The sequence below is a fragment of the Manacus vitellinus genome, unplaced genomic scaffold (genome assembly GCF_001715985.3).
Source record: "Manacus vitellinus isolate BGI_N305 unplaced genomic scaffold, ASM171598v3 scaffold_31_pilon, whole genome shotgun sequence".
NCBI classification, from domain to species: domain Eukaryota; kingdom Metazoa; phylum Chordata; class Aves; order Passeriformes; family Pipridae; genus Manacus; species Manacus vitellinus.
In genome coordinates, this window is record NW_021940379.1 from 4758942 (window position 1) to 4831030 (window position 72089).

Sequence of the window (72089 nt, forward strand, 5' to 3'; positions counted from 1 at the left end):
TGAAAAATCAGTATTTTTTCCCATTTCTCATAATGTAACAGGTTCTAAAGAAATAGATTGTAAAGTTTGAACTTGAATTATGTCTTAATGACTTCTAAAGGCTAATTATGAAGACAATGCTTTGGAAGTAAAGACAGAAGTCTTTTTTCACTTTCCTCCTTGCCTTCAGTGTCTTTTGTTGAGATGGAAAACCAAATCAGCCACTACCTCATATAGTTTACAAACAGTTTAAAACAAAAAATTTTAAAACTAACTTGGAGACCCTTCCTGGGCTGAGTTTGGTGGAGAGGGGTAAGAGCAAGGGACCACTGTTAAAATCCTTTATGAAGGAAGCCTGCTGTGATTTTGATATATACTTGCGCTCATAGAATAATAAGTGGAGCACTTTTTCTGTTTCCAGAATACTTCTATCAAAACCCAATAACACTGTCACTTTACGTTCCTGAGAAACATTAATGTCACCCCCCTTGCCTGCTATTGTCTTGCCCCATTTCCAACCACCCCTGAGATGGCACTGGGAGCCCTCTCCAAGTGGAACAGTTTGCAACAGTTTGATGTTAAGAGGTATTCTGTGATTTTTCTCTTGAGTGCAGTTGGCTGTTGCTGGGATTACAGTATATGCTAATATGCCATTATCATTTTCCACCTAAGAAGGCTGACAAGTAATACTGTATTTCTTCCTTTCCTTTTATCTGTTCCTGGTTGCTGTGTTTGTAGCCCTCTATATTTCTTTGCAGCCACTGATACCTGTTTTACTGCACAGCTGAATTTCAGTGAACAAACCAATAAAATCACCATTTGAGAAGTTGCAGGCTCAGCATTTACTTGTTATGCAAAAAGGCCATTTAGTAGGAAAGATTTGGAAATTAGTATTTAAACTGTACAAAACCAACAGCCTGAAGACAGCAAGTTTTGGGTGTAACCACAGAACATGTGGACATGGGGAAGATGGATTTGGCTTGTTGATCTGTCACTGGCCTGGTGGGGTTTCTGCTGCCTTGGTTATTTTAGCTGTATAATGAAGGTTACTGTCCTGTTGTCTTTGGCAGAGCTCAGAACTGGTTTTGAAGTATTGTGTAAAGGCTAGATGCTATAAGGAGTAATTTAAATAAATCATTCAATATGTAATTTTTAGAACAGATGAAAGAGAGGGGAACAGATGAAAAATTAAATAGTTTGATGCTGATTTCACAGGACTTTTACATTTGTGTAACTACATGGTCTTTATTATAATTACTACCTCCAGTCGGTCTTTTTTTTTTTTTTTTTCCTTCTCACAGATTCTTAAAACATTCTTTAGTTTGAGAGACTGTGTTTCCTAAAAGCTGATGGACTCTGGAAAAATATTGATGTTCTGACAGCAGTGGCTCAGCTTTTGAAACACAGATGATATTGTCCTAGTCTGCAGGAAATAAATACACTGCACAAGAGTTCACTGAGAAATTCAATCATGGAAACAAAAAGGGATTTCATTCTGAACTTGAATAAAATAGAGGTCGTTCTTTATAACAGTTGAGCAGAAAAAGAAATAATCAGACATAGTGGCATGTCAGAACAAGGCAGCACGTCACACAAGGTGAACAGACTGACAAATTAAAATGAAGAACAAAATTCAAGCCAAGAAGGAGAGGAAGGAAGTAAAAACCTCCAGTAGTTCTTAGATCAGTCAGAAAACTCTCAAAAACTCACTTCAGATAAATCAATGTTCTGATTTGAAAAACATCCCAGTTTTTAATTTTAGTTTTTTCAAAAGAAAATATTCTCAAAGGTGTCTTCTTTATACTTTTTGATTTTTGTCAAGAAACTTTTCTTTTTTTTTTCTCCTAGTCAAAAAAGTTTTTCCCAGGCAGGTCTACACACGGACAGGAGACATCTTCTCTAGTGTTTGTTTAAGTAGAAACTAAATGTTTAAGACTTGAAAGGCAGCACTTCATTCCAGTGGAGCGGCAGTGCAAGGATGAGCAATGTACAGTTGATGGATGCTCCCAAAATCAGTGAATAAGACACCAGAAATCTCTGAAAGCTGAGTGTGCAAGGCTAGTAAAGGCTGATGCCTGGGCTGGTTACAGATATGTTCTCCTTTTTATTTTCCCTGCATCAAATACAGCAGTAGGCAATTTTATGAGGTGGAGTAGATAAAAGGCACAGTGTTTCTGTCAGTCTGTGTCACTGTGGGGAACATACAGGGGTGTAAAAATTTTTGGGAGTAGTTACCTCCTAGGAGTAAAGGAGCCAACAGTAGTGTATAGGTACTAATGGTTTAGAATTCTGAAAGCAGGAGGGGATAGAGATTCTGTCCCCCAATTCTAGAAATCAAGTATGAAGAGACATCTGAGCCCTTTAGTAGGCAATGGAGAGAGAGAAATCTTCCAGTGTCACTTGCCCTGTCCTAAGACATGAACTGGCAGAGAATGAATCACTCACTGCAGGCACTTTGGTGTGGGAGACAAGAGCCTGTCTGAGGAGAGCACATGGTAGGAAACACTCTGCTCCCACAGCTGCCTGAAAAGCCTGTCCTGCAGCAATGTGTGTGTGCTTTACATCCCAGAGCAGGCCAATGCAAGCCTGTGAAATTACTTAAATAGGTAAAATAAGTAAGTGCAGCAGTCTGGTCCTGACAGATAAGACAGCCTGTCTCCAAGAAAGAAAAAAAAAAAAAGTAATTCTTTGGGTAAGACCTGGGTCTTCCCTGTCAGATCCATGTTCTTCAGAAAATTAAATCCTCCTTTTGCAGGACAATGACTGTAAGCATCTCATAGATCTCTATTCCACTTTAAACTCCATAATGCCCTTCTGAGGTTTAATTAATATGCATCTTGCTCTGTCCAGGACTTACACCAGTGTTTGAACTGTGCTGAGGGAGAAGATATAAAATCTAGTTTTTCTGAACCCCCTGTACAGTGAATGCCAGGCAACTGCCCTCTATCAGGGGATCTCAGAGGACTTTGCACCATGTTTTGATCACTTTTCCATGCATCTTTTTCTGCTTACAAATAGGTTCTCTTAAGCCATAGCCACTCTGAATGGCTTAACAAAGCAAGTCACTGTGTCTGAAGGAGAGAGTGAACCCACACTCCCCTCTTGTTGATGCTCCTGCAGCATGTTGGGAAGTGGTGTAGACGCTCTGTAATTAATTTGTGCATCCGTCTATAGCATTAAACAGCTGTTATTACAGAAGGACATGGATTTCTGCCCAGGTAGTGCTCATAGTAGAAGATGAGCACATAGACTGTGGCTGTAAATTCACGTGATGTGCAATCTTATGTTTTGGTGTCTGTAGTCTTGCACTTGTGGAACTGAACCCTCCCTTCCCTCCAGCTCACTCTGAAAAAAATTGCCATGTCTAGTAAAAGAATTAGAGAAGTGCCTGAAACTTTTCAAAGTGGTTGTCCTCAGTGTTGTTAAATATTATTAAACCTGTGGGGCAAAGATACAGAGCCAGGAAATGATATCTTTGACGACTGTTGGTACTCAAGTGGATCTCATAATTATGTTCCATAAACTAGGCAAAGCATGGCCTCCCTAGATTCCTCTGTGGGAAAAAAAAATGCCTTTGAGGGGTGTTTATATTAATTATTTCATGGCCATTTGAAAACAATCATTAGTGCATCAGTTTGAACTGAGGCTCACTGCTCTGGCGTTCACTTGCATATGGGGGGATATTGTTTGATTTCAGTTGGAGGTGACCCACAATTTTACTAAGTCAGAACATGATTAGGTTTTTCTGGAATAAAAATGGAAAAAACCTAGTATCTTTAAATGAACTGTGGAGTTTTAAATATGTTTTATAATGGTTATCAGTCATTCACTGTTGAGAAGAACTGGCTCAAGTCTGTCAGATGAATGCTGAGACACTGCACAGATTTCTAAATACAGTGTAAACTCCAGCCTGAATCACTGGCAGAGTTCACCAAACTTTTGGTCCTGTAATTCTTGGTGTACTAAAAGTCCTGAAACGTGACTTGAGAGCTCTTGGTGTCTGTTCTCTGTGCAGACAACTAAAATCAGATGCATAATAGTCGCTCTCCAGCTCCTTCTACCTCAGGTATGCACTTCAGAGCAATGGTGTCACAATGTCTAATGCAGCAGGTTTGGTGAATAAACTCCACTGGGATATAATGTGCTGAAGGGAAATAGAAGGAGCCCAGTCTCAGGAAAGGTCTTTTGCTCATGCAGAATGCACTGGTACTTAGCTGAGACAGTGGAGACTGCCTGGCAGGTTGCAATTACTTCTGCCAAGTGCACCAGGCTGTGTTCTGAACCTTTGCTTAATGGGGGCAGATCTGTTCTGAGTTATCAAAAATAAAATAAAACTGCCTCAGGTCACAGATATGACAGTATCTGTGAGTCTAATCAGGTTTCACCTTCAGCAGCAGGTTTTGCTTATTCATCCTACATAAATCTCGAAATGAGCTGAATTTCCTTCATAAAAAAACCACAAAATGGAATAAATCTCAGCTTTTAGTTTCCATGAACTCCAAGACAGAGTTACCACTCCAGCTGACTGTGTGTGCCAGGTATACTCTGTTAAGATAAGAGCTTCCTTCAGTGTATCTGTGGCAAAAAGACAAGTTATGAAATAAGATTTCCACTTTGGAGTCTCTGGATCATGGTTTTTTGTGCTACAGCAAATTGGTTTTGCAGCACATGCCGATACACATCTAGAATAATATTCAATTAGGCTCATGGTTGCTGCTTACATTGTTGGGTAAGAACCAGTGATTGGGAACCTCTGTGATGGTTCAATCTGCATTAATTAATTTCTCCTGCAGAATATATGCACCTGCCTGTTCTTCCTTTGGGATGCCCATATGAAATAAAGCTATTATGCAGGTAAACAAAGGAGATAAAGGATGACCTTTAACTTTGACACAATAGCCTGAAGTATTTGTGATTTGCCATCTGTCATAACTGATCCCTTCTAACAGTGATATGCTGGGCAAGAGGCTGAAAGGAGGAAGCAGCCAGAGACAGAAAAATGTTGTAGGGGAGTGGGAACGACCTTCTGGCTTGTCAGGGCAGGGAGACCTGAAAACTTGGTAAGAGTTGATTCCACAAGTGGCTCCACTGAAATGATGATGCAAGGAAGTAGCCTTTTATTAGGAGAGAGGAAGAAAAGGAAAAGAAGAAGGAAAAAGGGTCAAAGAACAGCATCAGCTCTTTGCAAGATTGTTTATGTTTTCTATTGTTTCATACACACATAATCTCAGTTGTTTGTTCTCACCATTGGGTGACAAAATGGTATATCTTACCTGCTATAATGGGAAATATAGATAGCTTTCTCACAACCATGCTTCATTAATATGTATGGAAAACCTAAAATAGTATTCAGCCATGAGGTGGGGAAAGTACAGAATTGCTTTGGATTACAATAATTTCAGCAAAGCACCTAATTTATATATTAAGCTTGCTTAATGGATTTGTATTGCCTTGCTCTTTGATCTGAAGAAAAAGGTGGTGAATAATTTATCAAATAAAAAAACCTCCCCTAGCCCAGCCCACAATCTGCCCTGTAATTTACATTTTTTTTTTTAAGAGATGCCGTTTCCAGGCAGAAGAACTGCTTCCTAAAGTTTCCTTCTAATATTACAAATGTATTTTTGTGAGGTACACTCCAGGGAAAGACATAATAATGAAGGAATGCAATTCTACAGACAAATGTTCCAGCTCTCTGCCTTCTTCACTAAAGACAGTCATTTCAGCTAAATGCCAAAAGGCATTTAGCTGTAGCATTTGTCAGTGGAATAGGGCTGGCTTTAGGTTTCCCTTCTGATTTACAATTGAGTGTTTATTGGGTTTACTGTACTGTAGCAGGTTTTGTTAACCTCTAAAAAAACACGCCCAGCTCGTGCATTAATCACAAGGATGATACATGTCACAGCAAACTGGGTCAGTGGGGGACCTCTGTGCCTCGCCAGACTTTGTGGGAAGGATGCCGGCTGCTCCCAGAGGGGCAGGAATCCTGCACTGCTGGCTTTGGGCTGGGGTCTAGGTAACTTTGGGCTGGCTCTTGAGATGCTTTCTTGTGAGATGTGTGATCTATTTCTCCGTGCCTTTATTTTGCAGCCAAAGGAGGGGGTAAAAGCTGCATCGTGTTGGTTTACGGGAGGTGGGTGAGCTGCTCTAGAGTCACCTGTCTAAGGAGGATTTAGGTCACCAGGGTGTTGTTTAAAGTGTAATTGGGAACTTTGTGCCTGGAGTTCCTCAGTTGGTTTGTACCTATCGGAGTCATTCCTCAGTAATCCCTGCTTCTGGTCACATCCACAGGTAACAGCAGTGTTTGCAGTCACAGCTCTATCAAGACTTTTGACACATCTGCTGTTCACATTTCCCCCCATTTGTCCGAAGCAACCAGTTGTCAAACATTTACTATGGCTGTGTGCACCCTTTATTCATATTTAAATAAAGCCATTATCCTGGCCTAGAGTTTCAGTGGTTTTCAGCTCTTCCTCTTGAGTATTTCTCTCAGTAGTGCCATCTAATCAGCTTTAGGTTTTAATTAAACAGCTGTCATTTGCTTCCTAGTTCTGTTGCGACCTGATGTTGTATTAAATTTTAATTTAGCCTAGCCTGCATAAGAAGTAGATTCCTTCAGACAACAAAGAAATGCTATTAGCAGGTTACAGTTGTAATTAAGAAGAGCTCTGCTGAGGTGCTTATGCATTCAGGTATCAAGAAAGAGCTGGAGATAAACACGCACATTATTATTATTCATGGATAGAGCTGTGATATGAGTGTGTAGCTTCCACCCAGCCTGCTGAGTTGAAGGTTTTGGTCAAGATCTGGCAGCTGAAACCTTCAACAATAGAAATGGGGAAGGATTCCCAGTTTTCCACCTGGGACCTTGAAGTGTCCACAGTTGGAGGTTTGTGCTGGCGGTCCCTGGTTGTAGTTCCTGATGTTTCACTTATGCTGTGCCAACTTGGGAGGACATACCTGTGTAAATCTCCCTGTGTAAATCCCTCCCTGCATTTGAGATGCTGTTAGTAATGACCAGTACAGGTATCTAAAGTTCAGTAACTTTTTTTCCTGCAGTAAACCCTACTATGGAAATACAGACCAAGCCCAACAGAATTTAGATGAAATGCTGTTACTTGTTGAAGATGCACTAAAAAGTCTGTTTATAAATCTAATGGACAGTCAATTAGTTCATATTTCTTCCTCAGAGGAAATATATTTTTTCAGTCTCTAAATAGCTGGCTCTTTAAAAGGTCTTTACAGCCTATTATATTTGTGTAACACTCACTCCAGGCATCAGGCATCTGAAATATTGATTTCTATAGTGGAATTGCTTGCAGTGAAGTGCAGTTTTTGCGAGGCAGCACCAGCTAATTAGCATGGTGGGTTCCTGTACACACTGGGAAACAGAGAAGGTTCAGGACAGTTCTTGTGCTTTTACTCGTCTCAGGCTCATCTTCACAGGGAGTTATGAAAGGAATGCAAATGTCTTTATAAACTTTGCATTATCCTTCAGCACATCAAAGTCAGACTTCAGCTTTGGTACCTAAACAGCACTTAGGGTTCAAAGGAGGCAGAGGTTTTTTATCCTTTGTCACACATGCTGGTCAACATGTGGGTGACGGAGGAAACAGCACAAAAACCAAAGGAGAAGTTGGTTCAGGCCTGCTGAGAACCTGGTTCCAAGTCCACTGAAGTCCAGTGACTTGGTAGGGCTTTGGACCAGACTGTAATTGCATACAAGTGCTGCCTGCCTGACCTGGAGGAGTTGCTGTGCTAACAGAGTGTGTTTGGAAATGGCATTAGTCATGTGTTCATTGTTTGTGACCTTGGCCAAAATAGTGTTTCCCCAGATGTCCTGAAGAAGACTGTCTGTTGTTGGAGAATGGCTTAGAAATAACACAGTGGCAAACTGGTCCTTGGGACCCTTTTCAGACAGAACCACCAGGTCTTCATCAAATATCTGGTATGTGTTTATATTGGATTGATGGCCTAGGATATATGGAATATTTGCAGGTGGTTTGGTGAAATGTAACTATCTCTTCTCTGACATGCTTGTGGATGAATTACCCTCAGTTTCTCTTTGTCTGTCTTATACAACCTTTTTCCAACTGAGGTGGATCTAAGTGTTTTCTTTCACCTGGCAATGCATTTTCTTCTTAGCCCTTTTCAGATCTGTCTTTGCAAAGGTTTTACAGTCGTTCTTTCACACTTCCACTTCTGTCACATACTTCTCTCTTTCCCAGTGTCCCTCTCTCATGGATGGCAGCTGGTTATAAATGAACCCATTCAGCATAAACAAAAACTAGACAGTCATTTACTGCGTGAAACATCTGGTTTGTGCCTGGCAGAGAACAGAACAAAGAGGGTGTATTTATTTCATGAGGTATTATTCAGAAAAGCATCTTTTTTTCAGGATGACTCTTAAATCACATTGAAGTCTAAGTGTCGAGTTGAGCACGTCCTCTTAGTGCTGTTCTGATCAGAAATGGACTCGAGTGTGTGCTTCAATGCTTTTCTGGAACATGGCTGCCCATAAACCTCTGGTAGACTCTATTAGTTAGCTGGCACTAGTGTTATTAGTACTTCAGCTCATTTAATTCAGGGCGCTTTTTGTAGAAGTTTCTGAATATTGATTAATAATACATCTTAGTTGCAAGTATTTATTGGTCTTCTCCAGCTGTCCTTAGCTTGTGGTCAATGCCCATTATTCTCCATCAATCTAGCAGCAGAGCAAATGATAGTGAATATATCTCCCTGTGCAAGCTGCCATCAAATTTTTCACTAAAATCCATTTCTTCTTCCACCAATTCTAATAATGGAATTTAAAGTTAGATTAGTTTGAAGCAACTTTTTTTCCCCCCCCCCCCTCAACTGGCAAGCAATTAGTTTTATGGAAGTTGAAAAATGAAAAGTGGATTGATTCAAAGCAGTATTTCCTATTGCAGGATTTTCTAGACGGCCGGAATGAATCTCTGTGAAATCCCAGATCATTCCTTGCCCAGCATGTGTGTCAAGTTTTGGGCTGGCAGTAAGCACTGCTTATGCAGAGACAAGCTGCTCCCCTCCAGTCTGCATACCTGCTTACCAAAGGCAGGGACCTCTGAAGCAACTCATTTGGAGTAATTAATCAAACTGCAGCCATACTGAGACACAGAGGAAGGCTGTGTTAATGGAACCATTAGAGTGCCAGCACTGTGAATTCATCAGGACTAGAGATAAATGTGGTAAAACATCTCTAGGTGGGATTTTGATGGGGAAAGATTAAAAAAAAAACCTGTGTATGGAGGTAGAGTTTTTCTCCTCATGTATTTTATGTTTTGAAAAGGGAAATTGGTCAACTCACAACACTGTCAGCTGGAACAGTGAGGAAGAAATGCTGTTATTGTAATGCTTGATTATCACCTCCCAAATTGCTGGTATGATTTGGGGCAAAGGGGTGGGAGGAGTCGCTGGCACCCTGGAGATCCTACCTGAGTAGTGCTGTGGTTCTCCTGAGCTGCAGACAGGCCTTTGTGCCTCATTGCATCACAGATTTCATTGCCACTGCAGCCAAACCTGTAAATGAGCTCAAAAAGAAGAAATCCTCAAAACCAAAACTCGACTGTCCACATGCAACTTTTGGCTTAGAAAGTTGCTAAACTGTTGACTGCAGGGAGATCGAAGGGCGTGTGCAAGGGAGGGTCCCACCTCTGAGCCTGTCCCCATCAGAGGCAGGGTTGGTTCATTTTCATGGTTTTGTGCTTCTCTAACACCCATCCTCCCTTTGTCTGTGCATGCAGGACACAGAGGTCCTGAACACAGCCATTCTGACGGGCAGAATGGTGTCAGTTCCAGTCAAGGTCGTTGCCGTGCAGGAGGACGGGTCCGTGGTGGACGTTTCAGACTCCATCGAGTGCAGATCAGCTGATGAAGATGTCATAAAGGTAAGGCACCATCTGAGGTGGAGGATGGAGTTCTCACCCTTTTCTCCTCCACCACCACCATACTGGGACCTGGCCCACATTTGGGGTTTTCCATCAAGCAGTTGTTTTAGAGGGATGGCTGTTTCTGTGGTGGGTGGTGGTACCTGCTGTGCACTGGGGAGGGTCTCCAGAGGTCATGCAGAGTTAGCACATTTCAACAGACTGATGCAGAGTTCTTTGACCTGGTCTGTTCCATGTGCAAGAAAGGGCCAGGGATACTAAAAGAGCAGTCCTAGTCTTTCTTTGCTGGCCAGTCAGTGCTGATGAGAAATAGTGTGTAGCTGATATATTGCATTTAGGAAAGATCAACTCTTTCCAAAGGGGTCTTTGTTCTTGCGTGGATTTGCTGCATCCATTGTTTCCCAGCAATAATGTAGTATTTTGTAACAGCATACAGGGTGATTTCCTCCATGCTTCTGGCTGTATCACCTGTTTCCAGTCAGGACTTTCTTATAATTAAAGATACTGAACGGTGCCAAAATCTGGAGAAGCATGACAGAGAATAGAAAATAACAGCCACGTCGCAAAAGTTCTTAAAAGGAGAGCTGGGAGCTTTTAAACAATGTTGTGGTTTGTTTGTTTCTTTGGGGTTTTGTAAATGTTATTTTCAACTGGTTCTGCCTCCCTGACATTGAGATGAAAATAGCATTAATGGACTTTATCATGACACTGACTGCCTGACTTCTGACACCATTGCATGGCTTTCAGCTTTTAGCTCATTATTATTTCTAGGCATAAAAGAGGTACTTTTGAATATCTTTAATAGGTTAACTTGTTTTATTATGTGTTATGGGAATGTTCTTGTTTTAAATGAACTTAAGAATTGACTACAGTGAGTTCTGTATGGGATGAGGGGTTTTTTGGTATTATTTATGGGTTCTATATTTTTCCTTCTATATCAGCTAGGGAAAGAAAAAATCCCATTTTCTTTTTCTGGAAACCAAATTTCTTTGAAGATCCTTACCAGAGGAACATGGATGAATATCTATTTTTATGACTAACATAATTAGTTGTCAAATAAACTGTCTTGATAAATGTTGTTATTTTTTTTTTTTTTTGCTGGGTGGCACATAACTATTATCTGACTAGTGGCTATTATTTATCAGTTGATAAATATGAACAGTGACTTGTTCATATTATAAACTCAAGCAACAAGTTATATATCATCAAGATATTACTGGGACTATCTTTTCTTTGCACTTCAGAAAAACAGATCCAGATCTAAAAGATGGTGTATGGGGACTTTTGTTTCTATTGATTGAGTTTGTAGTATTTCTAGGACTTGCTCTAGTTAGAGAATACCTCTCTGGGCTGAACCAGATAGGAAAAGGTCAGGAAAAATACTCCCATTCCTCTTTGATTAGTAGAGTTAATATCTGCAGATTGTGGAGAGATGCTGCATTTCAGAGCTCTGCCTCTTTAAAGCCCATTTTGGTCAATCAGCAGTTGTCCTTATGGGTATCCTGTCAAGGCTGGACATAAAATTGTTCTGGTTCCCAAATTTAACAGGTCCACTACAGCTGGCAACTAAATAAGTCTTGACATGACCTCTGTGAGCAGAGACAAGATTTCCAGTTGCAGTTGTGGATTTATGCACTTCAATACAGCAAAGCTCTTGCCCTTTGACCATCTTTCCTTTTCTCTTTTTCAAAACTTTGTCCGTCTCGGTGGAATTAGATCTGCTCCAAAGCACCCTCAGGCTGGTGAGTGTCTTCCCATTCCTGGATAGAGCAGACCAAAACACAGGCCAAGATTCTGCACGGGTTTCATAAGATTTGCACAATAAATTTGCCAGGTTTTTTTGGTAGCGACTAAGGTGGTATAAATCAGGTCTTTATTTGACTGCTTTGTGAAATTATTTGGGCATCAAACCCCTGGCAGTGGAGAATGTCTGGGACCCTTTCCCAGACCTGGTACCTGTCTCTCTGATATTTTGACTCAATGAACAAAAACAAGAGGTCTGATTGTGGTCTTCATTGACTAGATATTGCCTCATCCTGGTGATATAAAATGGGAGTAATGTTATTTTTCTGAAAATTGCAGCATACTTTTAATGAATTTCAGTCACAAATTACTGAGAGGTGCTCTCAGACTGAATGCTGTTCAGGTATAATTTTTTAACTGCAAATATATGTATTGGTTGCAAGATTGAATCCATAACAATTAATTAGCTGAGTTAAAATTTAGTACAGGGCTTATGTGCCTATATTTTTTCAGAAAAATGCATATTCCCTTTACAAGCCCCTTTGGTAAAGTCAATATTGACTTTGCTTCTGAATTGGTGCTGCCTTTTCTATATAGGTTGTACTACTAAACCCTCTAATCAGAGTTGTCAGGCATTTTGGATCTAATTACCTAATCTTAAGCTTCTTTCCACTGTTAATTCTGCTTTTATTGTTTCTTTGTAATTGGAGAGATATTCATATTCTTTTGGGCAGAATAGAGTGTTGCATTCTTAACCTTTTATTCCTGTTTAATAGCTAATGATTTAATAGACAATTAATGAGACAATTCTTTGATCACTGCTCTAACATCATTATTTTCAATTAAGACAAAATGAATTGAAGCCGGTTTAAATAAAAACAGACTTTGTCCCAGGCTCTTAGGAATTTATACAACACGTGCTTCTCCTTAGCAGCTACCTTGGTACCACATTGATACTGCTCAGAGATGGTCAAATAGATATGTGAGGTACAAGTGATTTATTTGTAGGCAAGAGTTGTGAATCATTCCTATTCTAAGCCATATATTCCCTCAGCCTAACAGTTTAATGGCTTCCCAACAAGACAATATTTCAGTCCAGTTTTTTCAAGGCCCACTAATTAGTGATGAATATAATAAAACACACCTAGTTCCTTTTTGACCTTGCATTTTCCAACCTTAGCATGATGTGATCCTGAAAGGAATCTCACAGGTGAATTTGCTTAAGTTCATCTACAGTCCCTGGTCCCTACAACTGCTGATCCCTGCTGACCAACCAATCCACTGGAACCAGCTTCTCTCTAAAATATTTTGATGGAAACATCACTGTAAGTCGATGAAACTCTTGTGCTTATTCCATTATTGAAATTTAATGGTGTTGGCATTTGAGGGAAAAGATTGGCTTTATGATTAAGGCACTGAAATGCTTCTCAGCATTAATTTCCATATCTCTTGCTGATTTGCTGTGTGACTATGGGTAAATCACTCATTCCCCTTGGAATCTCACTTCCTTATCCACTAACAAGGCAGAGAAATACATCCTCTTCCCAGCTTTAACCTGCATTATACTGCTTCTGAAGCTTCTGTTGACTCTGAATGGTCAAAAACCTTATCCCCACTAAGAATCTCATTAACTTCAGTGGTCTTCTGTCACAAACTCACTGGAAAGACTTCTCTCCCAGTGTTCTGCTTTTTCTGCAAACCATAAACAAATAAATTGGGTTGCAAAGCTGAACAGAAAGAAGTGGTGGAAACTTGACTGAAGTCGACTACCAAAGGTTTATTACAGAAGGAATTATAACCTGAGAGGTTCTGGCACAGTCTTTAGTTAGAAGCTCCAAGCAAGATTGATGCACTCCTTTTTCCTCCCTGTAAAAGTGCCTTTAAAAGCCTGAACTGTAGTAATTTCACATGAAGGAAAATTCTGAAAACTGTGTAGTTCCATGGTAGTGGTAAACATCACCATCAACATCAAGTGAAGAAGTTCTAATGAGGACAACTTTTTAGTCCAAATGTTTATCTCAGTAGTGTTCAAATGAAAGTGAGACAGCTGTCCAATTAATTCATTCTTAGATTAGTCATATTTTCATGTCCTTTGCAAGTCACTCAAAAAGTGACTGATCATTCCAATTAATCTCTGCAGTCATTCAAACGGCTTCCATGGAGTTACACTGCAGACTAATTTAGCCTAATTTTTTTTTGGTAGCAGAAAGGGCCCTCAGTTGAACAGAAGGGAAGTCACAGGGCCCCGTCCTGCCCATTTCTGCCCACACATGGAGTGCAACAGAAACAGGCTCACTGTGCCCGGGCAGAGCCAAACACTGAGAGCCACAGTGTTCAATAATATCCCATGAACTCCATCTGTGCTAGAATGCACTTGTTACCTTGCTAGAGGAAAGCTCTTTAGTGAATTATTTTTCACCTTTTCATAATTTCCTGTCTAATTATAATGAAAGTAAAATTCAGGCCATTCCTGCCCCCTACTTTTCTAACACAAACCTTATCTTGAACTCTATAATTCATGGTAAAACAAGAGAAGACCTAATTTTCCTGGCAATAGCCAGCCAGGCTTTATCTAAATGTGCAGTAAAAACAGTTTAACAAAGGCAGGAAAGGTAATAGCTGAAATAGATTGAATCTGCAGAGGGCTCTTCCCTCTTCCAGACAAAAAGCAGATGAGCACTGAGGACCTCATTCAACAGCGCTGGGCACAGTGATCTCCAACCCCAGCACAATAACTGCTACAAGGAACCATGGGGAAAACACAAATAGGGAAATGGATGGATAATACACTTCTCCAGTTCAGATGATACTGGATTTTTGGGAACAATTCCTTGCTGCAGACTCACAGCACACTCTTAGGACAATTTACGGAAAGAAATGCCTGCCTGGAGTTGTTAAAAACAACTATTTATGCAGCAGCTCTGAAAACAAAGCTAGAGCTTGTAATTTGCAAGTTCTGCAGCTGCTTTGCCATTAAAGTATGTGATCAAGAATGTAATGGACTTAAACATAAAGTAGAGCTAACCTTTGTTCTCCATCTATCATATTTTTGAGTACCTATCACTGTATTACCTAAGAGCTTTATTTTGTGGTCACTCACACAGAAATGAGCTCCCACCAGGAGTCCAAACTCTTTCTGGAAGCAGTGCAAATCCTTTATATGATGGATTTACTTTGGTGCCACTTGGTTTCTTGCACAATTCATTTTGAACTAGACCTTATTTTTTAAGTGATTTTTTTCTTCAGTGCTGGTGAATGGTTCAAGGTTGACAGCCCTGGAGGCTTCACCTCTCCATCTTGCCCCAGAGCAGGGGACAGGTTTGGGCTGTGGCAGCAGCTGTGCAGATGGAAAGCTTTTGAAGTGCAAGTGTTTAATTTGGTGAGTCCATCTCCCTGTTCATGCTGTCCTTTTAATCTCACCTGATTAGTGCCAGTGAGTCAGTGTCATCAGCTCCATGAAATCAGCAGTTAACAACCACAAGTCACTGTCAGCTTCATCCCCATCTGTCTTTGGGAGCTGGGAGGTAACAGGCTCTGCAGTCCATTACAAAGCCCTTGAAATAATGACTCCCCTGATGCCTGGCAGAGGCAAGAGGTTTGTGGCAGGGAAGCATTCCTCTGAATGGAAGGAGTACTTAGGAGGTAAGGAGCTTGCTTAGGACTGAAAAGTTCTGGTTTACCTCTCTGCCTTACTCCAGACCTCCTCCAAGAAGCTGCTGTCTCTGTCTCAGTAGTGATGACAGGGATACTTCTGTCCCAGTAGGATTTATTGGCAAGAAACAGTTCTCTTGCCTTAACATCTTGTCTTTTGTATCTGTAGACAGATAAGCCTAAGTTAGAGCAATAATGAGTTATCATTGAGCTGCTTGCAATCTATTAAACTTATAAATTAGAGTTTCTTACAATTTCTAGTTATTTTGTCCAAAAAACCCACTCTCTCTGTCCCCCTACAAAGTTCATCTTTATGAGTCATAAGAGGCGAGCAGGAGAGTACATCAGATCCCTCTACAATATGTCAAGTGTTGAATCAAGGATTTTGCTTTTTGTTGACGTATCAGAGGTTCTGACATACGGGTCACCAGATTCTGCTAATTAGTTTTCTAGCTTGACAAAGTATGATCAGAACAAAGTACCATAGCCACTTACTGCATATTAAAGATTTATCTTGAAAAGCACTCTAGTTACTCAGCAACAGGTTGAAATCTATATTGTTTTAGGATGGTGCCAAGCTAAAACTTTGGGTCTAGAATCATATTTGCACACAAACCAGCTCCGTGTGTAGCAATAATGATGCCAACGAGGCAGTCTCACAAAATCACATATTGGAGAATTAATATTCTGTATACAGTACACATTGTACACAGTTTATAGCAAAATATATGTGTGTGCCTTCCTGAAGCTATTTTTAAACACATACGGTCTTCAAAGCCAGCTTGAGAAAACAGTGTTTTGTCTGGGAGAAGGATCCGCTAAGAACAGACCACGCCGACATGTGCAATTACACAGATTTCGGCAGAGATGCTTATGGTGTCTTCCAAGGCACCAGCTGCTACTTCGGAGGAAGAAAACAATTCTATGGCTTAGCATTTGGCTGCTCTGAGAGCAGAAATGCAAAGGGCATGGATCCCAGTCCTGGGAAACAATCATTAGCTGAACCGCAGTATTGCTCAGGATAAACTCTGAATATTTTATACTAAGAAATGCAAAGAGTAAACAACTCAGTCCAGGCTCAACAAAAGCAAATGCAGCAATAAGTAGTTGTTATTGAGAGAAAATGACAAACTTCTGGAGACTTTTTCTCCAAATTTTGTAGGAAATAAACTCTGCTTTATAAACTTTAATGCAGCTGGCCATTTAAATATTCTAATTGTGGCTGCATGAACTTCATGGATTCTGAGGCTTTTACACCTCTTGAACTATCATTCTGGCTGGGCAAATTAATTCAGGTTCCCATTGTCATCAAAACTCCTGGGGGCAAAATGTGCTCTCAGCTAAAGTCATGAGAGTGTGTGACAGGCACTGGAGTGACAGAGGTGTTACAGAGGGCAAAATTTGCTCCATGTGAAAGTTAAAACAGCCATTAACTGTCAGCTACAGGATGAGAGAAAAGTCTTTACCTGCCACCCTCATCCCTGATGTGGTGGTTGAGAGAGGTGGGAGTGGGCAGCACATGCTGCATTCTGGATGGCAGAGCATCACATTTTAACCCAGCAATAGTGGTTTGGGCACCAAAAATATATGTTAAAATGTACATACAGCACTAAATATTTCCAGCCCCAGGTGGCTTTAGTTCCAGAGAACTTTGTTGGAGGCAGCTGGGCAGCGATGGGCACACGTGGCAACCAAAGCTTTGTGTTCCCCCTTGCTCCGTGGGACACGGTTGGATTTTTAATGCAGCTTGAGTGTGTGTTTTTTGTGGTCTAACTTATCCACACCTGTGTTTTAGTAATGTGTTCTGAGATGCATTCCCTTGAGATACATAATTGGAGTCGAAGATGGAGACGGTGAGGCTGACACGCCATCATCATTTTGAAGCACAGTTAATTTATTTGACAGAAGCACCTACTGTTGACAGTAACCAGCTCTCTTTATCCTCTGTGGGAGAAGGCAGGGTTTTTCTTGCTATGTTTTTAATTATTAATGTTTTTGCATTCTCATTATATGGAATAGGAAATCAGAATAAAAACTAGTTTGGTGTTCTTCACAGGAACAGAAACAAGAGGAGAAATGACATGTAGTTTGGCAGATCTCTACCTTTGTACTTCAGGATTGGGGTGTATCTGGGATTTTGAGGGTAATGGGGAAAATCCAGCCTTAAAGAATTGTAGCTAAATGCTGGATTATTGAATCAGACAGCTCATTAAATAAGGATGAAAGAACAAAGTGAAGTTATAAATGGATTTCTTTTTCCATTTGCATGAAGTATGGAAGAATCACACTGGGATGTGGTTTTTCTCTTCTTCCGATTCATTATGCACTCTAGTGAGAGGGTGCACTTCAGTGGGAACAGTGATTTCAGGGTTAAATAAATGGCTGGATTTAGCATTTTGTTTTGTGTTGTCAGTTCTTAAGGTCTGATTTATACTAATGTCACTGTGCCATGACATTCACTCCCACATCAAAGGCTTCCTTGAATTGCTGGAGTTGTTTTTGTGAGTAGAGTCAGGCTATTGAAACATGGTCCAGGTACATATTTAAAAATATAAAAAGTGTCAAACAGGGATTAAAACTTTAAAGTTTGCATTTGTTCAGCAGGAAGTGAAAACTAATTCCATCACCTCCACATTTTACTACTCCTCAGTGGGGCGGATTTGGAATTGTGTCAAAGTCAGACAGACTATGCTATAGAGAGGTGTATGTGTCCCTGTGTATAAAGCTTATGTGATACTCATGACAGACATTGGAATGCTCATTCCTGTTCTGTTCCTGCTCCCATAATAATTCTACCCCATTTACTGGGTGAGAGTGAAGACTACTCGTGTCAGAAGCATTGCAGGGTATGGTCTCCCAACAATGTAAAATACATTTTAGCAGCATTCTATCAGCAGATAATGAACCCTGCAGCTCCTTCGGGGGGAATTTCAGCCTGTTCCTGCTCGGGAGCACTGGTGATGTCCTGCAGGCTGAGCAACACAGTCCTGCCCTGGGCTGGAGGATCAAACCTCCCTCAAACATGAGCCTGGATCCAAAATCTGTGAGCCAGAGGAAAGGATGTATTGTAATAAGGAGAGGAATAAGGAGCAGAGAGGCATGAACTCTTGCAAGGGTCAGGAAGAAGCTGTAAAATGGTTGCATGCCTCACTGAAAAAGATTTGGGCGTTTATTTGAGTTGTGTGCATTGACTATTTGTGGAGTGCTGGCAGTGTACTCAACCCTGCACGGGAGTGGTGTGGACACAGGGCCCACCCTGCAGCTCTCACAGCTGAGCAAGAGTTACACAGGGCTTGCTACAATATAGACATTGTGGGAGGTAATCCTTTACTGAGTTCCTTGTGCAAACATCCAGTGCAGCCCAGCAGGGCGGAGGGGAACGGCATCACCCGGGGAGCGGAGATGGAGATTGCCCGGCAGGACTGCCAGCAAGGGGAGTCCTTTGTTTGAGAGGCATTGTCTGAAAAGATAAGTTCCTAGCAGGAAATGCTATCTCCTATTTATATACTTTATTTATTTGCTCTTTTCCAATTGCTGCTTCTGAGATTGCTGTTTGGATTTAATTTGCAGTCCCTCTCCAGTGGCTCTCAGCTTTTCTTCTGAAAACATAAGAGAAAATCCTTAAGACACACGGTTCTTCCTCAGATCTCTTACATTCAAAATTATCCACTGCAGAGCAAAATTAATGTATGCCCTTCCTTATTGTTTTCCTTCTTAATTCATTTCTTTCCATAAAGGCTCAGCAAGCACCGATTTTCCAAGTGAGTTTTTAATCGCTTGAGCTCAGCATGATTACTGTCTTCCAATCTAGTTGCCATTTGATGCAATCAGTATTTCAGAATACAATCATTTCAGGTTTTTTTTTTCCCAAAACTGAGTGTTATATGGCCAGCTGATAACACTTGGCTGCAAAGAAACATAAAATACTTATAGTTCTGTGTGAAAATATAACGTGTGATTGCGAGGTCCTCCCCAGCCAAGTGCATGAAGGTGATGTGAAACACTTTTGTAAGATGGGGCACAAAGAAATTTATTATTCCAATGCTAAGAGCACAGGCTGGAGAGGCGGTGAGGGAAGGAAGGGGAAGATGGGAACGTAACATGCTGAAGTATTTCTTACTGCTGGAATGTTTGCTTTGAAAGGGCCTTTCAAGAGTACACGTTGCCAGGGGAGATCTTTCTCTCCACATCTTTTATTGCCACCCCACAAATAAAAGATTTCAATACACCCATACTGGAAATCTGCAGACTTAAATAGTCCCTGCCACACAGGAGCTGGAGACTTTTAGATTTCCCCAACCTGCAGTGAGTTTAGCATGAGAGATTATCAGTGGAAAATGAGAAAATCCTTCCTTGGAGTAAATGCTTCATTGCTGTGTTTTTAAGCACATTTTGTGCGCTATAAATGCCAAGCAAACATTTTCCAAATTACTGAGTGAAGAACTCGGGAGCTGAGTGCAAAAAACGAGGGCAAAGTAACACTGAAGCAAATAAAGGGTAGAGGGGAAACAGCAGCTGCAGATATGGGGCTGCATTCTTAGAGCAAACTGCCAGAGTTGTGTCTCCTCCACACCTCCTTGCAACCCATCCTGCAGCACCCCCACAGTTAACCTGCTCCTGCAGAGCACCAGGGATGGCTTTTTGTCTCTTTATGAGAGGTAACAGTGGGAGGAAACCACAGGGGTGCAGCTGGATCCTAAATAATTGCACTTAACCATGGTGAGATGGGGAAGATCCAGCCAGCGCTGTTACAGAGGAGAGCTGAGATACTGGGAGGCTTCTCTTTTGTGCTGTTTATTGAATAAAGCAAATGCCCATGGTGTATGGATGTTTCCCAGCATTTGCTGTGGATACCATGCCACTAGAACTATTTAAGTTACAGCTTGTTTGTTTTTTATGATGTTGTTGGTGAGTGTGGTTTTCTAAATTCTAGTAGACAGCCATTTGCTAAGATCTTCTGTTCTTACAAACTTGACAATGTGGCTCATTTAATCACCTTATGTTGTTATTGATATTTTCATATTGTGTAACTAATTTTGCTGAGGAAAAATATATTACTGCCAACTTCGATTTCTTGTAAAAAGATGGCTCCAGCTTTGGTCCATTTGAAGAATACACAGATGGTTTTGTACAGGAGCATCACTCCTTGGAGAAGATTGATGACCTTGTCTGAGTCCGTGGGTCAGGGTGAGAAAAGATGCTGTTTAGTGAGGCTGCTGCTGCCTGTCTTTTGAATTATTTTTCTGTCTGTCACAGGGAGTTCAGCAAGCTCAGGGAAAAGCCTCAGGTACCTGAAAATGAAGGTGATTCTAAATAAAGAAGGCTAGGATGAGACTGACAGGCAAGAATAGAACTAAGGGAAAAAAGGTATCCTGAAAAGCAGAAATCTGGCTGGAGCAGCTCATCCCTTCCCAATTCCCTAACTCAGTGCAGGATGTTGGTGCAATCTTTCCTAAACCCTTGGCTGTGGCTACAGCCACTGTGTGTGTGCTGCTCTCCAGGAAGGCAGAGGAGATGCTCATGAGTGCAATCTGTCATAACTGGGGTGGCCTTTTTACCTCACGAGAAGTGAACCCTTTGTACCAAACCTTTTCCATGGCTTCTGAAGTCTCTGGAAGTGCCACTGGCAAGCAGGCGAGGTGCAACAGCGAAGTACAGGTGTGTTTTCTAGACAGCAGCCTGTTAAGCAGCACAGGAAGCCAGGAGTGAGTTTTTGGTTATTTTAGTTTGAATAAAATATTTGCTGCATAATCCCCTTGAAGCTGAGTGCATAGCTAGAGATGAAGTGGACTGTGGATTGGCAGAGCAGAACACATCTGCATGAGAATGGCCCTTAATGTTGAATCAATGAGTGCAGATGCCCTGCACTGAACATGAGTTCCCTGAGAACTGGTGACCTTCACCAGCTGCAGGGGCTGTCGTGTTGGGCAACAAGGGAGGCAGCAAAGTGGTAAAAACCAAACATCTCACTACCACAAAGAAGGGTGCTCTCTCAAGTTAAATCAATAGGGCTGCATCTATGACCTGCATAAAACATGAGACTTAATAGAGTTCTTTCAGTGAACAGAAGCTGATAGCTTTGGTAGCTACAAACTGACTTCAGAGACGCCTGCTGGGAGGGGATGTCATGCTATAAAGATGAGATTATTGGCAGGCAGAAATTATTGCCTTAAAACTCATGAGCTTTTCCCTCCTTGAAAGTCTGGAGGTATTTACAGTTAAGAACTCTGTCAGTGGTGAGAACCCTTGTCTCCTTTTTCTTGTTATCCTTTAGCAAAACAGAAAATAAAGTGGACATATGGTGCTCCCTGGTACCTGCCACACTGACCAAAGTGATTTTGATGGAAAGACTCTTTTGGCTTTGTCAAAGATTGGTGCATGCACAGGAATGTGTTCCATGGGGATGTGGGGATCCCCCTCTCTTAAACCCCTTTTGAAAGTCTTTCTGTGTGGAGAATAGAACAGATAGGGGAAGAAATATAGCTAGAAGCTGTAAGAGCTTAGAGGGATGAAAATGAAAGAAGAGCTGAAAAGGAGAAGCAGAAAGAAACACATGAAAGGGAAGAATATGAAATCTATCACAGAATAAGGTGAATGGACAGAAAAAAATCAATGGTTATTGGCAGCAAGTGTGGTTAAAATCCCAAACAAAAGTTCACTAAACCATCCTCTGCCACAGAATTGGGAGATCAAGGCAAGAAACTATTTGAAGATTTCAGGATGAACTAGGAAATGGAGCTGCAGAGGAGGAGATGACAGCTGTCCTGTCACAGCCTCCAAAGTGCACCTGCAGCACAAACATCGTAAAAAAACAAATCCTTGTGATGTCAGCCAAGAAGCCAGTATTAAGAAAACTCCAAGATCAGTGGAGAAGAGAAGAAACATGACTTTCTTAAAGAAAATAAAGGCAAAATCTACTCAGCCTTCAGTGCTGATTGCACAGAGAGTATGAAACCACAGTGCAGCACCTGCTACCCTGTGGCAGGGATGCCTGGGATGCAGTTGGAGTTGCACAGGACTTGTGTTCTGTTTGGGCAGAAATGTGATGGTCACAGCATTGGTTTACATTGTTTCTGTATGATTTGTATGAATGAGGGAGGGAGTGTCTCCAGAGAACAACAGTACAAAAGAAAAATCATGCGTCAATTAAAAAATGAAATCTGTGCTTCACATTAACTTGGTTTTCGTAGCTATGGCAAGCTAGGAGAAGAAAGTAAGAGAAGAACCTAAGATTTCATGGGAAAGTGCTTTCTGTATCTGTGCATGAAACACTTCACACGTAGATTGCACCTCAGTCGTTCTCTGATCATGTCCCTCTGAGTAAGCTCGCTTGGGACTGACAATGTGACTAAATATATTATAGTTCATATTATATAGAATTCATATAAAATCTCTGATAACTTTAAGTATTTTGGAATGCAGCCATGTTGAAGAATTCATCTCGGGCTAATGGACTTGGGCCTGCAGTACATGTAAAATTGTAATACATTTTTACCAAAACCCAGGCTAACTAATGTACAGCTCAATCAGGTACATATGCAGGTGCTGTCAACCTACTTCATATTCTGGTTGCCTGGCTACTTTATTTCCATTTTGTTTTCCCTGGCTCTTCTTCTAGTGATTTTTTACATAGGCTTTTCCTATCCCTATTTTTTTCAGGGATTTTTAACGAAGTGACATTTTTAATGACACCATTTCCTTTTCAGACACAATCTGGAAGTATTTTCTTTTTCCCACTGTCTACACCTCCATGCACTCACTAGCTCTGTGTGTGTAACAGCAGTATTAAATCCAGCAAATTTACTGCCTAGGGAGCTGTTTGCCCAGCGTTCAAGTGGTGTGTCACAAATTATCAAATGATGATTTGACCCTCTGAATGGGGAGTAGCAGCATCTCTCTCCTGCAGACAGACACCAGGATATGCTCTGGGGGAGCTGGCAGGCCCCTTCCATGCTGTATCAATGGCATAGCTTTAAACAAATCTGTATTTCCTGAGGCCCTTACCAGAGGCTTTTAGGGAAGATATCTGGGTGATTAGGCAGATGTGGCATCATTAAAGGAGTAATGATCCAGACAAGCAACCTGTCCTGGTTTGCTCATCCTTTGTTACAGTGCTGGTTGAATTACTTCCTGTTAAGGCCATAATGCACCTGCAGGCTTTGTGGTTAGGAGAGAGAACTCATAACTTCTAGGAAAAGATCCAGATTCGTATGTTTCCTGATTCCAGGGATACGTTTTTATTTCGTACATAGCTTTTACATATACTTCTCTTGTGATGAAGTGAACCACAGCTCTGAAGATAGGAACCTTTTTCCACTGCTCCCAGGTTTTTATGTTCTCTCACTCTGGCATGTTTTTCTGTATCTACACAGCCCGAAGGGAAGATGTCAAAAAACAAACTAAAAGAGAAAAATCCCAAATTACAACAGAAGACTTATGGCAGCACTCTGCAGTTTGTCACTTATCTTTCATGCATGAGTTGGAACGGTTGTTTTTGTCCAGATTCGATGGGGAAACGGAAGAACTTTACAGATCTATCTTGGCATTCAGACAGAGTTCATACAAGTCCATGCACTGGGGCTGTAGATGGGAGAAGGACTGATGGATAGGAAGAACAACTCATTTGTAGCTGGATTTTAACAGGCTCTTATTTGGTGAGAAAGAAGCCCAGTCCACCCGTGTTGTATGGATTTTGAAGCAAAGATGATGCACAGTGAAGGAGTCAGGTAGCTCTGCACTGATTTTTCTGGTAATTCAATCTCTGCCTTTAAGTGAAAGCCAATAGCAAAGTATTGATTTTCATAGGTCATGGTTTCTGAAGAGCTCTGTGAAAAAAGGTAAATCTTGTGTCATCCAAAATGTAGGCACTTTGACATTTGTTCTCACTGTGACTCGCAGGTTCTAAAAAGTTCTCCTCAAAAGGGAAAGCTCTGTGGTCTGTTACGTGTTTTGCAGACCCTTGTAGCCCTTGGGTCTGCAGCCCCCAGCAGAACCTTTCTGCTGTGATGGCTGGGAGCTTTGGACATGCCAACCCAATGCTTCCTAGTGCAGGGCCAGCTGCACACAAGCCACACACGACCTCCTGAGCCACACACGTTGTGTCCTCAGGGCTCCTCTTCTGTTTGAGAGCTTTGATGGGCTGTGTCCTTGGTAAAAGAAGGATTATGACAGTTAATTCTCTTTGTAAAATACATGGAGATGACTAGCAGAGAACCTCTAGAGAAGCATAAACACCGTTCCATGACTTGGGGCAGGCATGTCTCATGTGGAGCTGAACTGATGAATTTGGATAGCAGTGTGTAGGGAAAGATGTAATCTCGGCAATGCCATTTCCTTAACACTGTCCTTTGCCCACGGTGGAAGACACTTAAAGGTCAAAAGCTTCAGCATGTTAATGAAAGAGGAAATAAAGGTGGGAGGGGTTAACAGATGTCAGTGTCCTCTTACTCCTGCTGGCCCTTTAGGTGGAGAACACATCGATGCATGTCAGTGAGAAAACATTTCCATCTTCAGTGCAGCGTATTCACTGCTAGCAATGCAGTAGCCAAACATTTGTGTTACAATTGCACCAGGCATTTGTAATTATGTACATATAATTACATATATAATTATAAATATATGTAATTATAAATAATTATTTGAAATTATTAAAATATTCTGCTCCTCAGAGGCCAGGATGTGCTTCCTTCACCCTTGTTGGAGTTTGGATTTACTGACACAATGAAAGTCAAAGAAAAGACAGCAATAGAGCTGAGGTCACCCTGAGCGCCACCCTGAGCATTGTCCCCAAATGGGGCTGTTCTTGTAGGATTTGTTATGTTCCACTCACTGCTCCTTCCTTTATCAGAGGGAAAATTCCCTCCTCTACTGCTCCAGGTGGAGAACACAGAGGCAGCTGATCAGATCAGATTTTCATTCTTGTCATTCTGGAGCTCACTGTAACCCCCCTGTGACACAGAACCAGTGCAGATGTGGTCCCTGTGGGAGTGACACAAGGGGGGCTTTGCCCCAGGGCACCATGTGGCTTGGTTGCCTCTGGTCCCACAGAGGTTGTTCCCTTCACCCTTAACCTTCCCTTGTTTTCACCTTGGATTTCTCCTCCCCTGGTCTGGCAAGAAACCACAGCTCAGAGTAGGAAGACCTCTAGGTGTAGAGCATCAGAGACAGTGGGTTATAGAGTTCAGTGGGAAGCTCCCAGACCCTTTACTGAATAGGGAGCTCTCTCCTAATGCTGATCATCTGTGCCACTGTATATTAGATCAATAAAACAGTCCAGTATAGTCCAGTCTTGTGAGACCAGAGAAGGAAAGTAATTTTTTAGGTAAAGCCTCTTGACATCTTCCCCAAATAATTTTATCGAAGCACTTGGCTGAATGGATGCAGTTTGAGGGCTGCTTTTGTTGGCTGTGTTGGCTGTCTGAATGTCCCTTTTTTCCTTTTTTTTTACTAATTAATGAATTATTTGTTGCTCAGAGACTAAAAACTAGCTGGGAAGACTTATGAATGTTGATGTCTAGGCACAGGACCAGAGTTTTCTTTAAAAAATGAAAGTGTATTACTGAGCTCTTTTTGGGTTTTTTTTCTGTTTTTTTATTGATCTTTCAGGATAAGGATGGTGTATCCTTGTATTATTGGGACAAGATTAAAGGCTAGATTAGTGTGGCAAATATTCATGACTTAAGACATTACTCTTAATACTGTTAAGCTCACAGGCTTTATTGCTTGTCTGTCTAGTCTTTTTCTGGGCTTTACAGTGCTGTTGTAGTTGCCATATATTCACATTGCATTCACAGGGAAGGGGGGCAGCTGTCCCTCAGGGGGAGAAGCAGCACACAGGGCTCCTTTCCTCTAGGGAGTAGCCCAGGAGCAGCACAAGGACTTCACGGGCACTGGCCCCGTTGTGAGCTCCACAGCATTTCTGTGCAGCTGGGAAGGGCTGAGTTACCAGTGTCCTACACGGGTTCTGTACACACTTAGTGTCCTGGGGCTTCTTGCACACTGTGTCGTAGCAAATATAAAATATTTGTGGAGATGAGGAAATGTGGAGTTGATTTGCATTCTCCAGGAAGGTTGAGAAACCAACAGGAGCAGAAGAGCGTTTATATATATATATAATATATATATAATAAATATATATATATATATATATATATATATATATAACTATAGCTTCAGCAGTTACAACTGGTCTGCTGGGTTTTTCAAGTACACAGTCTTTAAAAACTTCTATTTCCCCTGTTAAAATTTCATTGGAAAAAATTGAAGGATACGGAATACATGAAATTGAATGAATATGCATGTAATTGTTCCTTTTTCTTTAATTTCATGGCGCCTTAGATCTTAAATTTCAGTCACAGGGATTAGAGCCATGAATCATGAACACTAAGTTTACTTAGTACATAGCAAATTACTTTTAAAGCCCATTATTTTACAAAAACCGTTACATCTGATGTTACATCTGCCTGAATATTTTCCCTTCTTACTTTTCTCACCAACGTACAAATTATTCTGTCAGCCTGTAACCCCATTTGTGTGAGTAATTCCAGTGGGGAGAAAAACAGAGCTGGGGAAAAAAAACCCACCTTAGCTTATAGTTCAAACATATGTGTTATTTTCACCTAATTAACAGTTTTTACAGAGCAGGTTCAGTGTTTGCAATTAGAGTCAGTGCAAGAAAGAGCTGGTACCATATGCTGGGGTTTCACCAGATAAACAACTCTTAAGCCCTTCTGGGATACCAGCTGATGAATATGAAGAGTGTGGATGTTTACTTAAACTAAAAAGTGTTGGTAGTGCCTAATCTGCAGAAGTGTAAGGATCAAATACTTAAGCAAAAGCCACCTCAGACAAGCATGTGCTTAAAATTTGTGCTGGCGAGAGATCCTTTATCTCAGCGCAGAGTATGAAGATGTCTGTCTAGAGATAAGCTTGCCTGTCTGGGAAGGATGTTGGCCCAGGAGAGGCACTGTATCTTGGTGACAAGGCAAACAGAAGCCATGCTGACTTGCATAATAGGTTGCTTAAAAGAAACAGAAACTCGTGGAGCAAGAATGGGACTGGCACGATTTTGATCACAAATGGACAAGGAAGCAGGAGATCCTGCTCTGAGCTCCTCTCCACATTTTCTCATTATCAACAAAAGTAGTAGTTGAATGCAAAAAAACCCAAAGTATTCCTGAAGCTTCCCCCCCAAACAAACTGTGCTGATTGAAATGAGCTTGAACCACATGAAATAAGTTTCACGTGCACCTGCTCTTCTGCATCCTGGCAGTGGAACTTCTGCTCCATCAAGGGATAATTGCAGTTTGTCCAAACAACTTGAAATGTGACATAGCTCTTAAAAAACACTGCCTAAAATTCTCAGTTCCAAGCTTGTGTCACAGTTGGCTGTCATTGCATTACAATAGACAGTTAAGTCCTCACATACTTGAAAGCTCCTGGTCTGAGGCCAGTAAATCAGTAGAAGGTCTCTCACTGACTTCAATAAGGGTTGGATCAAACCTAAAAAGACATGCTCTATCCCCTACCAGTTCCATCCCATTTGTCTTCCACACATCAAAGTAGAGTACCATCTGGTTTCCCAACCAGCTGTAGAAATGTCTGTGCTAAGACCAACAGCAACACAGCCACCACTGTAATTTAGTTATTGGTATCACACATCATTTCTTCTTGTGCAGGGGAGGTGGCATTCCTGGTGGAACAACCACTGAACCAAGTACTGTGAGCAAAGGCATTCTCTTATCTTCCAAAGACACCAGAATCCATATGGCCATGGATTTGACCTAATGAAGATGATCTCTCTTTCTCAATCTGCACATGGCAATGATAAATGAATGGGGAGAAAAGTTACTGACAGAAACAGTAACTTTTAATTCCGACAGAATTCCTCAGCTTGCATTTTTTGTAGAAAAAGTGCAATTAAAAGCACAGCTGATGGGTAAAGGATGGAACAGAGAACATTTTGGCAGCCCCCATGTACTGCTATTAGCTGCCCCCCAATTGCTTCCAGTATTCTCCCTCCATAATCAATAAGAATGAGATGCCAGAGTGGCTGCCCTTGTGAGCAGCTGCATCACCACTGTGGGTGCACAGCAGTTACTACTGACCCTGAACTCAGGCCAAGCAGTGGGCTGGAGTGTGAAAGCACACCCACCTCCTTTGGTCCTCCCCTTTCAACCTGTGCATCCACCAAACCTGCCATCTCCAGCAGGAACGCCCCTGCATGGCACGTGGGAAAGCAAATGAGAGCAGCTGCTCTGCACCTGGGACTGAAATCCTGGCAGATCTCATGTGTTGCTTAATAATTTTGCATAGATCAACAGTTTTTGAATAGTGCACACTTCATTCTGTACAGCAGGTTTTTAAACTCCCATTGTACATTCATGGATCATTGCACCTTTTCTAAGCCACAGCAATTGTCTACATTGTTAAACCAAAATGTTAATGTCTTCCATGCTGGCCTTCCCTCGAGTTCACTGCATTTCAATGGGGGTTAAATGGTAAAAACACTCTAAAACTTCAAATATCCATTCACATCATTACAAGCTGTACCTAGTGTCATCTCCCTCCTCCCTCCATTTCCTGCTTCTCTTCATCAGTAGTGTTAAATCTACAGAGAAAATGAGCAGGGCCTTCTTCAATAAAACAATAGGGTATCACTAACTCTGTGGTGTTAATTGCTGCTGAGCTGCTGTTGAAATGGTCTCATGTTGTCCACGTGGAGCTCTGTGCATCTGTGTAATTGGTAATCCCCTCCACGAGCCTACTGCTCAGACCCTCATGGTTTTCTGGTCTCTTGAACACACAGCACCTCATATATTATCTGTTTTTCCAAATCTGTGCTTTCCTGGACAAAGGGGGTTTCCTTTCAATCTTGCTTCTAACTCCTCGTCATTCCGTGTCAGACCTGAGTATAAATTACAGTTTGTGTTTTGTACACAAGGACTGTGACTGTCTTCTGTTACATCCCTTTCATTTGGCCTCCTTACAAAGCTGAGGGTGAGGTATGAGCTTTGGAATTGAACCTGCATGCAAAGATGAACCACAAGCAGGCATTTAGTTGTTTTCTTGTCAGTTCTCTGTTTTACCTGTTGACCCAAAGGATATATAAACTTTTGCTGACCTGAACATCCAATAGTTTCCCACTTACTCTTTTGGACTGGTAGCTTTTTGTTCTGGATTAGTCTAAAATGAGGAGGCTGTGACAGACTGTACAGGGCAAATTGTGCTTTTTACAATTACTCGTGGGGATTGGAGCCAACCACCTGCTTCAAAGCCCAGAGAGGTTAATTGCAGCTCTCTTTGCCTTGACCTGCATACTGGAGCACATCACGGCCAGCCTGCCCTCCTGCTTGCAGACTGTCTCAAACAGCACTTTCTGGTTCTGTCAGGCAGTTGACAATAGATGGTGACAGACTGTTTTAAACAGGCTTGTTCTGTGCATTTTAGATGAGAGGGTGGCATTCTGATTCTACTCACTGTGTAATGTTTGCAGGAGAGACTTAACAGCCATTTTCCTTTTTGTTCCCTCAGAAGCAGCAGCTCAAAAGAATTCTCTGTGTTAAGTCACCTGCTAATGCAGCTCTGCCCATGTTTCCCTGCTGTGGCAGAACTTGCCCCATGGCAAACCTGTGCATTTTCTGATGTAAACAGGGATGCTCTCCCCAAACCCCAGCAGCAGGTCATACAAGTTCCCCTTCCAGCAGCATCATGAGCCACTTCTGGCAGTCAGAGTGTGGCTAGAAAAGTATGGAAGGGACTTTAAAGGAGAGAAAGTGAAGGGCAACATTTGTTATAGGCCATTGGCCAGAGCTGGCACTGAGTCCCCAAAGCTCAGTGTGTGTTTCTCAATCCCTCTTTGCTTTGGAGCATGAGTGCTGTTAGCATGAAATCACAGCTCCCATGTGAGACCTGGAGGAAATCAGTGTTCTTTCCTCAGTGTGTAGCAGGTCCCAAGTGAAATAGGAGTACTGGACATTTTCTATACACGCTCAAGGTTCTCATTTCCTTCAGCTGAACCAAACTTACGTTCAGGTAACAGTGGCTGTAAGGTTAGAAAATGAAACATGGCAGTAGTTAAATATGTGTGAGTGCAATAGAGGCTTCCTCTTTGAGCTTTAGTCTAGCCTGCTTTATCATGGGATTCAGGTGGATTCAGCTGGCTGCAGTTGTTTTCATCCTTACTTGTACAAACTTAATTTTCCTTTAAATTATCTGGTTTGCTTGTACCTAATAGAGTAAACCCAAATTCCAGATAAAGAACTGACACAATAATGTCTCTCTCTTCAAGTTTTCCAACCTGGGTTGGATTATTTTCTGGAATATACACTTAATATACACTTAAGTGAATCAAGAGCTCTGAATGCTACACAAGACCACTGGGTGAACTATAGCATAGTTATGTATACTGATTTGTACTTACCTCTTGGTCAGTATATAAATGACCAAATGTCTCTGTCTAGACATATAATCTGTGAAATTTGTAAGCCTAGACTTATATTTTTATAGCTACAATTAATGCCCATCTTTCAGTTCCCTAATTTAGCACCTTTCTTGCCTGCTGTAAAGAAGACAAGAATATTTGAAGCAGCAAGAAGAGAATCTGAAATATTAGCTGTTGTCTTGTCAGATATTAGTTATTCCCCTGATCCGGTCTTGATGTTTATCCCTCCCTCTTTGAGTTTTCTTAATTATTTCTGTCTTGTATTAATTCTCACAAACTCCCTAGATGTAGGCTTTATGGTTTAGAATCTCAACTGCTCATTCAATTAATGGGCTTGCTTAATGTGCTTAAACTTTCCAGAGACACTTGTGACACATTACAAGGGGGGAAGAAAGATTCTGAATATGCTCCATCTCATTTGTGGTACTCTTGAGCCTGGAGTCCATTTTAAGCTCTATATCAGATTATCTAGATTTATTATTTTTTTATATTCTTGTACTCATTAAGCATTTACATGGCAGGAGTATTCTCTCCAGAAGAATGACTTAGTTTCCTTTGCCCCTTCCCTCACCACCTGACTTAGCCCCTTTGTAAAGAAGCAATTGGTTGTAGTTTCAGTACATGGAGTAGGATCTGAGAAGCTGACTTGAAAATGGCAAATGTGGAAGTGCAGCTCTTTTCTTTTATATATGAGTACTGCATATTTTTTGAGCAAAACAAAATGGCTGCTAGAGATCTTCTGTGATTTTTCTTGGCTCAGTAACCCCCAATTCCTGCTAATATCTGAAAAGATTTGAGGTAGGTGTGCAGAGGAAAGCCAACCTGTGTTTCAGCATATTCCCCACTGAAGTCTACATGAGTTATCTCAGTAACTCCAGGAAACCAGAATTTAAACACTGGCTTAGCCAGGATCCCTGCGGATCCGAGTCCCAGTGCATTGTACAGCCTGACACAGAACAGTCCTGACAAGAGAACAAAGTCCATTTCAGTAACACAGCTACATCTCATGAGCTGTGGGTTTAAAAGATTAAAACCACAGTACATGGACTCCATTAGAAACCATCCCCTCTCTCTCTCTCCCCCCAGCAGAATGTAAACCTGTATATAGATACCAGTACATGTGCATGTATATACATATATATGAGCACGTTGTACATGAATCTAAATGTCTGTATGTGTATATAATCTGAAAGTATACACACATTCATAAATATATTAGGAAATCCTACCTCATGGAGAAGGAGTCTCATCCTTCCAGGGTGCAGGTTAAAGGTGTTGCTACCTCGTGTTCTTTGTATAAATAAGATCTGTGCTCAGGACCTTCATTTTGTGCCAGGGGATCCCTGAAACCAAGAGGGCAGATGAGTTGTAGTATAGAGCCCACATACTTGTTTTAGCAGTGATTTCATAGAAAGACACAAACCAACTATGAATACATTTTGTTAAAACAATTACTGAGAAGTTCTAAAAGTTAATGCTTCTGCTGCACTTCTGCTCATGAGCCATACGGGGATCTTTGTCTTTCAGCATTACAGTGCTCAAGGAAAAGGGAAAGGATTCTGGTTTATGGTTCTGAGTCAGTCTTTTTCTTACTAACATATGGCCCCATTTTTTTCCTGGTTCTTTAAGCAAGTTGTAAACATAAACGTTGATGCACATGGAGTTTGATTCATGAAGAGTTTAATTTGCCTAGTATAAAAGATTCACACAGGTTATATAACATCATTAAATTATTTTTGTAGTTTGAGTAGTATTCTTTGAGGAAAGCAGAACTCTTTCCCTGGGGTCCATTTATCACTGTTTGCTCCTAATTAGAAAACTGAAAATGCAATATGCATGACTTACATTTTCAGAGTTGTCTTTGGACTGATGTATCATTCCCTTTGCTTCCTCAGGAACTTTTATTCATTTCCTAATTTTTTTTTTTTTTTTTTAAGGTTTCTGACAGCTGTGACTCCATCTTCGTTAATGGCAAGGAAATGAAAAGCAAAGTGGATACTATTGTTAACTTCACTTATCAGCATTTTACCACCCAATTAGAAGTGACGGTCTGGGTTCCAAGGCTCCCACTGCAGATAGAGATCTCTGATACAGAGCTTAGCCAGATCAAAGGCTGGAGGATACCTGTCACCTCCAATAAAAGGTATGCTTACAGTATTAACTCAGTCCAGACACGTGCCCGGGGCCTCTGATTTTAGAACACAACGATTTTGAGAGTATTTCTCAGAATCTAAAATCTCCTGTTTGCCACTAGCTTTACAGTCTGCCTTTAGCCTTCATTAAAACATCCAACAATGATATCAGTAGGTTACATTTTATCCTAATCTATATAGTTTAAAAGTCTGTGGCTTTGCCTGGAGCATTAATCAATTCCACACAATCTCAGGGAATGTATCACATACTCGATGTGCAAAGCTGGGGAAAAGGACCTGGAACTCTCCCATTGATATGTAAACATCACTTGTGTGTGTGTGTTTGTGTGTGTGTGTGTGTGTGTGTGTGTGTATGTGTTTGATGCTCAGCACTGCCAGCACTCAAGTTTCTGTCTATGGTGATGAATAACAGGGCCAAGGAGGGAGTGAGGTCACAGAGGTTGGACAAGATGATCACTAAAGGGCTCTTCCAACCCAAACCATTCTTTGGGTAGTTATTCAGTCTCTGTGCAGATGCACTCTACAGCAGACCTGGCTGAAGCATTATTTACCAGATCTGAATTAAGTAAAAAACAACTTACTGTCCTATTGAGGACCATGTTCTGATGAACGGATTCTACAAGGAAAAAGTGGATAGGGAAAAAGAAGGGAGAGGGTGGCAGGGATTTTGAGCTCTGTGCCCATCATTCCCTCTTGAAAATACCCACTCTAGAATAACCATCATTTGGACAATTTGCAAGATTAAGAACTTCCAGGAACACTGCTATATTGCTGGATTTCAGGCGAAGTTGAAAAATATTACTGAAGAACAAGGTGTGACACCAGCTCAGATTTATATTACAGTGAAAAAGCCTTTCTGGCAGCAGTAACTGCAGTGCTAAACACTGTGGCAGTTCTAGCTAAAGCACTCGATTGCCCAGGAGAACATCTCAGCTACTGAAGAGCCTTAAAGAGACCAAACAGACAGCAGGGGAACAGAATTGCCCAACACTTTATGTGGGCATAAAACTAAGGGCAATAGGACACAATTTGCAGGATATTCCGATAATGAGCTCCAGAGAATGGGACTGACTGACCTCTTGATAGGTGGATATTTTTTTTGGCTATGACAGAAGAGGTGATGAAGATCTGGCACAAGAGAAATAGGTGTGTTTGCTTCAGTGACAAAGGCAGCGTTGCCCTTTGTGGCAGGCAGAGCTGTGCTAGGTGAGGAATGAATGGTTGCCAACTGCTTTAAGTTTCACTGAGCTTACCTGCTTCTGCTGTGCCTGGTGCTGCACCACTCCCTTAGGCACAGGTCCTGCTAAAACCAGTGGGGATTTTGCTGAGTAAACAGCTGCAGGATTAGGCTGTTGGTGTTTATTACAGCAGTAAACGTTGAGCAGCAAGCTCGGTGAGTGAGACATACAGCTGTGGCTGAGAGTCGTGGACATTTTGAAGTTAAACCCATTACACACCATGCTGGAAGCTTACCCCCTGGTTCTGATTTATTTGGCCAGCTGAAATAAAGATAATGGTCTGAGAGTCTGCTCTGTTTGCAACCTGGCAAGCTCTGCAAAGTTTTGATGCAAAGCATTTGCTGCTGCTTGGGTTGCATCTGAACTGCTGGCACATCTTCAGCAGGCATTTTCCATGGAGGGAAAGCATGGACACCATGTCATTCCCCAGAACTGCAGCTGGTAGGTCATGGCATTGTATGTCAGCAGTACAAACCCATGTGAACGGGAAAGGTTTCAACTGGAAATTAATTATCTCTTGTTTTATTGACCATTCATGTGGATTTCTTTAACTTTGCAGGGTATTCTAAATCAATAGTCAGTCTAGGACTAGCATTAGTTGTGCTCAGTCTGACATTTACTTTGTACATAAGGTTTTTACATTTCCTTTATTTTTAGATTTAGATGGCTTTTTACCTGAGATTTAGTGGCTTTTCATGTTGGTTCTTTTTTATTATTACTATTTTCCTCTTTATTTTTTAATCTGCTTATTCCACCACCTCCTCCATGTTTCCCAATATCCTAAACATGGGTGAGTTTTTTGATGAGTTAAGTGGTGACCTGAAGCACACGAGACATTTGGACTACAGGCAGGAGCTGCAGGTTGTTTTCCTGAACCCTCATTCCAGGACAGAGCCAGAAGACCACATTCACTTATTCTGAGCAATGGTGCAGCCTGGAATTCTTCAGAGTGCCTGCCTGGTCTGCCTAATACAGTGTTAGTGTTGCAGAGTAAAGATGATGCCTTATGTGATACCTGAGTAGGTTTGAAAGAGAGCAAGCAGAGTGCTTTTGTCTTTGGAAAAAACCCAAATCCAAGCATTTCCCAGCAGGTGGAAGCCATAGCATCACATTGCTCCAAACTTCATTTTCATGTAAGAGCCAGTATTTGCAATTTGCATGAGGTTTTTGATATCTATCCTTGAAGGAAACCCATGGATTCTTTCAAAAGTCCCTGCCAACAGGCTTAGGCAATTTTAAACTTAGGTTCAGTCACACAGAGCCCACAGGTCAACTGAAACTGTACCACCGTCCTCAGGTCTGGTCATGGAAGGACAGCAGGGTGGCTTCTTTGTTCCTCACCTCACACAGACAGAACTATCTTCTGTTCTCCTCCTGTTTGCCAGGGTTGGTGTCCTCACACCACTGCTTGTCTTCTCAGCAAGAGCTAAACATTGCTATAAAGTCATTCATCAACATACAGAGGTAAAATTTTGGAGCATTTTTTTTAGGGATTGTGCAGAGACACTTCAGCAACCTCCAAACTTCCCTTTATGTCCTCTGGCTCCCCGAGGCCTCGTTCCCACACACACAGAGTGTGGCTGTGCTGGTTCAGTTGTCTGAGGGGCTGAGCCAGATGGCAAAATAGAACTGGGTTTACAATAATCTTTTAAATGTTTTTATTGGTGCTGTTGACAAAAGAAACGCTTGTGAAACTCCTGCCTCAGCATGGCTGTTCTTCATCTGAATATAGCTGCTCCTGGTTCAGACCTGAGACAGTGTTTATATGCCCCAAATCACATCTGTTCTTTCCAGTCATGTTTGTTGATCCAATAAAATGTATTGCTTCTCCCTATAAACCTTGTCATGTTTGTAATTGTAAAATACTTGTGATTAAAGACATGTTTGCTTATCTAACTCCTTGAGTAATTTCTACAAAGCAATGAATAAGACAGAGTCTTCACAAAAATTTTACAAATTTCCCACACACAGTTCAGTTTGAACTGTGTTGGTTTTCAGCTGGTCTAAACTGCTGTAATAGCAGGAACTTGCTAGAGGAACAGAAAGGAAAAACCAGGCTGTTTTAATGCCAGAAACTAGAAAAAAACCCTCGTCTCCCCTATGTAAGAGCTGTAATACAATTTACCAGATCAGTCTGCAAATATGTGGCAAATCTTTATTATTATCAAGAGGAGAACTTGATCTATGGTGAGTGCTACTGCAGATATGAAGAGCCTCCCTTGACAGATGAAAGTTGGCTCCACGGATCATCTCGTGACTAATGCATGGTGCTTGAACCAGCATGGGCTGACAGAACTACTGCAGTGGGCTGCAAAAACCCACAGCCTCAGCAAACAATAGGTGTATATTTAAATTAAAGTCAAATATTAGAGTGTAGAAGAGGTCCAGGCAGACTCTGCTAGTCTAACAAGAACATTTATTTTGATTCCTCGTGCATCTGCAAAATAATTACCTTCGTCTTGAAGTTCCTGCACTAGCTCTGTGCACACATATTTACATGGGATGAGCTGCTCCAACTTGCATTAATAGGAATTTCAGGGCTGAAGTCTCCCAGAACAAGCTGGAAATTTAATTTCAGTACATATTTGCAACTGGGATAGCACATTGTTTTCAGGAGGGTCCCAGGGAGGCTGATACCACACAGTGTGACTTCACATGTGCTTCACTATCAGGCACAGAGGTCACTGGGCTGTGACCAGCTCTTCTTTGGTCCTGTCTGGTACTCAAGACAAAAGCAATAAAAGTTTGCCTGAGTTAAAAGCAGGAAAAAATAAACTGCTTTAGTTAAAGCCCTGTGTGAGTGCTGCCCCTCAGAAGAAAAGCCATACTTTAAGGTGAATTAAGTGAAACTGGATCCAAACCATTCCATTTGTGAGTAACAGCATCTGCACAAAGCTGGAGCACGCTGTAAATTCCCTCCTTTAGTTAATTGACTTTAATGTCCTATGGAGATAAGGCCTCAGAGATTTTTGTTAATAGGTAGACTGTATTTTCAAGATCTGTAAAAACACCAAATTGCATTTCTCCCTGAACTGTGAGTGGAGTTATGTGCAGCTTATTTCTGTAGCTTTCACTAAATCAACTTCTAGTGGTTTGCATTTTGTATCCTAAAGAGATTTTTTTTTTTCATTTAGGGGTGTTCCAAATGTTTTTTAAATACATTACTCTTTTTAATGAGTATTTCAAATTCAAAACCAGCAAAACTGATTTCTTTAGGGTTTTTTTAAACAGAAAATTAACATCTGGCCCGAGAATGTGATGCCTGGTTTGAGAGTGGAGTAAATTAAGAGAGACATACTTAAAGTGCTCACAGGCAGTGTCTATAACGTGGAGTTGACAGATCAGTGATTAGATCAGTGCTACCAGGCACCCTTGTAACAGGGCTGCTGGTTTAACTCAGCTCTCTGGCAAAGCCTTTCTCTGTGTGAAGTGTAAATTAAATATAATTCTGGCAACCTTGGTTCACTCCAGAAAAGCCAAAAAAGCAAGAAACAAAGTAGAAGGATTCTGAGAGAGATTCCTGTTGGTGGACACTATTGTTTTACATACACAAAACCAAAGACCATTTACTTGAGGCTGAATCTATATACTCAGCTAACAAGTGATGCATTGAAAATGTATTCCTAGCATATTAGATTCTGTAACACTGGGACTTTCTGTCATTTTGAAGAGCACAAGGGCTTTTCTTTGATACATTTTCAGTTTACTGTTTGCCAACTTCGTCTTAAAACAATTTATAACACAAGCAATTCTCTTTTATAATAGTTTTTCATAGCTGTTATTTCAAAGGAGAAGATAAAGGAACACAATAAACACAAAACTACCTCCCAAAATACTTTGAAAAATAAGAGACTTACCCTGTATTTCCCACCCTTGCTATAGAGGCTTCAGGTCCAGTAGGTAAAGGAGGAAGGAAAATTATTTCTAAGCAATGAATCCGCAGCATGGGGGCATAATGAGTAAAGGTGTGACCACCTACTGCTTAATACCTGACTTGGAAGAGATAATTCATGTATTTGTCCAAAGAATGAATAATAGCAAAAAAAAAAAATTGATGGTAAACTGGGTCTTAAAGCAGACAAAATTCTGTGGGGTGTGAGAGCACTGCTGTCATGTACAAATCACCCTGACACCTTCTCTGAGCTTTATGGAAAGCTGTTGTACTGTCACAGGTTATATTTTGCAAGGAGGACAGATAGAAAATGTTAAAAGAAGTGTGTCTAATGGTGCAGTTGTTTCTGTGGGGTGAGTGCTGGTCTCAACCACTCTGGCACGGTGTTACCTGAGTAACCAATGTCCTGAGAGGGAACCTAAGTGCCCAGTTTGGTTTTTTGGAAGCCCCATGTGATCATTACATGACTAAACATACCAGACATTTGCATGAACTGTATGAGATTTAAGATAAAATTATAATATATTTCTCAAATGCAGAGGGCTTAATGAACCTATAAGACAGACGTGGGAAGAGGTGGGGTGGCATTGCCTCATAAGGGAACCCCAGAGCTGTTAAAACAGATTTGGAGAGATGAGCAGACATACTTTCAAACTGCTGGGAGGTCCCACTCAAACAAAGAATTTACTAGAAGAAGTGACAGTAGCTTTTAAATTGAACAGTACAAAAAAAGCTCTACGAGCACCTCACCAAGATTTAGTGACCATCACATCCAAAACCGGGTTTCCTGTTTCCCACACAGCAGCAGAGGATAACATTAATCTAATTGAGAACACCCTGCAGCTGAAGCTCTGCAGTGCTGTAGGGAGCTCATGGCAATGCAGATAATGACCGTGGATCTATTTACAGGCCCACCCGTGACAGCGAGGAAGAAGAAGACGATGAGAAGAAAGGCAAAGGTTGTACCCTCCAGTACCAACATGCCATGGTGCGAGTTCTTACCCAGTTTGTAGCCGAGTCCTCGGAGTTTGGAGGCCACCTGACCTACATGCTGGGCTCTGAGTGGCAGTTTGACATCACTGACCTTGTGGCTGATTTCATGAAGGTAGAAGAGCCCAAGGTTGCTAAACTTCAAGATGGTCGAGTTCTGGTTGGTCGTGAGCAAGGCATCACCACAGTCCAGGTACAGCCTGAGGTGTATCTGCAGCTTCTGTATTGAGAGTTCTGGATGCTCACACACAAGAGCTGCTTAGCTTAGAAAAGCAATTATCTCAGAAAAAAATAAAAGAAAAAAGCTTAAAAAAATGGACATGCTAAACATAAAAGGAAGTTTGAATGGGTTTTCATTGTGACTGTTTGTCCATAAAATACCTTTAAGTGATGCTTTTGAAGAGACTTATCTTTATTAGTGTGACTGGCAACACAGTGAGATTTTCTGACCAGTGCAACAGGTTATATGATGCACACAGCTAGCTTCTTTTAACTTAAGTGGGGCCATGTAAATGTAACTGTTAGGAAATTGTGCCAAATATCTACATGCATCTTTATATACTTTGAAAAATTAGTCCCTATATATTTGCAAAGTGGATCACAAAATGTGGACACAAAAATAATCTTCAGACACCTTTCAGAGTGTTCCTGTTTACCACCTGTCTCTCTTTTTAACTTCACTCACATTTCTTAATCAGAATAAAGGAATACAAGATTTGGGCTCCTAGTTACAGCAAACATCTGTAATGTTTTGTTCCCACTGTTTTCTCTGCAGTCAACACAAAGAAACAGGTACTTTTAGGGCTCAGCTCCTTTCAGCCTAAAACAAATGTCACAAAGAGGTCAAGAAACTTATGCCCTTAAGTATTTTGGGTTGGAACCAGCTGATTCTGGCATCACTATAAAGGTATCTGTCTCTTTCTGAGCATGTTAGAAAGAAAGTCTTAGAGGAACTGGCAGGAGTGTTTTGGCATTGAAAAATGCAGGCAGACACCCAGTGGGGTTTTCAAAGTTCTTTTGCAAATCTCACTTTCATTTCATTCAGGTTCTCTGTCCCTAGAAAGGCAACAGGCCAAGTTCCTATCAGCCAGGTTTTGTACACTTATTTATCCCCCTGCTGAGTTTCAGTGTTAATCAGTGTCTTACACTCTGCCCTGTGCTGCACTGCGTTCACAGGGAGTTTTTCAGACCACACAAAAATGACTTTTTTTTGAAAAACAAGTCCATTTAATATATTCTATACTCCATTGTTGAGACAAAGCTGCAATTTTGAAGTGATTTGTTGCTTTATTAAATTATTTTTTAGATAAAGTAATTTAGCAGCAAATGACTGTAATGTCTTGGGGGAAACATCAGTTCTAGTTTACACACGGATGTGACAAACCCAAGATTAATCTGAAATGTTGTGCTGATTAGAGGCTAATCTTGCTCTACAACAGTTAGTTGCTATTTCATGCAAGGTGTTTGCTTTCTCTTTGAAGGTTCTGTCCCCTCTTTCGGATTCCATCTTGGCAGAGAAGACAGTGATAGTTTTAGATGACCGGGTAACCATTACAGATCTAGGAGTACAACTAGTTTCAGGCTTGTCTGTCTCCTTACAAATCAGCAAAGGAAATAAGAGAGCAATCGTTTCTACCACCTCTGCCTATGATATCCTTCACACTCCAAAACAGGTATGGTCCAAAATAGTATATAGAATTAATTAATGTGTTTACTGTGCTTTGTCAGAAGCGAGGGAAAAGTTACTTGCTGTAAATTTTAGAGAGCACCTGCAATGTATGGCTGTGAAAAGCAGTCACTTCACATAGTAAAGGCTGTTTATCTTCCTGACCAACTCCTGCAGTGCAAACACCTGTACAGAATGACCATTAAACTCTTCTTGGAGGTCTTGGAGACCTGTAGAGCACAGAAAAAGTGATGGACGTGTCCAGGAATGCCAAATGCCACAGAAAGCATGTATGTGTCACTCAAGACAGTTTTTCTATGGAAAAATACAGTCTAGTTGTGCAAACAGAGGAGAAAATCCCAGTCCTTAATAGTCTCACAAAGTCAGCTCACCCCAAAGAACCTTTGGCTCCAGGTACAGAAGTTTTCATGACCTGCATTGCTGAAATCTGATCAGTTTGTGAGGGATTAAACAACTTTCAATGAAGCCACAGAATAAATTCCACACGTCTTTTTTTATAGAACTGAGGTTTTACATCAGTAGCAAAAGCGTAACTGTATTTTTTGCACTAGCAATTTGTAGCAGGAAGACAAATTGTTTTGATCAAAACATCCTTGAAAATTGTGGTTTTGTGAGTTTCTGTTGTTCCCAGAAAAGACTACAATCACTTTTGCATAGTACACATCTTGTATATTTGAAAGCATGACAAAAGGTATAAAGTATTGTACCTCATTTGTTTGATGGGCTGGATGGGATCACTGGTCTCACATAACAGCTCTGCATGTTGTATTCCACATGGCACTGGAACTGCAGCATTAGAGACATTTCCCATTATAGGTCCTTTATGAAATTAATTAACCGGGACATTGGAAATATGATTATTTGCATCATGAGGTCCTGGCATTCAAAAGAGACTTCTCACTTCAGATTGAAAAAAAGAATTGTCAATTTTCTTTATCATCACCTTATATTAAATTTAGATGACTGTTTCTTTGGTAGTTCTTGAAGATGAGATAAATGTGGCCTAGAGAGCACAAATCTGCAAAAAAATGAGAAGCACTGCAAACATTTTCATTTTCTTTAAAAAAAAAAAAAAATAACAAAAAATCCCAAAGTTAAACTCTGTGTTTATTTTGGCAGTGCCAAACAGACTTAGACAACTGAGCATCTGATATGTTCTCTCTCTCACATTTTTTTCCTCATCCTTTTCCCCCCCAGGAAGCCATAGTCAGTGCTTGGATTCTGTTCAGTGATGGGTCAGTGACACCGTTGGATATCTATGACTCCAAGGACTTCTCCATCACCATCACTTCTCTGGATGAGATGGTCGTGTCTTCACACCAAAACCTTCAGTCCAGCTGGCCTGTCGTGGTGGCAGAAGGGGACGGGCAAGGACCTCTGATTAAAATTGAAATGGTCATCAGTGAGCCCTGCCAGAAGACTAAGAGGAAGAGCATTTTGGCTGTTGGGAAGGGAAATGTCAAAGTGAAGTTTGGTCAAAAAGATTCTGACCAAAAAGGAGGCACTAATGACATTGATGATGTGGAGAGGGATTTTAAAAGCCATGCAAGCAATTCTATAGAGAAAGCTGCAGAACAAGATAGGACAGCACAAGAATGGTCCAAAAACCACGAGGACATGTTCAGTCATGAGGACAATGCAAACAAAAGCACAACTTTCATGTCTCCCATTGATCAGGAGTCCCTGGAGGATGGACAGCTCCAAAATAACCCAACTGCCTTCACAGGTTTCCCTACACAAGTAGAAATACCAGGAGAAAACAATCCCAGTGATCTCTCATTGACTTCAAGAGGATTAACAGATTTGGAGATTGGCATGTACGCACTGCTGTGTGTTTTCTGCTTAGCAATCTTGGTCTTTTTGATTAACTGTGTGGCATTTGCTTGGAAGTACAGGCATAAAAGGTTTGCTGTGAGTGAGCAAGGCAACATCCCCCATTCCCATGACTGGGTCTGGCTCGGAAATGAGGTTGAACTGCTGGAAAACACGGTGGACATTTCACTCCCGTCGGAGGAGTGCACTACCATGATTGACAGAGGAATGCAGTTTGAAGAAAGCAACTTCCTCCTTAATGGGAGTTCTCAGAAGACTCTTCATAATCATATCCTCAGATCTTCTGAGTACCTTTGTGAAAAAGAAGTTAAAAGTGAACCTATAAATCCTTCTGGGCCAAAGCAGAAGAGAGTAAAGTTCACTTCATATACAACAATACTGCCCGAGGATGGAGGCCCCTACACCAACTCAATTCTATTTGACAGTGATGATAATATTAAATGGGTATGCCAAGATATGAATCTTGGTGATTCCAAGGAACTTAGGGACTATATGGAAAGACTGCAAGACAATATGTAAAACTACTTTCTTATGTTTGTAATCACCTTTATGCCTTCTGTTTATGGATGGTGGAGCGGTCAGACCAGTCAGCAATAGGAACAAGACAGTCCAACCTTGGAGTTACTGAGATGATAACCTGATATCAGTGAGCAGGTACAAGAGGCTGGCTGAGTTAATCCTGTTTCACCACAAACCAGGATGTGCCCCTAAAACAGCTACCTGTAGGTGTTGGAGGTGTCCCACACGATGGCTGTTTTTGTATACTGCCTGGTACTAGCAAAACGCTAATACAACTACGCTCAGACTCAGAGGAGACTTCATTTGTTTGTCATCTCTCATGATAAATGGTAAATCGGAAAAGGAAGGGATATTTGTTGGCATTGATTTTTCTAGTCGTCGTCCTTTGTAAAGCACAGTGGACATTTCTTGCTTACAGCCTGAAACGAGGCTTACAGAAAAAGGGATCGGAATGAATCTAATTTTATTGCCTATGTGCAATGCAGCCAAGAAGTCTTATTATTTTTTACAGATATAACCCCCCCCATGTGGTTAATTTCATCTTCTGTTGTTTATGAATTTCATTTGACTTAGGGAACATTAAATATTTTCTTTGAAGGGGTTTGTTTTCTTTTTTGTTGTACCAAAGTGTAGTACAGTAATATTTATAATGATTTGAGTTTTCTATTCATCTGCATCAGCCCCTAGAGATACCTCCTTCATCACTGATTATCTTCCTCCTTTCCATATGGGTATATGGGTCGTTAGTATTTGAAATATAGAAAGGTATTAGAACTCTTACTGGGAAAGGGTTGTATCTTCTTACAGGGAACTGTAAATATAATAATAAACCCTGGAAAATAAAAATCAAGGAGTAGCCCTGGGTTCACTTTTGTCATTGCTAATATGAAAAAGTAACCTGCAACAAAACAGCACATACTTCAAAGGGAAATGCTTTGCTGAAACAGCAGCTTGGTTGACAATACACGTTATTATCTGAATGAGAAAGTCAAATGTGGTATCGAAATGCATGGAATAGGAAGGAAGCTTCCTAGGAAATAAGCAAAGCTTGGATCTACTGTTACTCTGTACTAGTTAATACACTGGTGGTAGAGATTAGCAGGACAGAGAAGTTCATGCTCGACAGCTCATGCCCCAGACCTTGTCTAAAACATCTCTGTCCATAAAGCCATTAAAGAACAAAACTTTACACCATGTTTCATTAAAAGCAAAGAAAGAAAGAAAGAAAGAAAGAAAAGACACACTGGGCACGTTGGGACTGTGGTCACACAAGTGACTTAGCAATTTTAACAAGGGAAACATGCCAGAGATTCAAAGCTGCTATTTCATATGCATTATATGTATTTTTTTTTTTACTGAAAGGGTGACTGAAATATGTTGGAAGTTACAGTTAGGAAAAAAAAATAATCTACAGAATAATTAAAAAAACCAATAAAGCACATGTTCTTGTGATGAGTCATGTGCAATAAACACAAGATCCAAATTACAACTGCCTTCCCTACTATAGTTCCCACCTCTAGATCAAAGCAGCATTTGAATTTATAATTCAGTCTTGATATTAGAACAAACCAGACAACTTAACCATGGGAAACTCTGCACTTGGATCTTAAACTGGAAACATGTTTAAGGTAACTACTGGAAAATACAAGAATTTTAACGTTGAGACTAGAGAGTGAGGACACCAGGCTTATATAAGTGATTAGAGACTTATGTTTGCTGGCACTGAACTGCATAGGGAGGGGATAGCATCTGTTATAATCTAATTTTAAGGAAAGAAAATAATAGAGCACAGATATGCTTCTGTTTCATAAGGGATGCGTCAAATGAAGTCTTGGGTTGTTTAACAAATGTTCTCTTCCCTTTAAATCCTCCAGACCTCATAAGAAAATACGAATTCCTACAATGATCCTTATGACTAATAACATAAAAATCCCCTTTCAGAAGTTAACTTCTCTTCCCAACATTTTAATTTTGTATTTGGCCCAACCATGGGGCAGGACTGAAAAAATCATTTACTGCTGTTTGCACAATACAGTACAAGTTGACCACAACTAAATTTAGTCTGAAAATCAGAGGAACCAGCTTGCTGATAGTAGCTGCAGAGGGCAAACAGCACAGCTATTTCCTGACTGCATATCCCTCAGTTTAGCAGTGATCTCCCAGCAGTGTACAGGGCTGCCTGACCTGTTTCTGCTCTGCGGCCCCTGCTCTGCTGAGGGCACCAGCAGCTGCTGGATTCGGTCCCTGCTCGATGCCACAGAAGTTCACTGAGTGCCAAGGGACTCACAGGTGTCCTTGGCTGCTCCTCTGACTCAGCCACAGGTAACCGAAGTCAACAACTTTACTTGTTCAGAAAATTTCCCTTCCAGAGCTATGGCTCGAAAGACAGAGGGTCCCTAAGTCTGGGTTTTCTCTGCTGTCACACTGGGGTGTCCCTGGGCTTGTACCTGAGTCTTATCCCTGGTGGTCCATGGTGCCTGCACGTGGCTCTGCATTCAGGCTGCACGCTGGCAGAAGGACAAAGGCCAGACCCATGGGCAGTGTGGGCGTTGCTGGAAGCCACCAAAGGACACCTCAGGCCTTTTCAGCATTTACTTGCCACAGGCTCCCAAACCCTTGTGCTCCCGGTGTCTGACTGAGCACGTCCCTAATGCACACTGTGGGCACAGCGTGACAGGTAACGGGTCTGTGTTCTGTTGGCATGGAGTGGTGGAGTCCTAGTTCAGTACAGCATCTGTCAGCAGGGTTGTGAAGTTCTTCAGTGAAGTTCTTGGGTGGCTCAGTGGCTGAATTCAGGGCGTTTTTGGAGTCAAATCTTTTTCAGACATAGGTATCATACTAACCTAGAGTTAAATGACAATTACAGCCCATCAGAAAGGAGTACAGCCACTACTGGTGATCAGTCAAACAATGGAATTGGATACAGCTGTCCAGAAAAAGACTCATCCCCAAATCTTAAAAAAAAAATCTGCAGGTTCATAAACCTTTCTTTTACTTTTTCTTTTTCTTCTTCTTTTTCTTTTTCTTTTTCTCTTTTTTTTTTCTTTTTCTTTTTCTTTTTCTTTTTCTTTTTCTCTTTTTTTTTCTTTTTCTTTTTCTTTTTCTTTTTCTTTTTCTTTTTCTTTTTCTTTTTCTTTTTCTTTTTCTCTTTTTTTCTTTTTCTTTTTCTTTTTCTTTTTCTTTTTCTCTTTTTTTCTTTTTCTTTTTCTTTTTCTTTTTCTTTTTCTTTTTCTTTTCCTTTTTCTTTTTTTCTTTTTCTTTTTTCTTTTTCTGTCACGTTGTTACATGAAAGTTCTTCCACAGAAAAATGGCAATACTAAAAAAAAGAAAACAAGTGGGAAGAGAGAATTCTATTCTCAGTAAAACTGGTATAACATCAATGAAGTGGAGTTATTTTGGATTTATCCTGGCTTGAGTGCTTATGCTACATCTCAAGAAATCAAAAGCAAAAGAATTTGTATGAATATATTTGATGCAAAATATTTCTGAGTCGATCAGTTCTTTTTAAAATTAAATATCTCAAATTTTAATTTCAAAATGATGGCATACTTTTAGCAAATTTAATTTAAAATTATTTTAAAACCCCCACAATTTTCCCACTCACCTAAATATTTTTCAATTACACTGTTAAATAAAGTATTTTATTCATGAAGTATCTAATATTCCACTTTGCTGTTAAATGAACAGCATTTACACATTGATAAAAGAGTCTCTGCTTTTGAGAGAACAAAGCAATGGTAGCCAAATGATCAAAAGGCACAAAAATGTATGCATTTAAGTATGTATGGAGGAAAGTAGAATTGTCTAAAAAATAGAAACTATACTGTCAGATAAACTAGAATTATGCTTCAGTAGGTGCCTAGGAAAGCAATACTTGTAATTTAATACCAAACAAACATCTTATCTTACTCATGGCACGTATGAAGAAGACTGTGAATGACTTTCCTTGCCTGCTCTCAAGGAAAGACAGTGTGTAGTATGAATATATACACCAGGAGACATCCAGGAACAGACCTGGAAGCAATGAATTAATGGAATCTGAGGAGTCTGCAAACGTCAAAAATAAAGCTGATGCCAGACCCTCAACTCCTGCAGTCAGAGCTGAGTGACACGTGGCAGCTGAGCCCTGGCATGCAGGGAACAGAGAAGCAAGAGCTGGCAGTTCTCATTTGTGCAGAACTTTTCCTTTCATTTGTCCATCACACCCAGCCCAGCTCCTTGGGGCTTGTCTGCGCCTTCCTTCTCATTGAAGTAAGAGCTTAGGAACCCCTGCCCTGCTCTCCTCTTGCTGTAGGACACACAGATTATTGTTTCGAGCTGCTGTTTCTTAATTCATGCTGGGGAATGTACAAGAAGATCTTACAGCCATACGACACAGTACAAAGAGTCCATTATACAATGGAAAAAACCCTTGTATTTCAAGGTAGAAACCTCTATGAATGAAATACCAATTTTTCATAGCGGATATGCTCTTTTATGAAGTATAAATCATGTGCACTACATTGAAATACACTATAGTGTATTGTGAAATGCATACATTAATTGCTGAATCTATAACACTGAATATGTATATACATCACACCCGAGATATTTATACAATATAATAAGTCTTAGATGTATAACATAATGAATTCTGTACAAAATAAACAGTAAGTTAAGACAATGAAAGACAACTTTTATATCTGTGTAATTTGTATGCTCTTTAAGTTGTTCAAGCTTCAGTTTTCATCTTTAAATGTGCCCTTTAAAAAAAATACTTACTTTCCATAGGCAGATGTCTGAAATAAAGACTTCAGTCTTCAGAAAAGAAGCAAATGAAAGACTGAAAGAAATGGATTTTGCTGGAGAAATAAACATCACGTTTATGCGTTTTGGTTTTTTTTTTTTTTTTTTTATTTTTAAAATGACTAAACCATTTTGTGCTTATACTGGTCAGGGTGATCTGCTGGTTGGGTTGAGGGTGATGTGCCCTGCCAGGTGAACAGTAAACCAGCAGAATCACCAGTGTATGGATTGCTCCTGTGACTCCTTGCTCAAAGCAACACAAATGACTGGATTATACAGTCCGAGGGTTTGACTCAAAGTTCCCTACAAACAGTGCTCCAGCCCTGTTGCTGAGGTGAGTGATCCTTTCCCAGCACCAAATGTGAAAAGCAGATGAAGATACTAAACGACCAGTGTCTTGCAAAGAACAGTAGAACACATTTGGATTTACAGGAAAGGGTAACAAACTAATTCTGTCCCTTTAGCTCTCCAGTGTGAAATCACCACAGCTCAGATATTTGATTCAGTCTTCTGAATTCTCTCATGTTCCCATTAGAATCAAAGAGACTCAAAATTATTAAGTGACCACTGACCTCATCATAAGAGCAGCAGAAAAGTAGCTTGCTAATGCCAAAAAAGGAAATTTGAGCCTCAGTTTTTAGCTTTTGCTCAGGGTCTTGGAGATGGTGGCAGAGCCAGAAACACAGACAACCCCCCCCCCCGAAACCTGACAGGGTAATTGGGACTCCTGCAGCCAGTACAGCACTGGAGATCAGCAGTACCTCCATCATCCTTTTCCTGCTTTCAACTGGACCACCTTCTAGATGTGGCTGTAGAAACTCACTGCAAAGGTAGGGGCTGCCTTTGTACTAATGGGAGCAATTCAACATCACCTGAATGATTCACTGATCACTATTGCAATTTCCAGTGCATTGAAATGTGTTTTTATATAAAGTCAATTGGACGAATGGATTGAAAAATGTGATTTAGGGAGTTCCTCAGAGAACCTAAACTTTAACGTGCTTCAGGCACAAATTCCACCTGGTCACCACTTAGAGTAAAATAAGAAATGTTTTTTGTAAATGACATTTTTTGGTTTTGTGCTGGTTGGCCCCTGTTTGACCATTACTATGACATCCTTCCCCTTAGCAGCATCTTACTAAAGAGATGCCAGTGGCTCTATTCACACTGCAGTGCTCTACTCAGTATAACTAAAGGTAGCAGACTACAGGATTTTACAGAAAATAGTCTTCATGGTTATATTTCACACACACACAGAGACACACTGAACTGTTCAAAACACCTGCCATAGGGGTAAATTTTAACTGCCAGTGTGTGTGTGCTGTGAAACCAAAAATAATTACCTGCATTCATTTGGGAAAGAAACGGACCAATAAATACAACCGGGTTTTTTCTTCCAAAAAAAGGGAGCCCTCAGAATTTGGCAGGCAAGAGGCCTGCATAGTGGCATTTGTCACAAATTAAATAGGCCAAATCCTGAAGGCTGTCTCAGTTGAAACTCCCACTGGTCTTGTTAGGAACTGGACTGAGACGGGACCAGAGGCAGACAATTACAGTCAGCCTGAGAGGTTGGACATGACTTCGTGTTACACCAAACTGGACTCTGCAGCTTCCAATCAGCAGCACCTCCAGCTGGTACCAAACAGCCAGTGATGGTGTTCAGAGCTTGTGTAACTGGTGGCACATTGCATTCTGTAGGATTCATGAGGCTGAAGAGATTCTAGGCAGTGAAAATGGAGCCAGTGTGCAAAAGTAGCAATTCTGAGCCCTCCCAAAACTGTCCTTACAGCATAACTTTGTATTCCTTTTATTTTCTTTTTCTGTTACAGTGATCCATGTGGCCAATTTCTGCAAAAGTTTGGTTACTGAGGGAATAAAATTGATCTGTCTTATTGAAAGAGGCAGCTGGTATAAGAAATTAAAGCAAAGTGGATGATGTTTTGAGACCTGTTCTGAAACTCTTAAAATGTATCATAGTGTTACTTGCTTCAAAAAACATATGTATCAACATAAGGATTTATAAACCAATGCAGATAAAGGCTTTTATCATTCTTTCTGATAATCTTGGGTTAGTCTATTAAAAAAAACAATGGGATCTGATTATATAAAAAACAAATAAGGAGCTTAGGATTTAGTGGAAATGAAGAATGGATATCTTTAATCCTCCAATTTAAATCAGTGGTAGGCAAAGAGAATACACTCTTTATGCCATAGTATTATCTGTAGGATTTTTTTTTTTTAATCAGTAGGATTTAAAACCCCAAAATCATCTGCCTTTTGAACAAAGCCTGATGCTACTGAGTGCCCCAAGTGATGGTGCCACAGAAGACAAAACACAGCACGCACACACACATACCTGAATGGTGTGCCTCTTTGTTTCTTGGTCTTTGCCTCTTTGTTCCTTGGTCTTTGCCTAAGGGCCCAAACTGATGTTATTGCAGTGTCTTGAAGGTACCTGTGTGTGACACAAAAATGTCAATGGGCAGTGCAGAATTGTCAGACTTCAGAGAAAAAATCTAACCTGTGAACTGCTACACTGGCTCACAGCAATGGCCACTGAACACTGACATCCTGCTGGAGTCCACAACCACAATGAGATCATTCAGCAACTGTCAAGAAAACTTACAGCACGGGTGTGTGTGCCATGAAACCTCTGTCAGACCAATGTGCTAAAACAGTTTTTAGCCAATGCTGTGGTTCAATACAGTAAATGCAGTTACTTTTCTAAAACTGCTCCATTATGTAAAAGTATGGAGGTATATTCACTTTTTAGTTTAGGTACACAGTTTTAGGTCTTTAGGTATGTGGTTACTGGAAATAAATGCATAACATGAGCTCCTTTGTCTGGCATATCCAGTGTGTGGTGCCTCTCGGTTGGATCTGGCCCTTGCAGAAGAGGGTTGGTTGCTCAAGTCCTTTCTGGCTTTGAGCCCTCTCTAATGCATCATTCTTACTTAGTAAATGGTTTAAAAGCACCACATCAAACATCACATCACCAAAATGAGGACTAGCAAGAGATTTCAGGCTTTTAGGGTTTGTGCCAGAAGCAGCTGAGCACGTAACTAAAGCCATTTAATTTGCTGCCCCACAGAAGCTGCTTTCCCCTAGACAAGGTTTCTGAAAGCCAAAGTTTCTCAGGGCATTCCCTGATTTGAAAAGAGTTCCTCTTATCTTGCTGCACTTCCTTCCATTGATGCCTCCAGCAGAAAGTATATTGAAAATGGGAAGTTGGCAGGATCCCTGATCTCAGTAGGGATGTAATGAGCCATTCCGGGATTCCCGATTACTTTTCTAATAGGCAGATGCTGCTGCCACCACACCCAGAGCCACGTGGCTCCTTTGCCTCCTGGGCCCTGACTGAAGCTGCACAGATTTGGGCATCCTTAGGGGGACTTACGTGCCCAGAGGTGCAGCAGGAACTGGGCAGTGGCAGCACAGGAGGAGGAAAAAGCTTTATCATAAACACAGAAACCTCGTGTGCTGGCGAGGCACATCAGTAACAACATACAAATCAGCCAGCCCTTTTCTGAACAAGTTTATTATACACCCAGGAGCCACCAAGGCATTCCTGAGGCGCTGCTTCCACTTTAAACTAAGCTTCATTTAAATAAGGACACTTGACTTAGTATTTCTGAAGGCAAACAAGGATCAAAGCAAGGATTTTTGCTGTATGTTCAGCTGTTATTTGACTGTGCTACCTTTTTCTACTGTGTCTTACCTTGTTATGCTCTTGGTAACTGTAACTCATGAGAATGTAGAGTATTTGAAAAGGAAATGCAAGTGGTCTGAGTCAGCACTGTATGTACCAGCAATCCAAAAAATGGGAGTATGCCTTTGTCAGTACAATATGGTTTGTAAGTCAGTTAGTTCCTTTTACTTGCCAGAAGCTGACAGTGTCCCTACCTAGAGCTCCATGGGGCTGCTTTCTGCCTTCATTTTCTGCCATTTTTTAATATGAAAATTTTGAAATTGCTTCATACAAGCCCTTGGAGCCATTTAAACTGGCCATTAATATGGATTCATTCTTAAAATTAATCACCTGCTGCTTATGTTCACAGGTTGTTGTTTTAGCAAGGATACTTCTATAACGAGGAATTTTCTATAACAGAAGTTCCCTCTCCCTAGGACTTGAATTAGCCTCTAGCAAACTTCATCCCTCATATTAAAAACTCAATCCAGAGGACAGGTCATGTTGACAAGAAGGCTGGTATGACTCACATTTAAATGCCTTGTATCTGCAGTTAAAGGACTGGCAATTTTCATGGATTTAAAAAAATAAAAAATTATTTCTACCCTCTTTTTCCTTTCATGAAAGGTGACAACATGTAGCACTAGACAAGCATTTTTTTTCCTGCCTAGGAATCAAAAGTAGAAGTTAGAAACACTGAGGTAGCCACATCAGTACAGAAGGTGGGAATAGTTGGCATTTTCTGAACAACAGCATCATTCTCTGTAAATGACACATCATTCAATTATCTGCATGCTGTAAAAAAAGAAAACAGAAGAATAGATTCACAGTTTGGGGGTTTTTTTGGAATGGATCAAATGTGTCAGAAGTGTGCCAGATCTTCTTGTTACTTATAACTATATGCTTTTTACTGAATCTATTTCTGCCTGGTTTCATGCTTTTTTAAGTTTTTTTTTTTTACATGGCTTTATATACTATACCTGGCTTGTCTTTATGTTGAGAATTGTTTGGCTTTGTAGTCATGAAAGGAGTAACCTCGCAAACAAAAAGTGTTGCAGTTGCCTTCCTGCACTGCAGCATCCCAGAGAAAGGCATCAGTGATGGACCTTCCTGCTGTTGAAGGAGGAAGAAGAGTGCACAGTTAGGGAGAAATACAGAGGATACCAGAGCCTTGCATCCCTCAGCATCATTAACAACTGGCTCCAGTCTGGGCTGAGAATCAAACACCAGGAAAAAGCTGCTCAGATTTCCAAATATTCTTTGGCATCATTGTACATTTTGACATCTCCTTCAGTATCCAAATATCTTTAACAAATCCTTTAAATAGGGGAGAAGGCTAAATCTTCCTGAAAGGTAACAGGGCTTGTGTTCCCAGGTGACACTGGGTAACAGTCTCCAAAGCATCATAAATGATTTATGACCTTGACCTTCTCAACAAGGCACAACTTGGTCACATTTGTAGGTTTTTTGCTTAAGCATTACAGCAAAAAAAACTTATCAGAGCCACGGGGACAGATACCTGTCACATACTTTGCCACCTGTACTGAGAAGCATTTGTTTCAACTATTTTGATATTGAGCAATAAAAGCTTTGTTCTCTTTCCAGCAAAAAAGGCCACTTGTCCATACACCTAAATTAGAAAACACATGCTCTTTCATTTCTACTGTAATCATAACTTAGTGATCCATTAAATATGAACCAGTTCACTGAACAGAGAAACTAAAATGATAAACTCCCAAATTAGTAAAAAAAAAAAATATATAAAAAAATAATGCCTTGGGCAACAGCCTTTTATTTTTAACACCCATCTCAAAAAATGCATCCAATTAGCTTCAAAACCATGCATCTGCTTCCTCCTTCTCTTTTCTTTCTCCTTTGAAATGGAGACATCTTTCCAAAGCCTGGAAAAGCTACTTAGCACTAGTGAGACCACACCTGGAGAACTGTTGTCACTTCTGGATGCCCCACTATCAGACAAGGACATACAGGTCCAGTGAATGGCCACTGAGGTGATCAAGGGATTGCAGCACCAGACACGTTCAGTAAAGCTGAGAGAGCTGCCCCTGTTGAGCCTTGAGAAGTCGCAGTCTCTCAGGAGCAATCTTAACAATGTTTGTAAGCATTAGATTGGAGGCAATAAAGAAAATGCAGCCAGGTTACTCTCTGTCTCTCAGTGAAAGGACAGAAGACAAAGGGCACTAATTGAAGCCCAGAAATAAATGAGGTAGTAAACACCTGACCCTTGAGGGTATTGCAGAGGGGCAGAACTGTGCTTTGTTGTGTCCCTAATGAACAAAATGCTCTGCAGGGAACAAAGAACTAGAAGTAACCCAAACTACAGAAGGGAAAACATCATTACATGAGCCTTGGCCAACATCAGCTGCTATACATCTTGGTAGCTTTTAATGTTTAAGTGTGCAACAAGTGCTTAGCTGCAGAGGGTGTTTGTACACTGCATTCTGGGCAAGGAACATAACACAATACAAGATTTGTTTCCTCAATTACCATCTAGTAGTAACAGGCAATGCACACACATGTATGGAGACAGGAAACCTCATGGGAGCTGGGGACTAAATGCAATGCTGAGCATCCTACACTGGGTCAGGCTTGCCCGCAGGCAAAGGGGTTTTTTAGGTTAGCTGCACAGTGGTCCTGGCTAGGTCAAGGCTATGTAAGCACTCAGGTGAAAATCCTGTGCATACAAGTGCCAGGTAAGTCTAAATGCCTTTAAAGATGTGCATGATGGTCCCTGTTGCAGTGTGTTTGTAAACTGCTTGGGTCACAGAGGCAATGTACAGCCTACAGTGGGGTGGCAAGAGGAAGACAGTAAAGACCTCATGGCTCAGTGCTGGCCAAGTAGCCCAACCATTTCTAGAGTGCAATGCTAGTTCATCACTCACTGAGACATCTGTGTCTGAGGAAAGCTCTAAAAAAGCACAGTATTTTGGAAGCCAGAGGAACTTGGAATCATGATGGTCTGAGTATGACAGTTCTAAATAAAGCTGGCAGGACTTGTTTCTGCTTCCACCACTGCTCATGGTGAAGGTACAATCAATAGCATCCCACACCATCCATCCCCTGGGGAATGCTGCATGCAGAGCTCTCAAGTTGACATGGCCTACTTCTGACAGTGGCTTCCACAAAACGCTTTCTCTCCTCCTTCTGTACACATGAACCACTGCCCAAGGCAGCAGAGCCCTGGCTGGCCACAAACCATCAGTGTTCTCTTGGCTACAGATTTCCCAAGAGCAGCAGAGCAGGACCCAGATCAGCCCGTGCTGCTTGGTTGGTTCCTCATGGCATGTTCCAACCCACTGTCTGATTTAAGGCATCTCAGAAGGGGTTATTTGTAGTGACACATATCACACACTTGGCACATTTGCCTCCTACAGAGCCCACCCACATTTTGTCTCTCATCGACCCTGTTCTAATGTTGGAAAGCACCTTGGATGTCCCTCTCTCCTTTGGGGTAATTTCAGGATAAACCAGAGGAGATGATGTACAGTGAATTTTCGGCATCCCTTTGCCAAATCCACGTCGCCTGAGTCTGGAGCTGCAATGTGCCATTGACAGTGTCTTTTGTGTGGTTCCTGCTTTCCTGAACCCCACACTGAGCTGTTAGCACATCCCTTGCATCCTGGAAAAGCTAAGCAGCATTTTTTGCCATCTTCTTTTTGCACTGTTTTTGTGGAGATAAAGCCCCCTTTCACTTTTCTTCTTCAGTTACTGTAAAAGGCATAGCAACTTTACTAATTTATTTGCAGAAACCATTGAAGATTACATCTACTGTGATCAAATCCCCTTAAGTAAAATATAAACCGCTACTCCTCTGAATGTAAAGCCTAAATCAATAATGGACATGAAATCATCAAGTTTAATCTCAAACACAGTGAACCCAAGTAATCACTCTTCTTGATATAAAACTAATTCTGTTTGACAATAAAATACTACTAGTCTGTGCCATAAACCAATGGAACAAATAACTTTCTTAACCCTGACAGTTGCTGTCCAAAGTCATTACATCTCCTCTCCGTAGTGATCAAGCATGTCACTGTGGTACTATTTCAGCTCAATTTCTTTCCTATAAGCTGCATCATATGCACCAGAACTTTTAAAGAATTTCTTTTTAAGCGAAGTGTTATGGTATTTTCTCTTCTTCCAGCTTGCCAAAAAATGCACAGACTGTACCAGGAACACACAAACAACACTTAAGATATGCCTTGGCATATAGCTAGATTGTCTCTTAGGTTTAAGTGTCAGTGATGGATGAATCTGAGCCCCAAATGCAGGGATCACAAAATCCAGGATCAATAGCAGTGAGGCTGAGGTTTCTTACAAATGGGCATCAATGTAATTTTTCCAGGAGCTGCACGTTTCCCTCCTGTGCTGGCAAACAAAGACTCGGAATTCTAAGGGCTTTGCCAAGGGGTCCACCCACACAGGCTGCTTTGTAGGTCAGTGCCTAAAATGCTGCAGCATTTGTTAGTACAGAGGAGACTGAAATTCATGCCAACACCCAGCCCAGCACATATGGATGTTTGCAGACACATGCCATGAGTACCTGGCCACATTCTTACCGTGTTTCTTATAACTAGAGCTCACTGTGTAGTCTTGACATCATGCCCTTAAATTGCTGATGTTTTTGATAAATAACACACATCCAGGACATGAAAGGCAGCTCTGCCATTACAGAAAGCTGAACCCTGTTGATCTTTAGGGTGATGGCCAACTAAACCCTAAAACACTGCTGCTCTGGAGGACAGGAGTATTCTCTAAGTAATAATTTGGCCTTGCAATAAAATGGAAGGCAGGGCAGCAGAATGGGCACAAGGACTGACTGAGCTGACACCTCCAGCCAAGGCTACAGACAGACAAGGATGCTCTGCAGGTGGAATAACCCTCCCAGCTGTTTGATGTGGAAAGGCTGCTTGCCAGAACACATGGAACAACAGTTCCTTGACTTTCCTTGCTTAAGAGTCACTGAATAGAGAGATTACAACTTAATATTGATTAACTGAACATTACTAAAAGTGCTGCTGCATTGAGGAAGCTTTTAAAAAATGTGAATTTTTGATTTAAGATGCAAATATGCACCAATGTCTTAATTATGTAAAACAATAAGAGGTACATAACACTTTTTGACTGTTATCATTTAGCCACTGGATTGTCTACACATTGTTGTTTCTGGTAGTCAGAAATCACATCAGGAAAAAAATCTGAAAGAAGATATGCAGGTCTCCTCTCCACTGCTTTTTGATTCCTAGTGGCAACTGGCAGAAATGATGTGAAAATCATTTCATGAACTCTCAAGTTTTGAAAATATCTTCCATGCCTGTAATACTATTTTAAGGGATGAAACCACAACATGCTTTCTGGAGTAGGAGCAAGGTCTGATTCCTTTTTTCCCTGCTGGTAAAATATTTCCTGTTGAGATCAGCACTAGATAGACCCTTCAATCCCCCAAGCTTTCAAAGTTCTGGATTTTCAAGAGCTCTGCTTACATTCAGACATCACCTGAGTGCAGAGCTAATTCGAGGACCTGTGATTTACCTGTCTGACACACAGACCCTGCTCCTGAAAACCTCACTCAGGGGTTATTATTTTTGTCAAAACTCTTCCAGTACATAATAACAGCCAAGCCAAAGAGCAGAGTCTGATCCACGTCAGATCCATTTCCATACAAGTCAGTGAAAACCTGATTATCTCACTGCTAAAATTTTGGATTATAAGGTAGAGAACAAGAGCCAATGGCTGTTATCATCTTGTTAATGTCAAAGCTTCATTTTTTTTCCCTCTTCCTTCAATTTTTCTGAAAATTAATATCCCCTCACAGTCCTTGATAACTGTTTGGCATCTCTGAAGCTGAGAAGTTTTATATTCTATGGGTTTTTTTCCCCAGTACTTCTTTATTTTAATGAAAAAAAAGTATTTTATATGGTCCTCATGAGAGGAGGAGCAGGAACATTTGCTATTGTGTGAGCAAAAGACATTTCAAATAAGTGTTGCAATTTCATAATTATAAGTTTTTTTGGTAAATGTAACAGGAATGAATACCTCTGAAACAGAATGTGCCCTACTTTCTGTGCAGGTAGGATTTTTTAATTTCATTTTTCACCCAGGACTTGATATTTAAATTTGGGAATATCTTAAAAATGGAACAACCAATAGTCTAATCCCTTGCCAGAAAAAAAGAATGTCTGTTTCTTTACACTTCCAAATGTATTCAGAGTGATAGTTTAGATGTATATTTATAAAGACTCTGAAAGATAATGAATTTAGTATTTTAAACATCGAGCCAGATTTTAAATTACAACTATGGCTTTCTGTGGTTCAAGAATCAACATGCTGTTTTTCTTTTGTTGGAGAAATATTCATCAGCACCACGATGCCATTCTGGCAGCAATTATTTAGAGTTCAGTCAGAAACAGATTTCCAGTATTACCTACAAGAAATGCTGCAGAAACCTGCCCAGCAGTTTAAATCCTCTGCCTGAAAAAAATATATGGTTTTTTTCCCCTTCATTGGACTATTTCTCACCAGTCTGGATCCATTTTCAGTTTGGGTAGGTGGAATAAAGCAGTCCTGGCACTGGTACTCCCTGTGTCCAGGAGAGTGTTTGTCCTACCAGGTTCGGGGAAGGGAAGGGTAGGGATGAGAAGCAGGAATTGCTTTGTCCATAGGCTCACTGAGCCCCAAACTGAACTGGGAGCATGCTTTCCAGCTTTCCAACATGTTCTTATTCTATAACAGGACAAAATCAAGGCTGATAGACACCCATGGGACAGGATTTGAACACTTTGATGATGAAAACGCTCATGTCTGCAGTGGAAGACCTGCCTTCAAGGGTTGTTTATGAACTGAACTCTTGACCTCTTCCTGATTCTCCTGACATTCCAACTGCTCTGTTCTACTTGCATCAGACAGTGATTCTTCTCTGCTGTGCCACTGTCTACTCGAGAAAACTTTCACCACAAAGGGTTGATCAAAAGTGGTGCATCCCTGTGACTCCCAGCGTGTGTTCACAGAGAGTTCTAAAGAAAATGACCAAGACAAGAAGCAATGGTGTCCAGGCTATTTTTCCACAAATGCAGCAGGAAGCTCCAATTAGCACTTTTCTATGTACCAGCAAGCTCTTTCACTATATTCTTTTCCCAAATTGCTATCTGCCCTCCTCTAAACTGTCCCAGCACACTGTGCAACACCATCTTATACCATCCCCAGTCAGAAAATTTGATGATTCTTTGGTGCCTCTAATTACTGGTGCTGATAAAAGCAATTAGTTGTAATGGGTGGAAATCACATGCAGATCTGTAAACAAATGGTGTGGGGTTACTCTGCACAATCTATCACTGCCAGCTGCAACTTATTCTCTTGGGAGCAGAGGAAACTTAAAGTACTCTCTCCTTAGCAATGGTGTATATTTACTCATCGATATGGATTAGTAACCCAACTGTCTCAGTGTCAAATAGACCAAGTAAATAAAGGAAATAGCCTCCACAATTCCCAGATAATGTTTCTACACCTGAAAAATTCTGGTTTGTTTATGCAAAATGTTCCCTTTAACATTATAATCATGATGAAATTTCGCTGAAAAATGCCTGAAAGGAAATGCTTTAATCAGGTTTCCTTTAGCTGCAGGAAGAAAACCTATGCTTAAAAGTCTTTTAGAAATTAAGGTTTTGGGTTGATTTCTGAGTGTCAGCTGGAGGTTACCTATTCTCCTCCTTCTCCACTCCAGTAAAATTCTTGGTCAGGGGGAATATTTTGGAAAGAAATTTCTAAACCACATGGCTCTTTCCACTTCTGAGTGAAAATCAACATGGAATTGCCTGAATTTTCTGCAGAGCCCAAGTTCTGAGTTTTAGCTAATGTTAATTAGCCCTTTCAATTATTGAGCCAAATTCAAAGCCTGGTGTAACCCTGCCATGGTAACTGAGCTGCTAAGAGTGGGCTGGACTCTATTCCCTCACCAAGTGAAAGAAACTACATGAAAAATTGTCACTTTTACATCCTAGACTGTTTTTGCTGTTCCAGGCAAAGTGTGTGACCTGCTATGACTGGAATTGGAAGTAGATCCTGACAGAAGATCCCTGCATGAAAGAATTTCCAGGACCTTCACTCCAGTTTTAGCCACGGGAAAGAGAGGCACTGCAGGTTACCCACCTGTGATTAAGTGATTCCAGCACCTGCTGAAAGCCTTGCTCAAAACAGGATGAATTTTTAATCCCTCCAAATTGCCTCCGCAGCTGCACAAGGTTTCTCTTTCTTTTCTAAAATATTGATAAGGTGGGAGCAAGATTCTGCAGGGAGAAAAGATCAGTATTAAAAATGAAATCTCCGCCTCCTAAGCAGCTACCATTTTATGGGAGTTGTTCATGGATTATCTTAAAAAACGTCTGTGTTGGCCATTTTTCCTGAGGAGTATCCTGATTTTCCATGGTGATGACATGTGCACCTTCTTGTGGCCTTTGAAAAGCTATGAGAATGCAGGCAAAACATCTCATGACCATCTTGTAACATAGATCTTAAAGATCAGCTCTGCTCTCACTGAGAGTAAATCCAGTATAATAATTTCAAATCTCTCCTAAAGAGCAACATTTCCCCCCTGGTTTGCATTTTCTGCTAATCCCCTGCTTTTCTAGGGTCTGCCTGGCCATGACACAGACATAACAAAGAAGAATTTAACCACTGTTTTCCAGTGTTCCAGGGAAGTAATCTAGGTCTTTATTCTAATCAGAACCTGCAGAGATTTTTTAAATCCTTTTCTCATAATTATTGTTTACAGGTAATACCACAGTAGTATCCAGAATGAATCTGGTTGAGTATTTTCCAACAAAAGGCTGGATTTGATGAGTTTTATATGAAGACTGGCTAAGAGTGGGATGGAATTTGTGGTCAAAACACAGAGTAAAAGCTCACCTGAGGTATCCCTGAGCTGGAGCTGTAGGAACTGGAACACACAAGCAGGGACTTGAACTTTGCTTTCCCACACTCAGGAGAGACACTCACGTGAGATATCAGGGATTCTGGTGGAATTTCTGCATGTAAAATATTCAGATGTATTTGGTTCCTTCTGAAACTGACTTCCAATTTCTATAAATTTCTATAAATTTTGAAATATCAAAATCATCTCTGGCACAGCAGAACAACTTCCACAGCAGTGCAAACCTACAAGACCCAGGAAGTGCTGGGAGTAGCAGTGGGACCGTGCAAAGTGCTACTGAGACACACTCAGAAATCAGCCCCTGCCCCAAAATATTGTCATCCTTGGGTTGTAAGTGGAGAGCAGCCCACCTGACGTGGGAGTTTCATCCACAAGGAACTGATCCCAGAATTCAGGACCCTGTTCAGTGCCTTTCACACAAAATCATCATTCATTTGCCTTCCACTGACTGGCTCTGTAGTGTCATACCATAAACAGCCCTATGGATGGAACCACTGATCTCTAATCTCTAGTTTTGTTCTCTGTTGCACCCTCTTTTAGAGTCAGATTTCTTCTGCTTTATTACTTTGTCAAACAATGTGTTTTTTCTTTCCGTAAAACAAGTTGGGTTTTTTTGTCTCACCGTTGGTGTAACATTTTCAATTGATGGTATTTGAAGAGATCACAGATGGGTGAACAGGCTTGGAGAAACCAAAAAATTATCTTTACCAAAACGTCCAAAATGTGTGAAGCAATCCTGTCTTTATTTTGATGTTACATATAAATATAAGTACTCCCTTTCTAGCAAGCTCACGTCAAATAGAGCTTGCTAGAACTCTTTTAATTAAAAACATTGGAAAAACTGTTTTTTTTAACTTTCTGTACAAGTGCTAAAAATTTTTAAATGTCATCTTAGAATTATCAGATTATCCTCAAAACTCAACCCTTCTTAGTGTCTTAATTTTAATCCATTCCAATGGTATTTGTATTTCCATAACATAAAACTCCTTGTGATTGCAACTGTACTTCTCATTTATATTTAGAGATTGAGCCATTGAGCCACACTGTGGGTGGCTGAAGCAGGTAAGAACTGAAGTTCTCTTTTAAGAAATGCAGAGAAGGACCAAGCACAGATCCATCAGAAATTTGTCCCTCAGGCCTGGATTTCCAATGGAAATTTCAGTTTCAAGCAACATTTCTTTCAGAAAATGCTGTTCTCTCACTGAACAGCTGAACCATCAAAATGCAGGATATTTTAATTCTGAAATACTGCAATTATGTCTTTGAGAAATGTGGTTCATTTGCTTTTTTCCTGTTCTCCTCTAGGACTGGAGCTCTCCTGGCCTACATCTTCCAGGACATGGCACAGACACTTGGCAGACGCAATTCATTACCCAGCTCTGGTCATGAGCAGAGAGGCCTCATGGGATTTACAACCTGACCCTGGAACAAACACTACAGAGAACAGTAAATTAAGAGGATGGCAACACCTATGGGGAACCAAGACTGCAATAAAAGGCATAAAGAAAGCTATATATAAGAATAAAATTAAAATCTAAATAATATAGATAAAATGCATGATTTCAACCTTTCACTGAAAATTCCACGCTTGCAAATGAAGATAAATTCCACTTCCTCACTGCATCCAGGTAAAGATTCCATTTATAATCCCTCATTAACTCAGGAGAAAGTTCAGGACTAGAATTCTGCGAGGGGATTTTGGGTTGTTTTGGATGCATTTCCACTTCATGTTCATGCCTTGCATTCTTAATCTGCTTCCTGCTTTCAAACTGTTGAAAATTAAACTCTGATTTTGAGGACCCCACATTCTGAACCCTGCCCTCAAGGCTCAGCACATCTAACTCAGGCATACATGGCTGTTCAAGTGCCCCTGAGTGACCTCATCTAATGCTGTAACTTCCCTCCCTCTCCTGCTGTCCTAGGTTGCCTGTGGAATTTTCTCTAATCCCCAGCTGCTGTCACCCACGTTTATAACTGAGCAAAAGAATTTCTCACTCCCATCTCCCTACTCTGTTTCCACCTCACAACTTCTCAGATTTAAGCAGAGAGAAAATACCCTGAAAATCAGAAAATCTCTCGAGATCTTTACTAATTGCTGTCAGGTAGCTGAAAATGAGCATAGCAATGGCCATGCCACACAATGAGAATTAACATTCCACCAAGTATTGGAGAAAACTGACAGCATAACTCTGAGACAGAGTTATTACTAAAAGAATCCACTATGTGACACAATCCTGTACAATTCCAAGTCTCCTTCACTACTTCTTTTGACTAATTCTGGGCATAATGCTATGATTGCTTGAGCTAATCTAAATGTGGATGGGAAGCCATACCAACAAAAACTGATTATTTTTTTGTCAGGTTAGTTTTCAGCTGGATCAGCTCTTTGCACCTTCTCACTTGACAGCTGCTCCCACAAGGGAAGGTGTGGGATTGCACAACCAGGGGCAGGAAGACAGAATTCATGGCATCACTCAGTTTTAGCTGCTAGGTAACCATGACTTGGAATTTACTAGTTGCCTTCCCTTCTTCTTCTGGTTGCATAACAGACCTTTTGAAGTAGGGCTATAGTTTGAGAAGTATTTAAGCTGTTACTGCTAAATTGGCCTGTCTGCTGGCAGAAGTGTCTAGGGTAGCAGGAATGCTGCCAGAACATCATGATGTTGCAGCAAAACACTAACAACATTTATTCAAGACTTGTAAATCACGTTGCAAAGATCATAGCAGGTTTTCTAAATGCTAAACTTCTTGTTAGAGCTGCACTAGCGACTCTATTTCAGATGGAAAATACTAGCAAGAGACTCCTACTCAGCAGAATACTGGGGGAAAAATGGCAAGTATATGAACAGTTGTCACTTATGAAGAGGAACATTTCATTTTACCTTAGACCAGGTGAGTGTATTTGTCAGCAGGCTCCAGGAATTGGCTCTGATATTAAAGTAGTCCCTGGCTTGGAATAGCTGGGGTACAGAAGTACTTTATTCTTCTGTAACACCTGATGCTTTGGCTTCTCCACTCTTTGAGCCCAAAGCTTTGTTTAATCCACTGTGTGGGCCAAAGGAGAACAATTTCTCTTAGCTCTAGGTCTCTTATAGCACTGCTGCTCACCCACTTCCCTCAGCTGAGCCTGGGCCAAATGGGTCTGTAATTGGAATCAGAAAAAAGAACATTCAGCTACAGTTAGCAGTGTGTTAATTATTAAAGGCTAAAGGGCCCCACAGTTATTAATATTACAGTGTGACTTTCTCTTCCTCATTTAGGGAGGAGAGGGGACTCTGCAGTGCTGTTTAAGAACTGACAGAGGTAGTAATACAATTTGGTTCCTTCTCCACTGTTGACACAGTCACCAAAGTAACTGTGTCAAACAAAAACAAAAAAGGATGTGCTTGTCTTTATTGCTAAGCTTCCTCAAAGAGTTCACTGCAGCACTTACAAGAACAAAAGCCCAGCTACGTATCCCTGGGGGGAATCTAGGAATTGTGGTTTCCTCTGGGATATCTAGAGGTCCTTCTGTATGCCCTGATCTAAAAAAACATTTATGTACATACTTACTTTGAATATCTCTGTGGAATTCGTCTTGACCTAATTAGGTATCTTGATTTCAGTGAGGTGACTGCATACATTTAAGCAATCTTTGTGTGGAGCTGCAGTGGTTGTGCCATGCAGTCCAGAGGGACACAGGCTGCTCCTAATATCTTACAGAGCCATTACTCACTTCCAATTAGAAAACAAGTATATTTACGGATCCTGACTCCAGATCCTCCAGCCAACATCCCTGTCACCGGGTCTATTTCCATAGGGCCCCTGTGGATGTCACTCCAAATCCTGCTGCTCTGCACAGTGCAGCTGTGGCAATGTTAACTTGACATGAAGTGGGCAGGATCTGAGAAGTCTGTAATAACTGCGGTAAGTTTTGCATATGGCAAATGCACGGAGAATTTGGGCTTCCTCCAGCAAGACTGGATGAGAAGTCACTATAAATAACTTACCCTGTCTATGAAGAGCAAGCCCATGTTTTGCACATTTGCCACAACAAACAAGACAAGCCACACAGGAATAACTAGTGGGGGTTTTAATTTTGGAAGGCGGAAAAGGGAAGGTGTTCCCTCTCCAATTCACCGAGTTCTCTTTCCCTGTGCCTCCCAGCTCCTGCACTGCCTGTAGTTGTTCTGTAAACACCCATCACTCAACAGTGACAGAGACATTGAGCTGTTCCTAGCTGAACCTCAGCAACTGGATATTTTTAAAAAGCAATGACTACCTGAAATTGCAGCCTCATGTTGGCACCATTTCCTGCCCTGGACAGCTTACAGAGACACCAGAGTGATGAACAGCTGTTCCCAGCAGGATGGAGATGTCCCTCTATAGCACATGTTCTGCTGGGCAGCACTGCCACTCACATGGCACCATGAAACAGCACCTCAAAGCTCATTCCTTTGTCAAGGAGACCCACTCAGAGCAGATCAAAATACAGATCACTCAGCCCATACGAAATTCAGCCTTTCAGAAACATATTTTTATCTCACATTGAGAGTCAAAGATGATGTTTTTCTTTGGGACAACATTTGAAAGGCTTTTTAAGGTTGTTATTATTGTTTTTCAAAAAATATCAAAATGTCTTCCCCCCCCAATGCAAGACCATTTAATTTTTGAGAGTTTAACTCACTAGGATAAAAAACCACTATAAAATTAAGAATTATATTGAAATTGTGTATCCATATAAAGTATTAAACTGATTCGCTAAGGGAAAACAAGCTATATTGCAATTATAAAGTCAAACTGAGTAATTTACATTTTTCTCCATTAAAAATTCATGGAGAAGTGACATGTGCCATGAAACGTTTCAATTTCAGTAAAACTGGTGTTTTCAATGGAAAACTTCCATCCAAATAGTTCCGAAGTGTTAAATGGTGCTTTTTTTTTTTTTTTTTTTTTTTTTTTTAAGTTTCCTTGCAACAACAGTGCCACCCGCTGGCTGCTGAGTGCTGGCTGTCACAGGTCCTGCACACAACGCCCGGTGCCAACTCTGCTTCTCTTGGGAAATAAAAGCGTCCAGGTCGTGTCCTGCATCACCACTGACCAAAACTGAGGAGCTGGCTCTTCTCTTCCAGAGCCCACTAGACAACAGGAGTGTGTTAACCAGCTTGTTACAGCAACCACAGCACTGCAGAGGATGCTGTCTTGCTCATTTTCATCATCATTACTTCACCAGAGGACTGCTGCCTTGTCCCCATCTCCATAACAGAACATGAAGGTTGCCAAAAATCAATAGGATATTTTATCTTAATCTCTGCTGATCAGTTACTGACCAAAGCCTTAAATTTTGGGAGAAAACCATAGAATCATTTATGTTGGGGAAGACCTTTAAGATCACTGATTCCAACGTTAACCCAGCACTGCAAAGTCCACCACTAACCCATGTCCCCGAGAGCCACATCTACACAAGCAGCCCAAGGACAAAAATATGGCATCAGCTCAAAGCTCAGTGTCCTCCTGTGACAGTGGATAAGAGAGATACCCAGACAAAATATGTAGGAAATCAGACAAGTGATTCCATCCCTTTTAAGACCTCTCAGCTTCCACTGGCAGTCAGTGGTTCGATGCCTTCCTTAGTTGGAAACCACCACCAGGCTATTTTCTTTAAAAGCCACTTTTACCTGGCCAATCTCTAATCTCTCATGAATTTTCTTGACACTATTTATACTTTTGGCTTCTAGATCATCCTATGGTACCAAGATCTGCAGTTTAATTACAGATTGTAAAAAAAAAAATAAAAAATTCCTCATATATTCTGAACCAGCAGTTTGACAATGTCACTGTGAACCTGTGTCTTGTGTTACAAAAAGCAATAAAGTAAAGAATAACTATCCTCTGTGTGCCTTCTCCATCTCCTTCATGACTTTATACATCTCACCTACTCCAGCTCCAGATGGTAAGTTCTGCCCTGTCTAGTTTCTCCCTCTCTGTAAGCCAAGCTCTGCCTTTGAGCATCTCTATGCCTTGCATATTTTTGGCACTATCCATGTGTGGTTTGGTGGGAAGTACTGCCCACAGTCTTCCAGGCAGGTATGCGGGCACCACACATTATAGGGCAGCACAAGTTTTTATTATTAATTCCTACAATTTCTCTGTTTTTATTATTAATTCCTACAATTTTATTTGCCTCCAGCTAGCACTGAGCTGCATTTTTGAAGAGCCACCTTCACAATCACATCAGTATTGTGTTTTGTCCTCTTCTATGCTTTGTGCCAGCAGTGTCAAGCAACCATCCAGAGCCTGGATTAGGTTCAGGACACTAAAACCTTGATTGCAAAGATGGCCATAAGCTGCAGGCTGCCTACTGTTCCTGAATGAGCCCACTATCATTATTACCTTAATATATTCAAGAAGCAAATATAACCAAAAGCTATTGAATAAGCAGCAGGTCATACTCAGGGCCCAATTCTGTAATAATTTTTAAGCATAGCATTTCCCTGAGTTCAGCTTTAAAGGTTTGGTTCTAAATTCTCATGCTATCAGAGATATCTTTTGCAGTTGTATGGTGATGATCGTTTCCCCAAACCAATCCATTGCATGAGGCAGAGTGCAAGAGTTGCCGTGGTTTTAAATGGCCTCAGTGTGTTGATGGATGCTTTGTCAATATTTTGTTAACTGACCAAGAAGAACAGGCAGAGTCTCAGGTCCGACAGTGGTTTTCCAAATATTTTCACTGACAGATATTGCTTTGTTCCATTCTCCTGCACTTCAGCAACCAGTGGGATGCCTGCATTCCAGGACATTACAGCCCAGCTTCCTTCCAGTGAAAATGCACTGGGCAAACATTGTGGGCTAGAGGCTCAGTCTGGGGCCACATTCACCCCAGGTGTAAATCTACTGCAATGGACTTATGTCAGAATGAAATAGGTCGCCTCATTTTATTGATGTAGCTGTTAATATTGTTATTTACAGGTTTCCTTATTTCTGCTTTGATGCTGGATCAGCTCTTTTCCTTTTTGCTCATTCATATATTTCCTTGTTTACCATAGTTTTGTTAATGTCATGGTAAAGGAAAGTCATACCCAAATCTAAATCAAAATTCTGAAGCAGTTACCCATAAATGTCAGGAGATCTACAAAAGCGTGCAGGTTTCTCTTTTTCTTTCTCACTGTGTTGTGTGTCCTCTCTCTTCCCCTATTTCAGAATCTGTGTCAAACTACAGACACTAATCTGCATTTTGTCTCCCTCCTATAGCTTCCCATATGTGCTATAGCCATTTCTGTGCAGCAGGTCTGCCCTCCGCCTCCTCGTGCCAACAGCTCCATAGTCAGACCCAGAATGGCTGACTCTGGAGGAACTCTTCAAAGTTACAACCTCAAGAGTTGCCTCCTCCCACTCCTTCAATCGTATTTAAAATGACTTTGCACAGTGGATTAACCGATTTCCCCTCTCACTTCCAAGTCACAGAGCAAACAGAAACGACAGGCACAGAAACAGGCCTCATAAAACATGAAGCCCCCTTTTCTGCCTTCCCTCTGTACTGCTCTTGTGGCAACTCTGCCCTAGAATCCCTCAGCTCTGCCACTTCCAGCACAGTTTACACACCTGTAAAATACATCCTGTAAGTCTCATCTGTGTCAGTTATCAGATAAGATCTTGTGAGTTGACTCTACAACATTACCATTAATACATAATTCATGATTAATAGCAGCCACCTGAGATTCAGACTCTATTATGAAAAGCACAGCAAACATTATGAGAACCAACCCTTGCCCTGCAGAGTCTGGCAATCCAGGCAGGCAAATGCTGGAAGACAGAAAATAGAAACTCGGAGTGGGAAAGGATTGTCCGAGAATTTACAGTGTGTCAGCATTGCAACCCAGTAATCACTGCTTTAGTTCTAGCTGTGACTCAGGGCCTGCTTTTGTTTTCACAGAAAGTCACTTCACATTTTGCTACTGTTTCTGAAAGCAGCAGGACTGAGCTGGAAAGAGTCAACACTGAATGTCTGCCAGTTAATGGGGCTCCACACTTAATAGGAAGTGTTTGGCTCTTAAAAAAATCAAACCTTCAGTTACTGAGTTTATCACACACTTCCCATAACACAGAGGGTGGTTCTGATGTCTCTGCAGAAACTTTGTGTGCCTCTCCTGTGACGTTTTCTCAGAACACAAACATAAAAGAGAGGGGAGATCTCCCACTGTGGATTGTTTGGCGTGAAGCCTTCGCATGTGGGTATTTTTTCTCCCCTATTAATGAGATTCCACTGTCAGGTTTAGGCAGCTCTTTAGATTCATCACATGAAGAAAGGGGACATTTTTGCTGACAGCCCAGATTCTAGCCCGTCTCTTCAAAACTGAAGGCATTAATATTAGATATAAACAGATAGCTCTAACACTCTGCCTGTCACAGGAGCCAACTCCAGTGACATCTTTGGGAGACCCATTACTGTGAGATTCCTCTGAAGCTTCCTGTGTCACCCTGAAACATGGAGGCAAATTGCTTGGTAGCATCCACCCAGAGGAAGAGGCCTCTAAAGACAACCTTTGGGGCATCAGTTTGGATTTGTTCTCTCCATAAATCAGGAAAGGTAGTAGCATTTTCACCCAGGGCAGTGTTAGAGGAGTATATTCCTCTCACAAAAAATAAATCACACAGAAAGAGGCAGATACAAAAGAATTGATCACTGCCAGTAGATAAAACTAAGTAATGCTTCAGAGTTCTACAGTAAGAGCATCACCACCTGCCAGTTCCTTGGCTGATCCATCAGCCTGTTTGGATACTAGCTCATATAAATCCTGTCTTTTCCCCTCCATCTCCTCCCCTCACCCTAATAAAAGTGCAGCCTTTCATTCCTACAACTAATTCTTTTGGTTCACGATATGAAGTAGCTTTGTCCACAGTGGAAGTGGTCCTTGACTACTCCAAACCAGGCCAGGTCCTGTCTGGAGAAGGGCAAGATGACACTGGCATCAACAGTGAATGGACAGGGTGGTCAAGCACCAGGTGGGAGCTGTGCCCATGCCTGTTTGAACTATTCCTGCAGATGCAGAAATGGATTCCCAGGCAAGAGATGGGAGTGTGGTTCTCCCTCACTATTAATAGCAGAGACAGGTAATTATCTCACTATCTGCAGGCTGGAAAACAACAAACCAGATTCTGAAATGTGTTCAGCGCTTACAGCTGGGGTCAGGTTTCTCAAAAGAGCTCTTCATCTTTTCAAGTGCTAAAATAAGTGACCAGCTTCTCATAAAGGAATGCCAGAAGATTATTTCCAATTAAAGATCAGGAGCAACATGCAAAAAACCTGCCCCAAAATCTTCAGAAAAGAACTCCTTTTCAGACATAGCTATAACTATAAAAAAATGTACCAAAATGCAACCATTCCTCCAGGATCACAGTGGTCTAAGTCAGGAAGTGGATTTAGTATGTCAAAGATAGAAAGATTTTGCAGGAAATAAATTCAATTAAATCATTATTTTTGAATAAAATCTAAAATGAAGAAAAAAATAGTTTTTATATTAGGTGAGCCAGACAGGAAGAATTGGCTGTATAAATATATAAAAAGTAGATAAAGTGTAACTTTCAGGAATCCAAGAGCCATTTGTCCCTACCAAGTTTCACAGTCACCTTCAACCAGTAAAAGTTTCTAATTTTGATCCAATAAAAATCTGTATTTAATTGGAAGCACTCTGTCAGCTCTGTCATAGGAAGCTCAACACAGATTTTCAAGCCATTACAGAGAGCATAAATGGTGATGCTTAGGTACTGCCTTTGAATCTAGGTCCTTCAATTTGGTTTTATTTCCCTCTTTAAAATTAATGATATATTCCACATGTCTGTGGAATAATGAGAAGAGAAGTTAAGTAAAGAATATAGCTATTTCTAACTATTCACTTGCTCTGGAGATTCAAACCATCCATCTTCCCATAATTGCTATGATGGTAAATAGTTATTTAAAAATACTGTGTTGACTTTCGCTACTATCAGCTTGCATGGCTATATTTATTTCAGGTACTTAAGGAAGTTGAGTGTATTATAAGCACAGGACAGCCCTGCTCTGGGTCCAGAAAGAAAAGGCTGCTGCTGGTTGGCAGGCAGGCAGGATCAGGCCTGGGAGATTTCCAGGTTGGCTATGCAAAAAAAAAAAAAAATAAAAAAAAAAAGACTCCTTGCCATTGTATCTGCTTGAGAAAAGCTCTGTCTGGCTCCAGTAGGGAGGACAATACTGAATAATCATGTTGAAAATGGAGCCTTATATAATCATCACATCCACTTAGCTGATCAGCCACAGGACCTGTTAGTGCTCTCTCCCATTAGTGCAACAGAGAATGGAACCTGCCCTAAATTAGGTACCAACAGCATTTGTTTAACAGTTCCTTAGGACTAACAAGAGAGGAACAGTGTTTAAAATTGTGGTAAAATCACACATTCCTGAAAAATATTGAGGGGGAAAAAAAGGAAAAAGCTATCTTGTTATGATAACAAGAAAAATTAACTCCTTTCTGACAAATTATATGCTACTGTTCAGCTTGGCACTAACCAAGGCTTTGAAAGCACATAATGTAATTACTCTAACACAATGATTAGCCAGTAATTAGCACTGGCCTATCTTACATTAGAATCCCAGCTTTTTGTAATACGTTTTTATCTTTACCTACATTCATTTAGGACAAAAGCTGAGACACGCACATCATGGCAAATAATTAGGGCATGGATTTCAGCTTAGTTCTGTGCAACAGTGCACTACAGTCCAATAACTGCAGTAGAATTTAATGTATAACATAAGGGCTAATTCACATTATCTATATGCTAATTATTCATTTGTTTCTTTACCATTTAATTAAGAAGCTAACTGTTATATACTGCCATCAGTGGGCAAACTGAGGTTCCCTTATTCCATGGAACAATGCTTCAGGCCGTGTATGCCAGACACCACTCCATAAATCTGGAAGACTCTTTGTTCCTGCAGATGAGGAGGGGCAGGCAGGAGATTCAAATGGGATTCAGTCTGGTGGAATCAGCAAATGGAAGCTCATTGCACCAGGGCAACTCCACCTCTGACACTGAAGCACCTCAGGGCTGAAAAAATATTTGTGATGCTAAGGGGTGAGAAGAGGACAATCTCAGTTCCTTCCATGTTTTGAAGGGACAGAATGGAACGGAGGACAGCAGAGAATCTGTCCCCTTCCACAGCAGCAGTTTCATTATCACTAAGAGAAAATTTCACATTCTAACAGAATAAATCTTTGACTTGGACAAACTATAGTGGTTCCATCAAATTTGCAAAATGACTTAACCACAACCTCAAATTTCAAAGTCACAGGCATGCACTGTGGTCACAGAATTTGTCCTTCTGTGTGTCCCTGCTGTAAAGTCTTTCCCAATTTTGTCTTTCAGCGGGTACAAAATATTCTGCCTAGAAATAAATACAGCATGTTGACAGTTGGGTAATCCCACCGAGACCTGGCATTGCAAGTCCCTCAGGGTTAGGCCTGCTGTATTACTGTTCTGTACCATTTCTAACCTCTGACCCTTCCCAATTCAAGAAAACACAACCAAGAAATGAACTTTCCTCTTGTTTATCAGAAATAGCACAAAACACTTGGACCAACATGTGGGAGCATCATGGTGGGACTAGACTGTGACCATACACACAGGGCC

At 40.9% G+C, this 72089-nt stretch overlaps 1 protein-coding gene and 1 long non-coding RNA gene across 3 annotated transcripts; one reads left to right on the forward strand and one right to left on the reverse strand.

Moving 5' to 3' along the window:
• Positions 1 to 8308: 8308 nt before the first annotated feature.
• On the reverse strand, positions 8309 to 9839 carry LOC115307610. The gene is made up of 3 exons (XR_003915932.1): positions 9649 to 9839; positions 9432 to 9516; positions 8309 to 8680 (listed from the first exon to the last, which is right to left on the reverse strand). It is a non-coding gene; the product is annotated as an uncharacterized LOC115307610 (long non-coding RNA).
• TMEM132B (transmembrane protein 132B) lies at positions 9663 to 44244 on the forward strand. 2 transcript variants are annotated; one of them, XM_018076484.2, is made up of 5 exons: positions 9663 to 9884; positions 32658 to 32863; positions 38913 to 39186; positions 40475 to 40666; positions 41878 to 44244. In XM_018076484.2, exons 1-5 carry the CDS (start codon positions 9735 to 9737, stop codon positions 43030 to 43032), a joined length of 1977 nt encoding a protein of 658 aa, XP_017931973.1. In that variant the 5' UTR covers positions 9663 to 9734; the 3' UTR covers positions 43033 to 44244. The 2 variants fall into 2 exon arrangements, with proteins under 2 accessions (XP_017931973.1, XP_017931974.1); XM_018076485.1 differs by lacking the exon at positions 9663 to 9884 and adding an exon at positions 23972 to 24004.
• The last annotated feature ends 27845 nt before the right edge of the window (positions 44245 to 72089 follow it).

What these genes read in the sequence shown, in the direction of transcription:
- TMEM132B (XM_018076484.2), top strand. Translation starts at nt 9,735, where the DNA reads ATGCAGGACACAGAGGTCCTGAACACAGCCATTCTGACGGGCAGAATG. An exon ending in CCTGTCACCTCCAATAAAAG is followed by an intron (nt 32,864 to 38,912) that starts GTATGCTTACAG and finishes ATCTATTTACAG; the next exon opens with GCCCACCCGTGACAGCGAGG. An exon ending in AAGGCATCACCACAGTCCAG is followed by an intron (nt 39,187 to 40,474) that starts GTACAGCCTGAG and finishes TTCTCTTTGAAG; the next exon opens with GTTCTGTCCCCTCTTTCGGA.